Source organism: Eschrichtius robustus, chromosome 7, assembly GCF_028021215.1.
Source record: "Eschrichtius robustus isolate mEscRob2 chromosome 7, mEscRob2.pri, whole genome shotgun sequence".
Classification (NCBI taxonomy): domain Eukaryota; kingdom Metazoa; phylum Chordata; class Mammalia; order Artiodactyla; family Eschrichtiidae; genus Eschrichtius; species Eschrichtius robustus.
In genome coordinates this window covers 107,319,720-107,391,808 of record NC_090830.1, presented here as the reverse complement: position 1 = coordinate 107,391,808, position 72,089 = coordinate 107,319,720, and the positions used below count along the sequence as shown (strand labels likewise).

General features: G+C 39.3%; 1 protein-coding gene, 1 long non-coding RNA gene and 1 other non-coding gene across 5 annotated transcripts; all 3 read right to left on the bottom strand.

The window, feature by feature from the left end:
- Positions 1 to 16,910: 16,910 nt before the first annotated feature.
- LOC137767115 (uncharacterized) lies at positions 16,911 to 21,555 on the bottom strand. The gene is made up of 3 exons (XR_011074484.1): positions 21,477 to 21,555; positions 19,844 to 20,043; positions 16,911 to 17,050 (listed from the first exon to the last, which is right to left on the bottom strand). It is a non-coding gene; the product is annotated as an uncharacterized lncRNA (long non-coding RNA).
- Positions 18,449 to 18,520, bottom strand: TRNAD-GUC (transfer RNA aspartic acid (anticodon GUC)). Its single transcript has one exon. It is a non-coding gene; the product is annotated as a tRNA-Asp (tRNA).
- A 25,242-nt stretch (positions 21,556 to 46,797) lies between the features above and the next one.
- On the bottom strand, positions 46,798 to 65,316 carry CCNJ (cyclin J). Of its 3 annotated transcripts, none has more exons than XM_068548269.1 (6): positions 65,165 to 65,316; positions 64,405 to 64,514; positions 57,915 to 58,125; positions 50,248 to 50,547; positions 50,001 to 50,160; positions 46,798 to 49,380 (listed from the first exon to the last, which is right to left on the bottom strand). In XM_068548269.1, exons 2-6 carry the CDS (start codon positions 64,471 to 64,473, stop codon positions 48,969 to 48,971), a joined length of 1,152 nt encoding a protein of 383 aa, XP_068404370.1. In that variant the 5' UTR covers positions 64,474 to 64,514; positions 65,165 to 65,316; the 3' UTR covers positions 46,798 to 48,968. The 3 variants fall into 3 exon arrangements, with proteins under 3 accessions (XP_068404370.1, XP_068404371.1, XP_068404372.1); XM_068548270.1 differs by having other exon boundaries at positions 50,001 to 50,127; XM_068548271.1 differs by having other exon boundaries at positions 50,001 to 50,124.
- Positions 65,317 to 72,089: the final 6,773 nt, after the last annotated feature.

The window sequence follows — 72,089 nt, the reverse complement described above, 5'->3', positions numbered from 1 at the left end:
TTTTTTTTATAGCATGCCTCATAATTTTTACTGGATGCCAGACATCATGTATTAAAAATGTATGACACTATCTCTTTCCTGAGCCAATTAAGTTTTCTTCTGGCAAATAGGCATGGTACAATAGATCATCTTAATCCTATCTAGGCTTGGTTTTAGGCTTTGTTAAAGATGATTTACCTTTTGCCCTTACTCCTAAGATATGGCTTTTCTGTAGTCTCTTCTAAAAGTCCATGGAATTTACATAGTTTCTCTACCTTTGCCAATGTTTAAGTCTATTCTCTGTCTTCCTAGCACAATGAAGTTGCTGAATCTCTGTTAAGCTCTTTAGCCTCAAAGATACTTCTTTATACTGGATTTCTTGGAATATCATCCTGTGTATATAAAGCTTCACAATTGGCAATTGTCTTGAGGCAAGATGGCATGCAGGTTTTTGGACTCACTTTCCTTTGATTCTCTCTGCTGTGGAATTTTGTCCCTCAAGTTCCAGTTGTTTGTCTCCTCAGCCCAGTGGAACTGATTCTTTCTGTTATGAATATGTTCATCTATTCTAAAAATTGACAAATTACCTCAGGGAAAAAAGCCAAGAGCCTATCAAAACTGACCAGAGATATTTACAAAGTACCAGGTAGAATTTCCAGAAAATGAAAATATATCAACTGAAAATTAAAACTCAACAATTATATTAAATTATGTATTAGAAACTCATGAAGAAGTGAGTGGTAAAATGGAAGACAGATCTGAAGATATTTCCTGAATGCAGCACTGTCAGAGAGAAAAGAACAATGAAAAGAACTAAGATACAAAGAAGCGAGAATTTCAGCAAAGGTCTAATTAGAGTTCCAGAAGAAAAGGATACACAAAATGCAGGCTAGGCAATATTTGAATAAATAAACACTAAAAATGTCTGCAATTGATGAAAAGACACAAATCTTCCGATTCAGGAAGTCCAGCAAATACAAAGTAAGATAAATAGAAAAACAACTATACCTAGAGACAGTTTGGACAAACTGAAGAATACACACACACTCACACAAGAAGAAGAAGGGGGAGGAGGGCGGGAGGGGGGAAACATAAAGCCAGCTAGAAATAAAGAGCAACAATTAGGCTGAGATGAAATAGTTATCTAAGTAGAAAATCCCAAAGAATTGATCCAAAAAACTGGAACTAAGTGACTACAGCAAGGTTTCAGTATACGGCATTAATAATACAAAAGTAAATTGCTTTCCTTATTTCAATAATGAACAATTGAAATTGGAAATTAAAAACAAAATACTATTTACCTTAGCACCAAAAAATGAAGTACTTAGAAACAAATCTAACAAAATAAATATAAGATCTATATGAGGAAAACTAAAAAAACCTGATGAAATAAATGTAAGATCTAAATAAATGTAGAGATATCCCACTTCATGGATAAGAAGACTCTATATTGTTAGGATGTTTGGGCTTCCCAACCAAATATACTAACATCTTAACATCTTCTCAACCAAACATTTTCAATCTTATCTATAGATTCAATGCAATTGAAATAAAAACCCAGCAAGTTATTTTGTGAATATCAACAAACTAAAGTTTTACTGGAAAGTCAAAAGACCCAAAATAGTTAACAAAATACTGAAGAGGAAAAACAAAGTAGGAGAATTGACACAACATGACTTCAAGACTTAACTATAAAGGCATGGTAATAAAGTCAGTGTAATATTGGTAAAAGAATAGACAAATAGATCAACGTAACAGAACAGAGAGTCCAGAAATAGATACATACAGATATATTCAACTGATTATTGACAAAGGGGCAAGGCACTTCAATAAAGAAAGGTAGTCTTTCAACAAATGGTGCTGGGACAACTGGACACCCACATGGAAAGAAAGAAGGAAGGAAAGAAAGAGAGAGTGAGAGATGGAGAGAGAGAGGAAGGAAGGAAGGAAGGAAGGAAGGAAGGAAGGAAGGAAGGAAGGAAGGAAGGAAGGAAGGAAGGAGGGAGGGAAAGAGAGAGAGAGAGAAGAAGGGAAGAAGAGAGGAAGAAGAATCTAGACACAGACTTGCCCCTTTCACAACTTATAACTGAAATAGATCATAGATCTAAATGTAAAGCACAATACTATAATACTTCCAGAATATAATTCAGGGGAAAATGTAGGTGACACTGGGTTTGGCAATGACTTTTTAGATACAACACCAATAGCATGATCAATGATAGGAAAAAATTGGTAAGTTGGACTTCATTAAAATTTAAAACTTCTGCTTTGTGAAATACACTGTTAAGAGAATGAAATGACAAGCCATAGTCTGGGAGAAAGTTTTTGCAAAACAACTGTCTGATGAAGGACTTTTACTCAATAAAAACCCTTGGTTAATGGCCCAAGGTGACTCACTACTGTATCTAGATTTCCATTAGCAAGGAAGGGAGAAGGAGAGGGGAAGGGCACATCTTTTCCTTTTAAGGGCATAACCTTGAGATTTGCACACATCTCTTCAGCTCATGCTTTATTGGACAGAACTAAGCCATATGACCTAATTGCTAGGAAGCTGAATTTTTGTTTTTGGAAGGCCTGTGACCCACTAAATTTGAGAGTTCTATACTGCAGAAGAAGGCAAGAATGGATATTTGAGACCATTACTGTTTGTTTCTTAATTGAATCTAAGAATACAAAAAACTCTCCCAATTAAATTGTGACAATGCTTATCACTTAGAAGTTTTATTGTGTACTTATTGAAATAGAACTTTTTGCTTTACTCACACATGAACTTAATTACATATTACTTCTGTGCATATATAAAAAGGAATATGTAAGCAAAATAAATCATCCAAGGTATTTTAAAATTTTCTTCACATTCAGAGTCTGTTCTCAATCACTTTAACTTGGAGGCATAAATATCTGAGTTTTTCTATTGAGTGTCACCCTCTGTACCATAGCACAGGTTTGTGATCCAGCATTTCTTTAAAAAGTGATTAACTATTACCTCCAGGATATTATTACACACAGCTGACACCCATTCTGCAGGTTTTGATGCTGGTTATGACTAAAAGAAACTAATAAATTAGTATTGACCCTGGACAGCTATGGATCTAACTAAAAATTGGGGTTCTATGAGTGTAGAAGGGGAAATTGATATCAAGGGACAACTAGGAGTTTCAGCAACATGGTCATCATTTCCATATCATAACTACAAGGTAAATGAAACCCAGAGAATGGACTAATTTGCCCAATGACACACAATTACTAAGTCATGGGGCCAGAATCAAGCCAGGTGAGTCCAGATTTACAAAACTACTGTAAAACACAGATCTAGAATTTATAAGGCTTTGAGGAAATTGGCATACTTATAAACTGTTTGTAGGAGTATAAATCACTACAACACTTTAGGGAGGGGTGATTTAGCAGCACCTGTCAAAAATTTAGATGTGCTTCCCTTTATTTTTTTATTTTTATTTTTTAAAATATCTTTATTGGAGTATAATTGCTTTACAGTGGTGTGTTAGTTTCTGCTTTATAACTAAGTGAATCAACTATACATATACATATATCCCCATATTTCCTCCCTCTTGCGTCTCCCTCCCACCCTCCCTATCCCACCCCTCTAGGTGGTCACAAAGCACCGAGTTGATCTCCTTGTGCTATGCGGCTGCTTCCCACTAGCAATCTATTTTACATTTGGTAGTATATATATGTCCATGATGTGTTTCCCTTTAAACCCAACAGGTCTTCTAGGACTTAGTCTATAGGAATATCAGCACGAATGTGCAAAGATACATATTTAGGATCTATGTGAGTGAGTAACTTCTACAGGCTTTAAATTAGAAACTGGTGCTGCAAATAAGGGCGGTGGCTGGGGGTGGGGGGTGGGAATGGTGGCAGGTACATTGAAATTTCAGAGCCAGCAGTAGCAATATTGCCATTGGTGCAAGCCACAGAGTCTATAACCAGCAGTCACAGCAGTGACACCCCCGCTAGACCAGTTCTGTGGTAGGATTTGGGGGAGTTTGTCTTGGTGAGTCAATCTCTAAGATAGGTTCTCTGGTAATTCCAAAGATTCTGTGAGCTGCCAAGTATTTTTCAGTAAATTCCTTTTCCCCTTAAACTGTTACATTGGTTTCTACTGGTTGTCACTGAGAACTGTAACTGATACATTGGCCTCATTTCTTTTCCTCTAAACTGCAAAGATGTTACTGCCTTAGGATCTTTGCTCTTGGTGTTCCATCTGCTGTGGTCTCACAGGGTTGCTTCCTACGTATCACTCTGGATTTAGGTCAAATGTCAGCCGTGGAAACACTGCCCACATCCCCCAATCTCAAGAAGTTCTATACACACACTCTTCACTCGCTTTCAAATCTCCATGTTTTATTGTCTTCACAAAACTTATCACTAGGTGAAATTATTTAGCTCACATTTATTTGTTTTCTTGTTTATTTCTTCCCCTCCCACGAATAGAAACTCCAGAAATTACCATGCCTAGAAAAGTGCCTGGCAGTTAGTATGGGCACCAAAATTTTTGCTGAATTAATAAATGAATGAAAGAATTTTATATCTTTGTTTTGTAATAGCATGTAATTGTGAACAGCCTTTGAATATCCATTAATAGGAAATTAAATAAACTGGGGGCACAACCATATAATAGAATATTATATACCTATTAAACACATGAAGTATATTGTATATATCTTAATCTAGAAAGAATTCCACAACAGATTGCTGAGTGAAACAGTGAAATATAAATGAAAGTAGTCCTAAGGTGATGTGATTTCATATGTGTAACATGCCTAGAAATATGGGAAGATATTAAGCAAATACGTTAAGAGTAGTTAACTCAGTATAATGGGAATACTAAGACGGAAAAAGAAATCCCCCACTTTTTGCATAATAGTTGTTTTTTATTTTTTATTTTTTGGCAACAATCATGTATGCACTGAGTCTTTTAGTTTCAAACAAACGAACTAGCTTGAAAAAGATGAATTTATTGGAAAAATACTAAGGTGTGATATCCTTTGTAATGAAAGGAAGAGTTAAACATACAACTGCTGAAAGGGCAGGAATGTTACTGGGTCTCAGAAACTCCCAGAATCAGAGATATAAAAATTCTCAGATCTGAAATGCAAATCAAAACTACAATGAGGTACCACCTCACACCAGTCAGAACGGCCATCATTAAAAAGTCTACAAATAACAAATGCTGGAGAAGGTGTGGAGAAAAGGGAACCCTCCTACACTGTTGGGGGGAATGTAAACTGGAGCCACTATGGAGAACAGTATGGAGGTTCCAGAGTTGCCATATGATCCTGCAATCCCACTCCTGGGCATATATTCAGAGAAAACTCTAATTCAAAAAGGTACATGCACCTCGATGTTCATTGCAGCACTATTCACAATAGCCAAGACATGGAAACAACCTAAGCATCCATTGACAGAGGAATAGATAAAGTAGATGTGGTACATATATACAATGGAATACTACTCAGCCAGAAAAGAGAATGAAATAATGTCATTTGCAGCAACATGGATGGACCTAGAGATAATCATACTAAATGAAGTAAGTCAGAAAGAGGAAGACAAATACCATATGATATCACTTATATGTGGAATCTAAAATATGACATAAATGAACTTATCTATGAAATAGAAACAGACTCACAGACATAGAGAACAGACTTGTGGTTGGTTGCCAAGGGGGAGGGAGGATGAGGGAGGGATGGACTGGAAGTTTGGGATGAGCAGATGCAAACTATTATATGTAGAATGGATAAACAACAAGGTCCTACTGTGTAGTGCAGGGAACTATATTCAATATCCTGTGATAAACCATAATGGAAAAGAATATGAAAAAGGATGGATATATATATATGTATAACTGAGTCACTTGGCTATACAGTAGAAATTAACACAACATTGTAAATCAGGGCTTCCCTGGTGGTGCAGTGGTTAAGAATCTGCTTGCCAATGCAGGGGACACGGGTTCGAGCCCTGGTCCAGGAAGATCCCACATGCCGCGGAACAACTAAGCCCATGCACCACAACTACTGAGCCTGCGCTCTAGAGCCCACGAGCCACAACTACTGAAGCCTGCGTGACTAGAGCCCATGCTCTGCAACAAGAGAAGCCACCGCAATAAGAAGCCTGCGCACCACAACAGAGAGTAGCCCCCGCTCGCTGCAACTAGAGAAAGCCCACGCGTAGCAACGAAGACCCAACGCAGCCAAAAATAAATAAATAAAATAAATAAATAAATATTTTAAAAAACATTGTAAATCAACTATACTTCAATAAAATAAATTGAAAAAAATAAAAATTTTCAGATGTTTTTCCATCAATCTCTTATCTCGGTTACTGTTTGCATGTCAGCTTCATTCTATGTCACTGCTACACTTCTGCTACTCAAGTCTAGAGCTGGCGATTGTGGCTAAGCAATAGAGAAAGCTGCCCCCTTCAGCTTCATCAAAGACTTCATAGAACTATCATCAAAGACTTATCATCAAAGACTTCATAGAACTATCCATAGAGCCTGTATACTTATCTGTTTGTTCTAGGCAGGGGAGGAAGTAGTAAGGGAGATGGTTTGTAAAGAACCACATATGCAGCATTCAGATTGGTACTCTGAGTTCTCTTACCTCAAGAGAATACATTTAGAACAATGTAAATGATGCAAGATTCCAGTGATGGACATCCACGGTGAAAACTTTTACATTGTCATCAGGGTAATTGACTATTGTCTAGATCATCCATGTCTTTATGTCCACGCAGACTGTAGGTAACATCTCATCTTTAAGCATTGCTGAGAACCCTTTCACAAACTGGGAACTAGTATGTAACTCTGAGTAGGGACTGCCAACAGCTGTAGTACTATATTATTTCTCATAAACCTTGGTTACCTCTTAATCACGTTTACTTAGATGGTTGATATCTTTACACAATATTTTTGCCCAAACAAGTCAGTCCCATCAAAATCCATAAGGAAGTGTTTTAAAGCTGCTGATATGTTTGTTTGTTTTATTTCAGTGTCTTAACAGAATGAAGGATTATTGCTTCCTCATGTCCCAGTCCAATGTGGGTTAACAGACAGGGGGAGGGGGCTCTGTTCCATGCAGACACTCAGGGACCTAGGTTTCCTATATCTAGGGACTACACCTCCCCCAAGGGGCTCAGAGTCCTTCAAATTCTCCATATCTGGACTTCAGAAAAAGAAAAGGAGGGAAGATAAAGAAGCCAATACCTATTCTTAATCATCACAACCTAAAAATGACACACATTACTTCTTCCCACATTCCAATGGTGACTTATGAACCCATCTAGAAACAAGTCAAGTTGGGAAATATAGTCTGGCTGTGTGCCCAGGAGGAACAGGAGAAAATGGATATTGGTAGTCGCTATTTACTTTTATAACAATTGATATTAAACAGCTTATTGTATTTTTCAGATACTTATTTATAAAACCACTTCTTGTTAGCATGAATAGTACCATGACTGCACAACTGCTTTAGCAGGTTCACATTCTGTATTAATTGAAGCTCTTTTGGTTGCAAATATCAGAAATCCAAAGCAAACTAGTAAATGAAAAGAAGGATATATTTGCTCACATAAGCAAATCTCAGATGGTGGAGGTATAGAGCCAACCTTGGGGACAGTTGCAATAACAATAGGGTCTTCTCTCTTTGTTGCTGATCTTTGTTTTTCTCTTTGTTTATTGGCTTGCTTCTTTAAAACTGTATGTCTGTGTGTTAGGTGACATGTACTCAGATCCAAACATCTCTCTAATCAGTCCTAGTTCTAGAAATGGCAGGAATGGACTACAATAAGCCCAGGAGTCATTCCCAATATTCAATGTGATCCTCTTAACCTTGAGCTTGGGCTCAACAGGTGTTGTGCTCATGTGAGCAGAAATGATAATGTGCCACTTTGGTACTAATTAACTTATCAGTTCATTCATCTCTCTGCTATTATCATGGTAAAGAGAATAATTCTATCAATACTAAAGAAGGTTAAAAGTTCTGGCAGAAGAGTGAAGCTGTAGAAGATCTACAATGTTTGTAGTGTTTGGCACCCTTTCAACAGCTATGAAGCAAAATAGGGCTTTTTATTAGCAGATGAAAAGAGGTACTTGAAATATTTAGCACATTACTATACTAGGATGCTTTAGAAAAGGTTTCACACAGTCAAAATACATTCCTCACAACAGGGACTATGAGTAGTTCCCCAATATATCCATTCCCCTCTATTTCTAGAGCAGGAGTTGGCAAATTTTTCTTAAAGGACCAAATAGGGAATATTTTAGGATTGCTATGTGGTTATAGGACTCTATGGATCTCTGTCACAACTACTCTCAACTCTGGTATTGTAGCACAAAAGCAGCCACAGACAGCACCAAAAGCACAAGCAACAAAAGGAAAAGTAGATAAACTGATCATCATCAAAATTACAAACTTTTGTGATCCAAAGGGTACTGAAAAGAAAATAAAAAAAACAACCAGCAGAATGTAAGAAAATATTTGAAAATTATATTTCTGATAAGGGATTTATATCTATAATATATAAAGAACTATTACAATTCAATAACAAAAATACAAATAACCCAACTGAAAAATGGAAAAAGGATCTGTATAGACTTTTCTCCAAAGAAAATATACAAATGGCCAACAAGCTCCTGAAAAGATGCTAACATCTTTAGCTATTAGGGAAATGCAAAACAAAGCCACAGTGAGATATCATTTCACAACTACTAGGATGACTATAATAAAAAGAGATAATAAGCATGACAAGGCTGTGGAGAAATCAAAACCTTCATACACTGCTGATGGGAATGTAAAGTGGTATAGCCACTTTGGAAAGTAATCTAGCCGTTCCTCAAATGGTTAAACATAACGGTTACCATACTACTCTGCAATTTCACTCCTAGATATGTACCCAAGAGAAATGAAAACATACAACACAAAAACTTGTAGATGAATGTTTATAGATGATTTATTCACAATAGCCAAAAGGTGGAAACAATCCAAATTTCCATCAACTGATGAATGGATAAACAATATGTAGCATATCCATGCAATGGAATATTATTTGGCCACAAAAAGAAATGAAGTATTAATACATGCTACAACTTGGATGAACCTTGAAAACATTATGCGAAGTGAAAGAAGCCAGTCGTAAACGACCACATATTGTATGATTCCATTCATATGAAAAGTCTAGAATAGACAAATCTATAGAGACAGAAAGTAGATTATTGGTTGCCTAGGTCTTTGGGGGAAGGGGAGACAGAAGATTCAAGGACAACAGCTAAGAGGTATGGGGCTCCTTGTCAAGGTAATGTAAATATTCTAAATTATGGTCTAAATTGATTTAGATGCATGGTTCTGTGAATATAATAAAAGCCTTTGAATTGTACAATTTAAATGAGTGAATTGTGTGGCATGTGAATTATATGCTAATAAAGCTGTTTACAAATATGTAGCCATAGACAATAGGTAAAATGGGCAGGGCTGTATTCCAGTAAAATTGTATTTATAAAAAACAGGTGGCTGGGACCTCCCTGGCAGTCCAGTGTTTAAGACTCCGCGCTTCCACTGCAGGGGGCACGGGTTCGATCCCTGGTCAGGGAACTAAGATCCCACATGCTGCACGGTGCAGCCCCCCAAAAAATAAAGAAAAACAGGCGGCTGACCTGTGGGCCATAGTTTGCTGACCTCTGTTCTAGAGTGATAGAATCCCCAATTTTTTAGCTAGTCACTGGCTTATTAAAACAAAACAAAAAAACCCTACGTTTTCCCAGCCTCTTTTGCAGAAGCTTGTGTACAACTTTTGGGAATTGCCCTTAAGTGGAAGAGGTATGCTTTTTGAATGCCTTCATCCTTCCTGTTCACTGCAATGGCCAGAGCTCTAGTGGCCATCTTGGACACTGAAATGAATTTAGAAAATGAAAGCCACACATAGTAGGCAACAAGATAGCAGGAACCTCACCCCATAGATCACCATACTAACCCCAAACCGATTTCATCCAGATTTCTTTTTTTTTTTTTTAAACATCTTTATTGGAGTATAATTGCTTTACAATGGTGTGTTAGTTTCTGCTTTATAACAAAGTGAATCAGTTATACATATACATATGTCCCCACACCTCTTCCCTCTTGCATCTCCCTCCCTCCCACCCTCCTTATCCCACCCCACTAGGTGGTCACAAAGCACCGAGCTGATCTCCCTGTGCTATGTGGCTGCTTCCCACTAGCTCTCTATTTTACATTTGGTAGTGTATATATGTCTATGCCACTCTCTCACCCTATCATATCTTACCCCTCCCCCTCCCCATATCCTCAAGTCCATTTTCTAGTAGGTCTGTGTCTTTATTCCCGTCTTGCCACTAGGTTCTTCATGACCTTTATTTTCCCTTAGATTCCATATATATATGTTAGCATACTGTATTTGTTTTTCTCTTTCTGACTTACTTCACTCTGTATGACAGACTCTAACTCCATCCACCTCACTACAAATACCTCCATTTCATTTCTTTTTATGGCTGAGTAATATTCCATTGTATATATGTGCCACATCTTCTTTATCCATTCATCCGATGATGGACACTTAGGTTGCTTCCATGTTCTGGCTATTGTAAATAGAGCTGCAATGAACATTTTGGTACATGACTCTTTTTGAATTATGGTTTTCTCAGGGTATATGCCCAGTAGTGGGATTGCTGGGTTGTATGGTAGTTCTATTTTTAGTTTTTTAAGGAACCTCCATACTGTTCTACATAGTGGCTGTATCAATTTACATTCCCACCAACAGTGCAAGAGGGTTTCCTTTTCTCCACACCCTCTCCAGCATTTATTGTTTCTAGATTTTTTGATGATGGCCATTCTGACCGGTGTGAGATGATATCTCATTGTAGTTTTGATTTGCATTTCTCTAATGATTAATGATGTTGAGCATTCTTTCATGTGTCTGTTGGCAATCTGTATATCTTCTTTGGAGAAATGTCTATTTAGGTCCTCTGCCCATTTTTGTCTTGAGTTGTTTGTTTTTTGGTTATTGAGCTGCATGAGCTGCTTGTAAATCTTGGAGATTAATCCTTTGTCAGTTGCTTCATTTGCAAATATTTTCTCCCAATATGAGGGGTGTCTTTTGGTCTTGTTTATGGTTTCCTTTGCTGTGCAAAAGCTTTTAAGTTTCATTAGGTCCCATTTGTTTATTTGTGTTTTTATTTCCGTTTCTCTAGGAGCTGGGGCAAAAAGGATCTTGCTGTGATTTATGTCATAGAGTGTTCTGCCTATGTTTTCCTCTAAGAGTTTGATAGTGTCTGGCCTTACACTTAGGTCTTTAATCCATTTTGAGTTTATTTTTGTGTATGGTGTCAGGGAGTGTTCTAATTTCATACTTTTACATGTATCTGTCCAATTTTCCCAGCACCACTTATTGAAGAGGCTGTCTTTTCTCCACTGTATATGCTTGCCTCCTTTATCAAAGATAAGGTGACCATATGTGCGTGGGTTTATCTCTGGGCTTTCTATCCTGTTCCATTGATCTATATTTCCGTTTTTGTGCCAGTACCAAACTCTCTTGATTACTGTAGCTTTGTCATATAGTCTGAAGTCAGGGAGCCTGATTCCTCCAGCTCCATTTTTCGTTCTCAAGATTGCTTTGGCTATTCGGGGTCTTTTGTGTTTCCAAACAAATTGTGAAAATTTTTGTTCTAGTTCTGTGAAAAATGCCAGTGGTAGTTTGATAGGGACTGCATTGAATCTGTAGATTGCTTTGGGTAGTAGAGTCATTTTCACAATGTTGATTCTTCCAATCCAAGAACATGGTATATCTCTCCATCTATTTGTATCATCTTTAATTTCTTTCATCAGTGTCTTATAATTTTCTGCATACAGGTCTTTTGTCTCCTTAGGTAGGTTTATTCCTAGATATTTTATTCTTTTTGTTGCAATGGTAAATGGGAGTGTTTTCTTAATTTCACTTTCAGATTTTTCGTCATTAGTGTATAGAAATGCAAGAGATTTCTGTGCATTAATTTTGTATCCTGCTACTTTACCAAATTCATTGATTAGCTCTAGGAGTTTTCTGGTAGCATCTTTAGGATTCTCTATGTATAGTATCATGTCATCTGCAAACAGTGACAGCTTTACTTCTTCTTTTCCGACTTGGATTCCTTTTATTTCTTTGTCTTCTCTGATTGCCGTGGCTAAAGCTTCCAAAACTATGTTGAATAATAGTGGTGAGAGTGGGCAACCTTGTCTTGTTCCTGATCTTAGTGGAAATGGTTTTAGTTTTTCACCATTGAGGACGATGTTGGCTGTGGGTTTGTCATATATGGCCTTTATTATGTTGAGGAAAGTTCCCTCTATGCCTACTTTCTGCAGGGCTTTTATCATAAATGGGTGTTGAATTTTGTTGAAAGCTTTCTCTGCATCTATTGAGATGATCATATGGTTTTTCTCCTTCAATTTGTTAATATGATGTATCACGTTGATTGATTTGCGTATATTGAAGAATCCTTGCATGTCTGGGATAAACCCCACTTGATCATGGTGTATGATCCTTTTAATGTGTTGTTGGATTCTGTTTGCTAGTATTTTGTTGAGGATTTTTGCATCTATGTTCATCAGTGATATTGGCCTGTAGTTTTCTTTCTTTGTGACATCTTTGTCTGGTTTTGGTATCAGGGTGATGGTGGCCTCGTAGAATGAGTTTGGGAGTGTTCCTCCCTCTGCAATATTTTGGAAGAGTTTGAGAAGGATGGGTGTTAGCTCTTCTCTAAATGTTTGATAGAATTCGCCTGTGAAGCCATCTGGTCCCAGGCTTTGGTTTGTTGGAAGATTTTTAATCACAGTTTCAATTTCAGTGCTTGTGATTGGTCTGTTCATATTTTCTATTTCTTCCTGGTTCAGTCTCGGCAGGTTGTGCATTTCTAAGAATCTGTCCATTTCTTCCAGGTTGTCCATTTTATTGGCATAGAGTTGCTTGTAGTAATCTCTCATGATCGTTTGTATTTCTGCAGTGTCAGTGGTTACTTCTCCTTTTTCATTTCTAATGCTATTGATTTGAGTCTTCTCCCTTTTTCTCTTGATGAGTCTGGCTAATGGTTTATCAATTTTGTTTATCTTCTCGAAGAACCAGCTTTTAGTTTCATTGATTTTTGCTATTGTTTCCTTCATTTCTTTTTCATTTATTTCTGATCTGATCTTTATGATTTCTTTCCTTCTGCTAGCTTTGGGGTTTTTTTGCTCTTCTTTCTCTAATTGCTTTAGGTGCAAGGTTAGGTTGTTCATTCGAGATGTTTCCTGTTTCTTGATGTAGGCTTGTATTGCTATAAACTTCCCTCTTAGAACTGCTTTTGCTGCATCCCATAGGTTTTGGGTCGTCGTGTCTCCATTGTCATTTGTTTCTAGGTATTTTTTGATTTCCCCTTTGATTTCTTCAGTGATCACTTCGTTATTAAGTAGTGTATTGTGTAGCCTCCATGTGTTTGTATTTTTTACAGATCTTTTCCTGTAATTGATATCTAGTCTCATAGCGTTGTGGTCGGAAAAGATACTTGATACGATTTCAATTTTCTTAAATTTACCAAGGCTTGATTTGTGACCCAAGATATGATCTATCCTGGAGAATGTTCCATGAGCACTTGAGAAAAATGAGAAAAATGTGTATTCTGTTGTTTTTGGGTGGAATGTCCTATAAATATCAATTAAGTCCATCTTGTTTAATGTGTCATTTAAAGCTTGTGTTTCCTTATTTATTTTCATTTTGGATGATCTGTCCATTGGTGAAAGTGGGGTGTTAAAGTCCCCTACTATGATTGTGTTGCTGTCGATTTCCCCTTTTATGGCTGTTAGTATTTGCCTTATGTATTGAGGTGCTCCTATGTTGGGTGCATAAATATATACAATTGTTATACCTTCCTCTTGGATCGATCCCTTGATCATTATATAGTGTCCTTCTTTGTCTCTTGTAATAGTCTTTATTTTAAAGTCTATTTTGTCTGATATGAGAATTGCTACTCCAGCTTTCTTTTGATTTCCATTTGCATGGAATATCTTTTTCCATCCCCTCACTTTCAGTCTGTATGTGTCTCTAGGTCTGAAGTGGGTCTCTTGTAGACAGCATATATACGGGTCTTGTTTTTGTATCCATTCAGCCAGTCTGTGTCTTTTGGTGGGAGCATTTAATCCATTTACATTTAAGGCAGTTATCGATATGTATGTTCCTATTCCCATTTTCTTAAATGTTTTGGGTTTGTTATTGTAGGTGTTTTCCTTCTCTTCTTGCCTAGAGAAGTTCCTTTAGCATTTGTTGTAAAGCTGGTTTGGTGGTGCTGAACTCTCTCAGCTTTTGCTTGTCTGTAAAGGTTTTAATTTCTCCATCGAATCTGGATGAGATCCTTGCTGGGTAGAGTAATCTTGGTTGTAGGTTTTTCTCCTTCATCACTTTAAGTATATCCTGCCACTCCCTTCTGGTTTGCAGAGGTTCTGCTGAAAGATCAGCTGTTAACCTTATGGGGATTCCCTTGTGTGTTATTTGTTGTTTTTCCCTTGCTGCTTTTAATATGTTTTCTTTATATTTAATTTTTGATAGTTTGATTAATATGTGTCTTGGCGTGTTTCTCCTTAGATTTATCCTGTATGGGACTCTCTGTGCTTCCAGGACTTGATTAACTATTTCCTTTCCCATATTAGGGAAGTTTTCAACTATAATCTCTTCAAATATTTTCTCAGTTCCTTTCTTTTTCTCTTCTTCTTCTGGGACCCCTATAATTCGAATGTTGGTGCGTTTAATGTTGTCCCAGAGGTCTCTGAGACTGTCCTCAGTTCTTTTCATTCTTTTTTCTTTATTCTGCTCTGCAGTAGTTATTTCCACCATTTTATCTTCTAGGTCACTTATCCGTTCTTCTGCCTCAGTTATTCTGCTATTGATCCTGTCTAGAGTATTTTTAATTTCATTTATTGTATTTTTCATCGTTGCTTGGTTCCTCTTTAGTTCTTCTACGTCCTTGTTAAGTGTTTCTTGCATTTTGTCTATTCTATTTCCCAGATTTTGGATCATCCTTACTATCATTATTCTGAATTCTTTTTCATGTAGACTGTCTATTTCCTCTTCATTTGTTAGGTCTGGTGTGTTTTCACCCTGCTCCTTCATCTGCTGTGTGTTTTTCTGTCTTCTCATTTTGCTTATCTTACTGTGTTTGGGGTCTCCTTTTCACAGGCTGCAGGTTTGTAGTTCCCATTGTTTTTGGTATCTGTCCCCAGTGGCTGAGGTTGGTTCAGTGGGTTGTGTAGGCTTCCTGGTGGAGGGGACTAGTGCCTGTGTTCTGGTGGATGAGGCTGGATCTTGTCTTTCTGGTGGGCACGTCCACGTTTGGTGGTGTGTTTTGGGGTGTCTGTGGCCTTATTATGATTTTAGGCAGCCTCTCTGCTAATGGATGGGGCTGTGTTCCTGTCTTGCTAGTTGTTTGGCATAGGGTGTCCATCACTGTAGCTTGCTGGTCGTTGAGTGAAGCTGGGTCTTGATGTTGAGATGGAGATCTCAGAGATTTTCGCCATTTGGTATTACGTGGAGCTGGGAGGTCTCTTGTGGACCAGTGTCCTGAAGTTGGCTCTCCCACCTCAGAGGCACAGCCCTGATGCCTGGCTGGAGCACCAAGAGCCTTTCATCCACATGGCTCAGAGTAAAAGGGAGAAAAAATAGAAAGAAAGAAAGAAAGAGGATAAAATAAAATAAAATAAAATAAAATAAAATAAAGTTATTATAAAGCAAAGCTATACAGACAAAATCTCACCCAGAAGCATACACATATACACTCACAGAAAAAGGAAAAGGGGAAAAATTAATATATCCTGCTCCCAAAGTCCACCTCCTGAATTTGGGATGATTCATTGTCTATTCAGGTATTCAACAGATGCAGGCACATCAAGTTGTTTGTGGAGTTTTAATCCACTGCTTCTGAGGCTGCTGGGAGAGATTTCCCTTTCTCTTCTTTGTTCGCACCGCTCCCGGGGTTCAGCTTTGGATTTGGACCCGCCTCTGTGTGTAGGTCGCCTGAGGGTGTCTGTTCCCTGTCCAGACAGAACTGGGTTAAGGGAGCAGCTGCTTTCGGGGCTCTGGCTCACTCGGGCGGTGTGGGGGGGAGGGAAGGATACGGATGCAGGGCAAGCCTGCGGCGGCAGAGGCCAGCGTGACGTTGCACCAGCCCGAGGCGTGCCGTGCGTTCTCCCGGGGAAGTTGTCCCCGGATCACGGGACCCTGGCAGTGGCGGGCTGCACCGGCTCCCGGGAGGGGCGGTGTGGAGAGTGACCTGTGCTCGCACACAGGCTTTTTGGTGGCGGCAGCAGCAGCCTTAGCGTTTCATGCCCGTCTCTGGGGTCCGCGCTGATAGTCGCGGCTCACGCCCGTCTCTGGAGCTCGTTTAGGCGGCGCTCTGAATCCCCTCTCCTTGCGCACCGCAAAACAAAGAGGCAAGAAAAAGTCTCTTGCCTCTTAGGCAGCTGCAGACTTTTTCCCGGACTCCCTCCCGGCTAGCTGTGGCGCACTAACCCCTTCAGGCTGTGCTCATGCCGCCAACCCCAGTCCTCTCCCTGCCATCCGACCAAAGCCTGAGCCTCAGCTCCCAGCCCCCGCCCGCCCTGGCGGGTGAGCAGACAGGCCTCTCGGGCTGGTGAGTGCTGGGCGGCACCAAGCCTCTGTGCGGGAATCTCTCCGCTTTGCCCTCTGCACCCCTGTGGGTGCGCTCTCCTCCGTGGCTCCGAAGCTTCCCCCCTCTGCCACCCGCAGTCTCCGCTCGCGAAGGGGCTCCTAGTGTGTGGAAACCTTTCCTCCTTCACGGCTCCCTCCCACTGGTGCAGGTCCCGTCCCTATTCTTTTGTCTCTGTTATTTCTTTTTTCTTTTGCTCTACCCAAGTACGTGGGGAGTTTCTTGCCTTTTGGGAGGTCTGACGTCTTCTGCCAGCGTTCAGTGGGTGTTCTGTAGGAGCAGTTCCACGTGTAGATGTATTTCTAATGTATCTCTGGGTAGGAAGGTGATCTCCGCGTCTTACTCTTCCGCCATCTTGCCCCGAGTCCATCCAGATTTCTTGAAAGAAAAAAAATAAATGTATGTCATGTTTAAATAACTTTTATTTTAGAGCCTTCTGTTACTCTGTGCTCACAGCTGAACCTAGTTCCATCTACTAAAGCCCTTAAGGAATTAAACAAAAACAGCTAGGCTTCCTGGAGGGGTTCAAGTGGATGCTATCCAACATCCAATTCTATGAACACAGACATCCAATTCTCTCCTCTTCTCTTTCTCTCTGTCTCTGTCTCTCTCTCATGCAACATTTTTTTTAATGTCAAATTTCATACATACAAGCAGCACCATACAGAACAGTCCCAATGTTTGCTAAATCCCTGTTTAGTCCAAGTCCTGATCACTGTCTACACAGTCTGTTGTGGGTTTCTCTATGGGTCAGGTAGTGTTAGCTTTAGCTTGTGTCTTCCTCTGCTCTGTAGGACAGAAGAAAACAGTCCTCTGGGTGGGTCCATCTTTACCTTGATAAGATTAAAATAATGTCTGAAGAGCTCTAAAAGAGTCATAAATGATCTCCAAATATAATGTTTACTTTTGTTCACAAAAAGATACAGATACACTATAGCATATCTTCTCCATAAGGGTGTGAGGCATGGGACAGACCTAATATTCTTATGCTCCCCACTAAAAAAGGTATCTCTGTGTTCCAAGTTATAATCTGTTATGAAATAAATGTTTCTGTCCCCCTAAAGTTTATATGTTGAAGCCCCAACCCCCAGTGTAGTTGTATTTGGAGATGAGGCCTCTGAGGAAGTCATTAAGGTTAAATAAGGTCATAAGAGTAGGGCCCTGATCTGATAGGATTAGTGTCCTTATAAGAAGAGACACCAGAGACATACCTCTCTCTCTCTCCTCACACACACACACACAAACACAGAGTGAGGAAAGCCCCTGTGAGGATGCAGCAAGAAGGCGAACATCTGCAATCCAGGAAGAGAGTTCTCACCAGAAACGGATTAGCCAGAACCTTGATCTTGAACTTCTGGCCTCCAGAATTGTGAGAAAATACATTTTTGTGGTTTAAGCCACCCAATCTGTGGTATTTTGTTATGGCAGCCTGAGCAGACTAACACATACTCCAAAAGGATAGTGTGGAGAAGAAGATCCTGCTTCAGCATCATTTTCCAATTGTCCTCTGATAAAAACCACTTTAACACTGACCTGGTCATAAGCTGGCTTCACATACTCTGGACCTGCTTGATATTTCAACTTGACTCTTACTCTCACGAGCAATTTTTTGGGTTCTTGGAGGCTCCCTGCTAGGGTGCCTTCTGACTGCAACTCCTTCTGTGACATGTAGAATGACCAATCATCCTGAATTGCCTGGGACTGAGGGGTTCCTGGGACTCAAGATTTTTTTTTTTTTTTAATTTTGGCTGAGCCGCGCAGCTAGCAGGATCTCAGTTCCCTGACCAGGGATCGAACCTGGGCCACGGCAGTGACAGCGCTGAATCCTAACCACTAGGCCACCAGGGAACTCCCAAGATTTTTAATACTAAAGCAGGGAGAGTTCCAGGCAAACTTGGAAAAGCTGGTCACCCTAGATGGGCGATGCATTCTATTCCCCCAGTTACTGCTCCATTTACAGCTCCAAATTTTCTAATAATCCACACCACACAGATTCTCTCTTTTGGAGCCCCATCTCCCTTCCAGGCAGGCCTCTTGGGAAAGAGTCAAAAAGGCTCCAGGCAAGCTCTCTCTTTCTCTCATGTGCCCCACATCTGGTGCATGAGAAATACTCAAACATCATTTGCCCTGGTGGGAGTGACAGCTGATCCCAACATAGCAACTCTCCTTTGCTCCTGTGCCAAAACCTCTTACCGACCCATTTCTCCTACACTTAGGATTTCCCAGATGCGAGTCAGAAACTATCGTACTTCTCAAAACCCAGGGGACATATATCAAGCTCTCTGAGTAGTGCCGTTGAAGCCTCACTCACCAGACTTGAAGGGGCATGGGAAAGCATAACAATGGCTCTCTCCAAAACTCCTCCTCATGAAATCAACTCTTTCAAAAATCTTCTTTTAAGCCTGAAACTGGTGAAAAGTTCCAATAATTGAAAAACTAGTTCTTGGATTGTGGTGACCAAATAGAGGGAGCAAAATTGACCAAAAGTCCAAGATTCTGCCACATTTGCACCAAAAGCCAAGCTTCCAATGGGCTACTCCAGCCAATGACCGAGTGCAGCACAGATAATAAGGCAGGCTCTTCCCTAGGAGGACTCCTCTGACAGTGATTTTCGCTTATGGATCCCCAACAGCCTTGCTGAATCTACCTTAGACTGTGTAGAAGTCTAGGACACTTCCACCAACCTTCCCTCCTTCTCTCCTTCACTCAGTTTCAGACTTGCATCACAGTTGAATGGCTCTCCCAGCCTTCCCGGCTCCCTCCCCATTCTCTCTCACAAGTGTTTCCTCTAATAAAACTCTTGCACATTTAATTTCATCTTAACAACCACCTCTCAAAGGACCCAGACTAACACAAAGATATTTCCTTCAAAAACATGCATCTTGTCAGCACCTCACTTTGGTGTTTCATAGTTGTTGCACTGTAATGCTGCAGGCAAAACTTCCAATTCAATATCCATTTAGGCCATTAATCATGAGATGAATGAATGATATGGTAAGAGGGAGCACCATGGAAAATGATGGGATTTTACTTTATATTTCTTGTTGTTCAGTGACTCCCAGTTTTGTTAAAATATATGTTTAATTTGTAAAAGTATAAAGTGAATTTTGGCCAGAGTTATCATTGTGGGTGCTGAGTGTGTGAGTGGAGACACTGTATATGTGAATCTACCTTTGGATGGGCAACTGGGCTTGCGCCAGGACTCGGATGAGACAGTTGCTACATGCCACCTTGGAATTCCAAAGTAAACTCAACGCCAATATCAGATTCTTCCTTTATTCCTCCACCTTTTCTTCTTCCCCTGATTTCTTCTCATTTCTCTCTTCTATCTTTCCACCATATTTCTTGTTGTGCTACTGCTTGAGAGGTCACTAAAAAGCAATAGTAGGAAGTGGAATTTAGGGAGAGAATAGAGAATGAAGTCTTTATTTTGTATAGTCTGAAAAAAGATAAATTACTTAAATCTGTACCCCAAAGAAGGCAGAATAAAAATAGCTTTCTATACTTGTTCCCTAGAATTTCAAGAACCCCAATTACCTTCCCCTCTTTTTTCTTTAGAAGAAAAACTTTTGATTGTAGTATATTTTTTATATAACAGTTCGTGAAAAACATCAATTTTTACTCATTTGTTTCATTTTTCCTGTGAGGCTTGTTGACCCAAACTGTATTTTGATAATACCCTGACAAAACCTCAATGCTCTTCCAGGCAAACAGGATTCCCCTATGTGACTTGCACCAAGGACTGTCATCTGTCAAAATGTGACAACATATCTTTGTCTTCATTATGATGTCAGGCAATTAAAAAGGTTTTACTGTGGACAATTTGTCTATATGAAAAAGATATAGCAGATATGGAAAACAGAAAGTAGACGAATATAAAAGAAATGAAAGGATTCAATGGCCACTCTTCAAGTACTATCACTGTTAAGTTTGATGTATTTGTTAGTGCTTTTTTCTATGCATAATGTTTTTACAAAAATATGACCTTAGTGGCTATTCACACGTTGTTATTTGAGGGTTTATGTAGACATAAGATCAAAGGATTGATTCTCCGTCACATTCTAAAGAAACAGAAACCAGAAGAAACATAATTGACTCGGTGGAAAGTCCAAGATAACACTTGTCAAGCCCTTTGTTAAGGCCAGAGACTGCATTTGATGATGGTGACCTCCAGTTGTCTTAATAGTCCCGAATTTACACGTACCTGGCAGGAGTTAAAATGTTTCCCCGAGCCAAATAGCCAGTGCCAGTTTCCTCAGTTAACCTGCACTGTGAGGGCTGGTGCAGGGTCAAGGGGTAGGAGACCAAGCGAAATCCCAGGTCATCGGGATAGCAATGGTGACCCGGGCACACGCTCGGCCTTGTGCCCACCGTAAAATGCACAAGGGTTGTGACTCGGCCCCACTTCTAGGGCAACAGGATGCAGAGCTGAAGGTAAACAGCCCTTGGCAGAAGTGGCTCACCAGGATAACAAGCACCAGGGGTTTGAACTTTTCTAAATAGAAGCACAAAGCAGGAGGTTTCAAACACAGGTTCTGCAGCCAGAATGACGGGGTTACACCAGCTTCACCAAATACTAGCTCTATTATCTTAAATCACTTGCCCTCTCTTAGCCTTAGCTTTCCCGTACATAAGATGGAAATGATAATATTTCTTTCTCTTGGGACTGTTGTTGAAGAAGGGATTAAGTGGTATGGCAATGCTGGTGTTAAGCACAATGCCAGACACGTGATATCTATTCTAGGGAGTTGATTGTCACAAAGTCCCCGACCTTCACCCGCCACGAACAGCTTCCCTTCCGCACCGGCTTCCGGCTGTCCGTTCACCTCAGTCCCTCTCAGCCGAACGCGATCCTTCCGCGCTAGCGTCACTTCCGGGAGAGTCTACGCGGCTCCTCGACACACCCGGATGCAGTTATCGTGGCTGCTATCAGTGATGGACCGCAATGGAGGTCGAGTCAAGAGTTGCTCGGAAAGCGCTCAGAGTTTGGGGCTTCAAGGAGGCCTGTCAAAGGACAAAGGATGAGGTCGCTGGGCGGCAGGGTGTCCCAAAGGGTCCTAGAAACTGCGCCTCCGCGATTCCTATTAACTTGCCGCCAAGTTTTTCTAGAGGAGTCGCTCCTCTTGGCAGGGTGGAGCCTCGCTTCCTACCCAGCACTTCTTTGTGTGCCGGGTTTTTGTTCCGGTCTTTCCCAGCTACCTAGGAGCTGAGGGGGCAGTGCGGTGGCTGGCCGGGGAGGAAGGGGTGGGCCGGAGTCTAGAACAGAGAGAGGTGGGGCGCGCTGGCGACTCTGAGGCGGTCTAGGCTGGGGGCGCCCTAGAGTGCAGCCCCGAACTGCCGCCCCTCTGGAGTCTGGCCCCTAGAGGCTGAGATGCTTCTCACCAAGGGGCGCTCCGAGTAAGCCATAGAGCTCTTCCCTGCCGACCCAACTTTACTCAACTTTGATCTTCAAAAACATCTAGGATATGTATTGATGTAATGCAGTATGTGATTGGTTTGTGTTTGTGTCTGTGTGTGTGTGTGTGTGTGTGTGTGTGTGTCCCAAATACAAGCAAACTAATAATGTTAGTAAGTTTCAGAATAGGGAAAGTTCGCATGTTGAGTCATGTGGTGGTTTTCTTTTAAGGTTTAAATTTGGATAACATGCTAGTTAGTGCTTACGAGATTTTACCAAAAACATTCTTTTATTGAGCTTTGCTGCTGTGGAGTTGTCATGATGAAACACGAAGATGCCAGAATTGTACCTCACGATAAGGCTTTAATTGCCAGAAGGTTCTGAAAGTGCAACAGTAATTCTAGGTATAGATATATTAATTTGAGTTAGTTCTCTTGCAGGGTGCCCTATAGGTTTTGTCATCGGGTGAAACAGGAACAAATGTGAGTTGATTAATATTTCCTAGTAGTTAAAATTACTTCTTAAGTGCTTAATTACTTATTAAGTAATTTTAAGAAGTTAAAATTACTTCCTAAATGCTTAACTGTATATCTGTTGGATTCCAAATCTCAATTGAAACCATTTTTATTTGTCTGAAATAGGTAATGAGCTGATAATGTGTAAAGACATACAGAATATTACTATTTTTATAGAAACAAAAATATGGAAACTAATATTTAAAGCAGGTTGATTCAATGTAATATAATGTGTTGTAATTTGGATTTTCACTTAAACTCTCAAAATTAAAAGAGCTGACCTAGAAAGTCTTAAACATGAAGAAAATAAAAAAGAAATGTGAACATTTACCCCTTCTCTGAATATTCTGTTGTTTGAGCGGAAAATAAATGACATTAGAAAGCACCTGGGATTTGTTTTTACAATTACATACTATGTGCAAAGCACTGAGTTGAGAACGGATGAGAAAGTGCTTTGTAATATATAAAGTAATATATAAATCATAACAGTTATTATTCTGACTCTTCTGGCCAAATCATGTCTCCCTGTGGTGCATTTTAAGCTCCAAAATGTGTAGTTCTTGTACTAGTATTAATATATACAGTTGTCGTAGTATTTTAAAGAAACCAAAAATGAATGCTCTGTTATACATTTTAAATGTTTTTCCTTGTTTATGTGTTCTTTGAGGTTGCATTTACAAGTGCATTTGTACACATTAGAGTACTGGTAATTTGATGGTCAGGGGTGGAGGGGGAGATTCTTACTTTTTGTATGGTTTCTTGCAGGTAGGTCTGCTGGGGTCTTGGCACAGTACCACATGGACCTGGACAAAAGCATTGTTAAGGTGGACATTTTTATTACACTAATCAGTTCAAATGTTTGACCAGTTTATTTAGTTTTCTGATACTTTAACCAAATAACTAGATGTGAGCTTCATATAGTGATCTGTATTTGTGGGATAATTCATGATCAGTTTATTTCCTACCAAATGTAAAGTTTGATCTCAAATAGTTAACTTTTTTGGAGCACTTACCATTTGCTAATCTCTGTGTTAAGTCCTATACATGCATTATCTCACTTAATACTTAAAGTAACATATTAATTAGGTCTCTTAAACTTCCTATTTTACAAGTAGAGAAATGAGGCAAAGAGGGATTAAGATCCTTGCCCCTGGTCCCAAAGTTAGAGCCATGTACTTGAGGCTTTCCTTCCATTAACTGAAGACTTAGGTAGAAGAAGAATGAGATTGGAACTCAGACCTGGACTCTTGTCCTACCTACTCTGCTTTGTGAATTAGGGCAAGTCATTTAACCTCTCTGAATTTCATTTTCCTCTGCTGTAACAGATGAACACTTTGAACTGTTGTACTTTATTGAATCCTGAGTCATCAAAAATCCTTAAAAGGGTGCCTTCACCATTATCTCCTGGATTTTCTTCCAAGCCCCTGACACTCATTCCATAGGTTTTGATGCACACATGCTGGCAGTGACAGCTCTATTGCTGCCTGGTCTGACTGCACGGTAAGATGTGGCTGATTTCAGAGATGTCAGAATGTAAAATACTGTGCATCTTGGAATTGATGACAGACCGTAGGTGATCTCTGAGCTCCTTTTCAACCTCAGTTCTATGACATTTGTGACTTAATAACATTTTATTGCTGGTTTATGTATTTTTTAATGTAAATGATTCAAGATAAAACATAAGCTTCTTGGTAGTGGAAAAGTAAGAATCATGTCTGTCTTTTTCACCTCTGAATCCCCAATAGCTAGAACAATGCCTAGCATGTAGTAAATGCTCAATAAATATTTAGTGAATGAATTAAGCAAATCTTCATTTCATATTGCAAATACAACTTTTTAAAAAATTGTGTTCTACTTGAAGTTGACGTAAAATATAATAGTATCAACAGTGCAAAAATATTTTGCTAACATTTTTTTGAATGCAAAAGTGCACTGTTAAAAAACAGTGGTGTTTCTTTCCAAACATCTTTTCTGCTTACTGTTGTTGATTGTCATCAAATGTGGAGTACATTGTTAAAAAAAATTTTTTTAAACTTTATTGAAGTGTAGTTGATTCACAATGTTGTGTTAATTTGGAGTATGTTTTGGTCCTTGAAGAGGATGATAAAAATTGAAATGCCAACATAGAGACTTTTTAACAAGGAATCACAGAGATCTTCAATTTAACGAAAGTTGGAAAATGTTATTTCATATCTTTATTAACTTTTTATGAGTATTCTGGAGGTGATTAAGCATGCCATTCTTCCAAATGTACAAATGTGTCTGAGTTATGAATGATGAAAATAAACTATAATTGCACGATAGTTTGAAACTATGTGAATGGGCAGAAAAGTGTTTTAAGTTTTGGGGTGGGCAAGTGTAAAATAATGTAACTAAAGAAATTATCCCAACTATATTTATAGTATGTCTAATGATGCCTGCACTTTCAGTTAGAACCAGGAAGAAGGCTTAGGAATTATTATACAGTTGTATAGACTGTTCTCTGGAGATAATCAACTTTTAAAGACTAAATACTAATACTTCTAAATAGGAGTAAAGTCATTTACATAGCTACTAAAATTTCTATCACTAAAATAAACTCTGCACCACATTACAGCACATTATTACTGAATGAACATTAACCAGTAACTTCTCTGAATTTCTACTATCAGTTTGCTTTTCTCAGGACCCTTTTTCACAGAAAATGCAGTTTTTATTCCTTTATAAGTTATTGCCTGTGTAATAATGAGGAGGGAATAATGTTCACCCATCTTAGTACTTATTTCCTTTCACAGACTGTATCAATGTATACTTTCCCGAATCCCCAAACCCAAAGGAGAATAAGCCCAGGGGCCCACAGGAAGTTATTTTATGAGCCCAAATAAAACAATTCATTTTTTTGAGGTTTTAAAAATAATTTATGCTTATTGATTAAAGGCTTATTCCTCTAAAGGTTTGGCAAGTGCTCCAAGGAGGAGTGATATTTATCATTAAGTTTGGAGCAAATATGTTCCTTGAGTTCAATAACTGAAGAATTTCTTAAGTACCTAATGATTGCTTTGTACTACCTCAAAGTTTTTTTCTTTAAAATTTCTACTATTTCCACACCTTTTTTCTCCATCTTTCGGTTTTCCTGTAAATAAGTCACAGTAACGTTCTTTCCCTTACCCTGCAAACTGTGAATTCAATCTAGGCTGAAATCCTAGGATATATTCACTTTCTTTTGTATACTTTTTCTACATCTTTAAGAATTTATATCAGGGCTTCCCTGGTGGCACAGTGGTTAAGAATCCGCCTGCCAATGCAGGGGACACGGGTTCGAGCCCTGGTCCGGGAAGATCCGACATGCTGCGGAGCAGCTAAGCCCATGCGCCACAACTGCTGAGCCTGCGCCCTAGAGCCCGAGAGCCACAACTACTGAACCCACGAGCCTAGAGCCCGTGCTCCGCAACAAGAGAAGCCACTGCCATGAGAAACCCGCGCACCGCAACGAAGCGTAGGCCCCGCTCACCGCAACTAGAGAAAGCCCACGTGCAGCAACGAAGACCCAAAGCAGCCAAAAATAAATAAATAAAATAAATAAAATTTTTAAAAAGGAATTTATATCAAATGTAGATGATTTGGAAAATTTGTCATTTGGCGAGAATCTCACTGATGCAAAATTATAAAGTCAGAAAGGCATGGGACACTTGAAAGGAGGACTAGAAACAAAAATTTTAAACCCTCATATTATTTACCTTCAGCAAATGTGAATTTATAAACATTACATTTACTCTTTAGGGCAAGTAAATTCTTTAAATGCTTCTGGAAAACAAGGAATATAAATGCAATGTTGCTAATTTTTTAATATAAATTTATTTATTTATTTATTTTTGGCTGCATTGGGTTTTCTTTGCTGTGCATGGGCTTTCTCTAGCTGTGGCGAGTGGGGGCTACTCTTCGTTGTGGTGCGCGGGCTTCTCACTGCGGTGGTGTCTCGTTGCAGAGCATGGGCTCTAGGCACGTGGGCTTCAGTAGTTGTGGCACGTGGGCTTCAGTAGTTGTGGCTTGCTGGCTCTAGGGTGCAGTCTCAGTAGTTGTGGCACACGGGCTTAGTTGCTCTGTGGCATGTGGGATCTTCCCGGACCAGGGCTCAAACCAGTGTCCCCTGCATTGGCAGGCAGATTCTTAACCACTGTGCCACCAAGGAAGCCGCAATGTTGCTAATTTAAGATATCTGGTTTTAGTTTGGTATATTGAGGGTAATGGATTTTGCAAGTTCCCTAACAACCTTATTCCTCAGACCTTGATTATATTCCTTTGAGGTCTCATCCATGACTTCTTTCTTTCTTTTTTTTAACATCTTTTTTTTTTTAACATCTTTATTGGAGTATAATTGCTTTACAATGGAGTGTTAGTTTCTGCTTTATAACAAAGTGAATCAGCTATACATATACATATATCCCCATATCTCCTCCCTCTTGTGTCTCCCTCCCACCCTCCCTATTCCACCCCTCTAGGTGGTCACAAAGCACCGAGCTGATCTCCCTATGCTATGCCGCTGCTTCCCACTAGCTATCTATTTTACATTTGGTAGTGTATATATGTCCATGCCACTCTCTCACTTCGTCCCAGCTTACCCTTCCCCCTCCCCGTGTCCTAAGTCCATTCTCTACGTCTGCATCATTATTCCTGTCCTGCCCCTATGTTCTTCATAACCATTTTCTTTTTTTAGATTCCATATATATGTGTTAGCATATGGTATTTGTTTTTCTCTTTCTGACTTCACTCTGTATGACAGACTCTAGGTCCATCCACCTCACTACAAATAACTCAATTTCGTTTCTTTTTATGGCTGAGTAATATTCCATTGTATATATGTGCCACATCTTCTTTATCCATTCATCCGATGATGGACACTTAGGTTGCTTCCATGTGCTGGCTATTGTAAATAGAGCTGCAGTGAACATTGTGGTACATGACTCTTTTTGAATTATGGTTTTCTCAGGGTATATGCCCAGTAGTGGGATTGCTGGATTATATGGTAGTTCTATTTTTAGTTTTTTAAGGAAACTGCATACTGTTCTCCATAGTGGCTGTAGCAATTTATGTTCCTACCAACAGTGCAACAGGGTTCCCTTTTCTCCACACCCTCTCCAGCATTTATTGTTTGTAGATTTTTTGATGATGGCCATTCTGACCGGTGTGAGGTGATACCTCATTGGAGTTTTGATTTGCATTTCTGTAATGATTAGTGATGTTGAGCATTCTTTCATGTGTCTGTTGGCAATCTGTATATCTTCTTTGGAGAAATGTCTATTTAGGTCTTCTGCCCATTTTTGGATTGGGTTGTTTGTTTTTTTGTTATTGAGCTGCATGAGCTGCTTGTAAATCTTGGAGATTAATCCTTTGTCTGCTGCTTCATTTGCAAATATTTTCTCCCATTCTGAGGGTTGTCTTTTCGTCTTGTTTATGGTTTCCTTTGCTGTGCAAAAGCTTTTAAGTTTCATTAGGTCCCATTTGTTTATTTTTGTTTTTATTTCCGTTTCTCTCGGCGGTGGGTCAAAAAGGATCTTGCTGTGATTTATGTCATAGTGTTCTGCCTGTGGTTTCCTCTGAGAGTTTTATAGTGTCTGCCTTACATTTAGGTCTTTAATCCATTTTGAGTTTATTTTTGTGTATGGTGTTAGGGAGTGTTCTAATTTCATTCTTTTACATGTAGCTGTCCAGTTTTCCCAGCAGCACTTATTGAAGAGGCTGTCTTTTCTCCATGGTATATTCTTGACTCCTTTATCAAAAATAAGGCAACCATATGTGCGTGGGTTTAACCTCTGGGCTTTCTATCCTGTTCCATTGATCTGTATTTCTGTTTTTGTGCCAATACCATGCTGTCTTGATTACTGTAGCTTTGTAGTATAGTCTGAAGTCCAGGAGCCTGATTCCTCCAGCTCTGTTTTTCTTTCTCAAGATAGCTTTGGCTATTCAGGGTCTTTTGTGTTTCCATAGAAATTGTGAAATTTTTTGTTCTAGTTATATGAAAAATGCCATTGGTAGTTTGATAGGGATTGCATTGAATCTGTAGATTGCTTTGGGTAGTAGAGTCATTTTCACAATGTTGATTCGTCCAATCCAAGAACATGGTATACCTCTCCATCTATTTGTATCATCTTTAATTTCTTTCATCAGTGTCTTTTAGTTTTCTGCATACAGATGTTTTGTCTCCTTAGGTAGGTTTATTCCTAGGTATTTTATTCTTTTTGTTGCAATGGTAAATGGGAGTGTTTTCTTAATTTCTCTTTCAGATTTTTCATCATTAGTGTATAGGGATGCAAGAGATTTCTGTGCATTAATTTTTTATCCTGCTACTTAACCAAATTCATTGATTAGCTCTAGTAGTTTTCTAGTAGCATCTTTAGGATTCTCTATGTATAGTATCATGTCATCTGCAAACAGTGACAGCTTTACTTCTTCTTTTCCGACTTGGATTCCTTTTATTTCTTTTTCTTCTCTGATTGCTGTGGCTAAAACTTCCTTGTATTGTTCCTGATATTAGAGGAAATGGTTTCAGTTTTTCACCATTGAGAACGATGTTGGCTGTGGGTTTGTCATACATGGCCTTTATTATATTGAGGTAAGTTTGCTCTATGCCTGGATTCTGGAGGGTTTTTATCATAAATGGGTGTTGAATTTTGCCAAAAGCCTTTTCTGCATCTATTCAGATGATCATATGGTTTTTCTCCTTCAGTTTGTTATTATGGTGTATCACATTGATTGATTTGCCTATATTGAAGAATCCTTGCATTCCTGGGATAAACCCCACTTGATCATAGTGTATGATCCTTTTACCGTGCTGTTGGATTCTGTTTGCTAGTATTTTGTTGAGGACTTTTGCATCTATGTTCATCAGTGATATTGGCCTGTAGTTTTCTTTCTTTGTGACATCTTTGTCTGGTTTTGGTATCAGGGTGATGGTGGCCTCGTAGAATGAGTTTGGGAGTGTTCCTCTGCTATGTTTTGGAAGAGTTTAAGAAGGATAGGTGTTAGCTCTTCCCTCAATGTTTGATAGAATTCACCTGTGAAGCCATCTGGTCCTGGACTTTGGTTTGTTAGAAGATTTTTAATCACAGTCTCAATTTCAGTGCTTGTGATTGGACTGTTTATATTTTCTATTTCTTCTTGGTTCAGTCTCAGAAGGTTGTGCTTTTCTAAGAATTTGTCTGTTTCCTCCAGGTTGTCCAATTTATTGGCATATAGTTGATTGTAGTAATCTCTCATGATCCTTTGTGTTTCTGCAGTGTCAGTTGTTACTTCTTTTTCATTTCTAATTCTATTGATTTGAGTCTTCTCCCTTTTTCTCTTGATGAGTCTGGCTAATGGTTTATCAATTTTGTGTATCTTCTCAAAGAACCAGCTTTTAGTTTCATTGATCTTTGCTATTGTTTCCTTCATTTCTTTTTCATTTATTTCTGATCTGACCTTTATGATTTTTTTCCTTCTGCTAACTTAGGAGATTTTTGTTCTTCTTTCTCTAATTGCTTTATGTGTAAGGTTAGCTTGTTTATTTGAGATGTTTCTTGTTTCTTGAGGTAGGATTGTATAGCTATAAACTTCCCTCTTAGAACTGCTTTTGCTGCATCCCGTAGGCTTTGGGTCATCGTGTTTTCATTGTCACTTGTTTCTAGGTATGTTTTGATTTCCTCAGTGACCTCTTGGTTATTTTGTAGTGTATTGTTTAGCCTTCATGTGTTTGTATTTTTTAAAGATTTTTTCCTGTAATTGATATCTAGTCTCATAGCATTGTGGTCGGAAAAGATACTTGATATGATTTCATTTTTCTTAAATTTACCAAGGCTTGATTTGTGACCCAGGATATTATCTATCCTGGAGAATGTTCCATGAGCACTTGAGAAGAAAGTGTATTCTGTTGTTTTTGGATGGAATGCCCTATAAATATCAATTAAGTCCATCTTGTTTAACGTGTCATTTAAAGCTTGTGTTTCCTTATTTATTTTCATTTTGGATGATCTGTCCATTGGTGAAAGTGGGGTGTTAAAGTCCCCTACTATGATTGTGTTACTGTCGATTTCCCCTTTTATGGCTGTTAGCATTTGCCTTATGTATTGAGGTGCTCCTATATTGGGTGCATAAATATTTACAATTGTTATACCTTCCTCTTGGATCGATCCCTTGATCATTATATAGTGTCCTTCTTTGTCTCTTGTAATAGTCTTTATTTTAAAGTCTATTTTGTCTGATATGAGAATTGCTACTCCAGCTTTCTTTTGATTTCCATTTGCATGGAATATCTTTGTCCATCCCCTCACTTTCAATCTGTATGTGTCTCTAGGTCTGAAGTGGGTCTCTTATAGACAGCATATATACGGGTCTTGTTTTTGTATCCATTCAGCCAGTCTGTGTCTTTTGGTTGGAGCATTTAATCCATTTACATTTAAGGTAGTTATCGATATGTATGTTCCTATTACCAAATTCTTAATTGCTTTGGGTTTGTTATTGTAGGTGTTTTCCTTCTCTTGTGTTTCCTGCCTAGAGAAGTTACTCTAGCATTTGTTGTAGAGCTGGTTTGGTGGTGCTGAATTCTCTTAGCTTTTGCTTGTCTGTAAAGGTTTTAAATTCTCCATCGAATCTGAATGAGATCCTTGCTTGGTAGAGTAATCTTGGTTGTAGGTTTTTCCCTTTCATCACTTTAAATATGTCCTGCCCCTCCCTTCTGGCTTGCAGAGCTTCTGCTGAAAGATCAGCTGTTAACCTTATGGGGATTCCCTTGTGTGTTATTTGTTGTTTTTCCCTTGCTGCTTTTAATATTTTTTCTTTGTATTTAATTTTTGATAGTTTGATTAATATGTGTCTTGGCCTGTTTCTCCTTGGATATATCCTGTTTGAGACTCTCTGTGCTTCCTGGACTTGACTGACTATTTCCTTCCCCATATTAGGGAAGTTTTCAACTATAATCTCTTCAAATATTTTCTCAGTCCCTTTCTTTTTCTCTTCTTCTGGGACCCCTATAATTCGAATGTTGGTACGTTTAACATTGTCCCAGAGGTCTCTGAGACTGTCCTCAATTCTTTTCATTCTTTTTTCTTTATTCTGCTCTGTGGTAGTTATTTCCACTATTTTATCTTCCAGGTCACTTATCTGTTCTTCTGCCTCAGTTATTCTGCTATTGATTCCTTCTAGAGAATTTTAAATTTCATTTATTGTGTTGTTCATCATTGTTTGTTTGCTCTTTAGTTCTTCTAGGTCCTTGTTAAACATTTCTTGTATTTTCTCCATTCTATTTCCAAGATTTTGGATCATTTTTACTACCATTACTGTGAATTCTTTTTCAGGTAGACTGCATATTTCCTCGTCATTTGTTTGGTCTGATGGGTTTTTGCCTTGCTCCTTCATCTGCTATGTGTTTCTCTGTCTTCTCATTTTGCTCAACTTACTGTTTTTGGGGTCTGCCCCAGTGGCTAAGGTTGGTTCAGTGGGTTGTGTAGGCTTCCGGGTGAAGGGGTATGGTGCCTGTGTTCTGGTGGATGAGGTTGGATCTTGTCTTTCTGATGTGGAGGACCACATCTGGTGGTGTGTTTTTGTGTGTGTGTGAGCTTATTATGATTTTAGGCAGCCTCTCTGCTAATGGGTGGGGTTGTGTTCCTGTCTTGCTAGTTGTTTGGTATAGGGTGTCCAGCACTGTAGCCTGCTGGTCATTGAGTGGAGCTGGGTCTTAGCGTTAAGATAGAGATCTCTAGGAGAGCTTTTGCTGGTTGATATTATGTGGAGCTGGGAGGTCTCTGGTGGACCAGTATGCTGAACTCAGCTCTCCCACTGCTGAGGCTCAGGCCTGCCACCCAGCCAGAGCACTAAGACCCTGTCAGCCACACAGCTCAGAAGAAAAGGGAGAAAAAAAAGAAAGAAAGAAAGAAAGAAAAAAGAAAGTAAAGTTATTAAAATAAAAATATTTTTAAATTATTGAAAATAAACAAAAATTTTAAGTAATAAAAAGGAAGAAAGAAGAGAGCAACCAAACCAAAAAACAAATCCACCAATGTTAACAAGTGCTAAAAACTATACTAAAAAAACAAAACAAAAAAAGAACAACAAAAGAGAAACCAGACAGAGAGAACCCTGAGACAAATGGTAAAAGCAAAGCTATACAGACAAAATCACGCAAAGAAGCATACACATACACACTCACAGAAAGAGAAAAAGGAAGAAAAAATATATATCTATGTATATAAAAAAAAGGAAGAGAGCAACCAAATCAATAAACAAATCTACCAATGATAATAAACTCTAAATACTAAACTAAGATAAACATAAAACCAGAAACAAATTAGATGCAGAAAGGAAACCCCAAGTCTATAGTTGCTCCCAAAGTCCACCGCCTCAATTTTGGGATGATTCATTGTCTATTCAGGTATTCCAGAGATGCAGGGTACATCAAGTTGATTGTGGAGATTTAATCCGCTGCTCCTGAGGCTGCTAGGAGAGATTTCCCTTTCTCTTCTTTGTGCACAGAGCTCCTGGGGTTCAGCTTTGGATATGGCCTCGCCTCTGCGTGTAGGTCCCCCTCTGGCGTCTTTTGGGAAGTCTGAGGTCTTCTGCCAGTGTTCAGTCGGTGTTCTGTAAGCGTTGTTCCACATGTAGATGTATTTCTGATATATTTGTGGGGAGGAAGGTGATCTGCACGTCTTACTCCTCTGCCATCTTGAAGGTCTCCCCCCATGACTTCTTTTAATATGGAGTATTCATAAATGTTATCCTACAAGTTGGTGAAGAAATATTAAACTTCCTTTCTAATCTTTATTAGAAAATCAGACTTTATAGTTAATTGCTTAAATTCTTGATGGCCCGTTTTAATTGGCAGAATATTATGTTTATGCTCTGCCTCCTACTTTGGTGACTGTGAGAAGTCTTTTGTTTAAGAAATAACATTTATGAAGTGCTTACACAGGGTTAAGAGATAGACATGAAAAGATGACTACACCTTGCCACAGCCTGGGAGTACCTATATGAGAGTGATGTTTAAACATATAACTGTGATGAAGGACGATCCATACTGTGATGAAAGTATGCATGGAGTAGAGAGAGACAGCAGTGATTCTTCCCAGAATCTGGAGAGCATATTAAATAAAGGGGAGGGGAGGGGCTTCATAGAGCTTTGATACCTTGAAGAGACAGGCTCCTTTGAGGAAGCCCTCTAAACAACTTGGTGGCTGTGTTTCTCAACAGGGACAGCGTTAACATAGGACAGGACAGTTCGTCACCACCAGACTCTCCCAAGCATTTCAGGATATTTAGCAGCCTTGTATCTGTGGTCTTTTCCCACCAACTAGCTTCAGCTGGGGTCAGGAGGTGCCACTGGCTTCCTCACTCCCCAGTTTTGATCTTTATACACGCTCACACTATCACTTTCTGACCCTTCATGTTCATGTCTTTCTCACTCATTTCCTTTCATTCACCAAAGACTTTTGGTACCTGGCTTTCAGTTTCCCTTACTTCCCCAAGTCCCACCTTTAAGCCAGGTGACTAAAAATTCTGTATGGGTAACCCAGGCAATATCCTGGCCTCTCAGTTGCTTGACCTCCTTGAATTCAATGACCTTTACCTTTTTGCAACGCCACTCACTCCCTGGACTTTGTCATCATTTATGTCAGCTTCACCCTTAAAAGCTTAAAATAAGCTCTTCTGCTTTCTACCCATTTTCCCAACTTTCTAACTGAATGACTTCTAGTGCATCTGTACTTCAGCTTCAAGGACTCCAAGTCCTTGACTGCACTACTCTTTCTCTATCAGTTTCTTCTGCTTCCCACTTCCCATCACTTCAACCACTACATTCTTGCACTCTTGTCCTTCTGTTGCACCTACCCGGTAAAACCCAACCCAAGGTCAGAAATGATAATAATCGCTAACATGGACTGTGTGCTTACTGTATTCCAGATGCTCTTCTAAGTTTACCTGGATTGTCTCCTTTAATCTTCATAACAGCCCTGTGAGATAGGCATTATTATTATTTCCATTTTGCAGATAAGGAAACGAAAGTGCAGTTTCTATCTATTAAGTAGTGTCTCTAGAATATGAACCCAAGCAGCTTGCCACTAGAACCCATGCTCTTAACTACTACTTTAGACTGTCTTCCAAACCAGTTGTCTTCTCCTTCTGCTTGCATACTTGGACTGATGAGCCATTTTAGGGACAGAACAGTTTGGCTAGATGGAGAGTGTAGAAAGTACTCATCTTAGCCCTTGGTTCAGTAAGTGACCCTCTTCGTACTTTTCCAGCCAAGCCAGTAAACACAGAGGTTTCAGTCATTTAAAAAAGTAAAAGTATTCTTAGCTTTCAGGCCTAAGCTTGCCCAACTCTGCTCTAGATGGCTCACAAGATTTTGCTACGCCCTTAGGGTGCAGAGGAGTCACACAGTTAGGCATTTGAATCCCAGCTTCACTACTTACTGGTTGTGTGGCCTTCGGCATATATCTCCCCCTCCCTTTTATTTTGTTATTATTTTTAAATTTATTATTATTATTATTATTATTTTGGCCACACTTAGCCACTTGCAGGATCTTAATTCCCTGACCAGGGATCAAACCCATGCCCCCTGCATTGGAATCTCTGGACCTCCAGGGAATTCCCTCCCCCTCCCTTTTAAAGGAGACTTTCTGGAGGCCTCAAAGAGTGCTTCCACTTATATTTCATTGGCTGAAACTTAGTCACAGGGCTCTACCTAACTGAAAGGAAGGCTGGGAAATTAGGCTAGGTGACCATATGTGCCCAGTTGAAAACTGGGGTTTTGTTACTAAGGCTGACTGAGAGCATGTGTTGGGGTACGCAACACAGTCTGTGTCATATACTTCCTGTCTACAGCCCTGTCCAGATACTCTCTGAGCCCTTGAATAGGCTCTTGAATTAAACCAGACACTGAGCTTAGTCACAGCTACCTGCTTGGGAAGGTGCCTCACAATGATCATCGTTAAGTTATGATGAGAGAAACCAGATTTTAAAGTCCAAGGACTCTCAGTACAGTCTGTGAAAACTCCTATTAGTATTGACAAAAAGCGTCATTCCAAAAATCTTCAGAATGTTACCATTTCAGATTTCTTTTGTGATGTTCTGTTTTCCATACTCTTCCAAAGTTCTGGATCAGATTCTGAGGTTAATTCTATTTCTGGTGATGACAATGCTTAGATGAACAAAATGTCAGCATGGACTTTTTCTACCATGCTAGTCAGTAAAAATTCAAAATAAATAGGTATAATGATTTTAAATATTTTGCTTTAGGTTTTTTTCCTCCAGTAAATGCTTGTCTCCACAGCACCTGGGCTTTTAAAAAATTGATAGTGGTGACATTTGAGTAAATGGCACCTTGGTTGACCATCTCCAGAGGATTTCACGATAGGCTCAATCTTATTCAAGATCTTTGACTTAGTGTCTGTTATCAGAGTACTTATCCAGATACAAGGGAAACTCTTCCAGAATCATAAAAACAGTCACGCAGAAATGGTTTCCACAGAGCACACTGCTCTTCAGCTGCCCACAGAAGAGGGCATTCCAAAAGCTTATACATAGCACATCCAAAGTATTAGGGTGGGGACTGGTGCCTCAGGTTATTTGGATTTAGAGGAATAAACCTTTCTGTTTGGATGCAAATAACATGATTTTATACTGTTATTGAACAAATAAAACGTTTTGTTTACACAATTCATATACTATAATTTTATCATGTTTCTGACAGTTGGCAAAAACTATTTTGCTTTTGTGGAAATAGTGGGAGCACATGTCTGTCTGTCGGGTTCCCCTCTTTCAAAGCTGTTTTATGCTGAAATGTGTCCTCTCCAAAATGGAAAAACATCACCGTCTTCTTGAGGGCTTTATTTGATGGTGTTATTGTTACGGTAGCCAGAGACCTCTGGGTTTTGTTTTTTTTAATTTTATTTATTTTTTTGGCTGCGTTGGGTCTTCGTTGCTGCGCGCGGGCTTTCTCCAGCTGTGGTGAGCAGGAGCTACTCTTCGTTGCGGTGCGCGGGCTTCTCATTGCGGTGGCTTCTCTTGTTGTGGAGCACGGGCTCTAGGCACATGGGCTTCAGTAGTTGTGGCACGCGGGCTCTAGAGCGTAGGCTCAGTAGTTGTGGCGCACGGGCTTAGTTGCTCCGCGGCACGTGAGATCTTCCTGGACCAGGGCTTGAACCCATGTCCCCTGCTCTGGCAGGCGGATTCTTAACCACTGCGCCACCAGCGAAGCCCCTGACATCTGGGTTTTAATTTAAGTGTTTTGGGTCACCTAGAGCAGCAGTCCCCAACCTTTTTGACACCAGGGACCGGTTGCATGGAAGACAATTTTTCCACGGACTGGGAGGGTTGGGGGGAATGGTTTCAGGATTATTCAAGTGCATTACATTTATTGTGCACTTTATTTCTATTATTATTACATTGTAATAGATAACAAAATAATTATACAGCTCACCATAATGCTGACAGGAGGTGGAACTCAGGTGGTAATGCGAGCGATGGGAAGCAGCTGTAAATACAGATGAAGCGTCTCTCGCTCGCCTGCCACTCACCTCCTGCTGTGCGGCCTGGTTCCTAACAGGCCACGGACCGCTACCAGTCCTCAGCCTGGGGGGTTGGGGACCCCTGACCTAGAGTGTCTGTAGTTATAGAGTGAATTGATTTATCGTGAAGTTGATATATAAAAGACTTTTCTTGAAAGCCTGCTGGTTCTTTATTTGTTCGCTGCTAAGTAAAACATCTTTGGGCATTGAGAGTGGGATCCTATTAAAAAGAAACCTGCAGAAATACTTTCTAAGGCTTTCATCTAGAACCTCTTTGAGGCATAATGAAGAACTCAGTCTACTTGATCTGAGAGGCTTTTTATTCTCCCTAAAAAGATAGATAAACAAAATGTATTTTCCCCAGTTGTAAAAGTAATCCATATTTACTGTAGCAAAAGAACACAGACAAAGTTACAGAGGAAAAAATAAAAGTCATCCACAGGCCCACTACTCAGCAATAACTATGTTAAAGCCTTTGACAAACATCCTTTGAGATGATCAAATTAAATTAGTTGTCTTTAAGTTAGTTAAACATACCCAGTGGAATACCCTAAAGTGATTTGTGAATAAGGGAAGGCTTGGAGCCTCTCAATAATCCAACAACTGCTCTCATTTCACACTTCGCTGGGAGGAAGCTCTGTAAAACATAAGTCTTCCTAAATGTATTAATTGCTAATCTGCAGCACATACCCAAACAATCCTTTCAGTATGTGTTTCTCAATACTTCTTGGAGATCATGGTTTCTAGGATGACATTTTGTGATGCGTTGATAATAGGACCAGTAGAGGCTTTATTCTCTTAAAGATATGAACACTGATTCCCTCTGGTGTGTGAAAGAAGAGAGAGAGGTGTGAAATTGAAGGATATGGTCCTATCATCTCAGATTATAGCGAGCCAGTTCACTACTATCTGAAATCCATGAGGCACCTGTGCCAGAAGCAAAGACACAAAACATTTGCTGAGACACTTTATTGCCTTTGGTGTGTTGGGATGGAGATTAGTGGTGGCATTTACTTATGAAGACTTCTGGAGCAGTCATCTTTGAATTCCCTCTAATGCCACACACGATGCCTGAAGCCTAGTAGCTTGGTAGTGTTTAATAAGAGTACTAGCAATTGTGTTAAGAATAACCTTCAAAGAGCACTTGAGGACATATGTTGACACTAGCTCAGTTCTGATGCCACTTAACTATATAAGAGATCCAGACTTTAGCCATGGTTGTCACCCTTCCTGGATGCGATGCTAGTGCAGTAACCTAATATCTAGGAATGGAGGTAGGTACAGGAATAATCTGCAGACAATACAAGGACACGGCTGCAATCTGCAGCACATGCCACTTAGCCCTGCCCTTCTACCATGAGGTGGCCTTCTATGGTGAAAAGATGTCACCTGGTGTCTTGGGAGCCTTTAGGAAAAGAAATGCATGTACAACAAAAGTATCTTGTTTCTGCATTATATGAGGCATAGTTTTTCAAAGTACAGTCTCAAGGCTATCTGTACCAGAATACCCTGTATTGCCTTTTAAAAATGCAAGTTTTTGATTCCCATTCACAATTGTGATAATTTTTTTAAAAAGGTGAGATACACAGAGGTAAATGTAACAAGAAATCTGTAGGATCTATCTGAAGAAAACTTTAAAATTGAACTGAGAGTCATCAAAGAAGATTTTAATAAATAGAAGGGTATATCTTACTCTTGGATAGGAAGATGTACCCCCAACGCTATAAGCAAGTTAACTTGAAAAGAAAATTTCAACTGGTAAAAATATTTGTAACAGGTAAAACAGCTAACAGGCTAATTCCTGACTATATGAAATGCTTTTTAAAACAAAATTAGAACAACTGAAGAGAAATCGGCAAAGGAATCGACATTCCATAGAAGAATGGCATAGGTATTTCATAGAAGAATTATAAGTGGCCAGTAAACTTACTCAAAGCTATTCAACTGCATTCAGAATTTAATAAAAACAAAAATGAGATATCTTCATCTGTTATATTTACAAGGATGAAAAAATTTGATAATAATATCCATTGTAGGGAAAGTGGTAAAATACATGTTCATTAGAGCGTTTTGAATTGTTTCAAAACATTGGGAAATGATTAAAATATATTGTATTCACATAATTTAGCACCAACAATTCTAAAATATTTGGATATACTTTAATTTGAGTATATTTTAATTTCTTAAAAAATCATTGCAGATGTATTATGAAATACAAAAACAATAAAATATTAAATATTCAGTATGCAAACCATGTAAGTATATATGTGTGTACAGGAAGGATACCAGAAGGAGGTTATTAGTTATGCCATTTTGCTTTATATTTTTTATTTTCCAAATTTTCTGTGTTGACCAATCAGAAAAAAAAGCAGTGAACATTAACAAACAGAAACCTCATGTGATCCTGTGAGCATTGGTGTAATGGTAGCATACTCTACACTCTTTGATATATCTTGGAGATTGTCCACATCAGTTTATATAGAGAAATACTTTGTTCTTTTTTTTTTTTTTAGTTATTTCTGATATACATTTTAAAGTAATAACTAGAATTATGACTTATAACATTATACCAGAACATATAAGATTTTTAGAAATTTCATGTAATGTCTGAAACATTTATATTAACATATTTCCATACAAATAACCGAAAGAAAGTTTAGTATTAGTTGTTTTTGTTTGTTTGTTTTTTCATACTGCAGGTTCTTATTAGTCATCAGTCTTATACACATCAGTGTATACATGTCAATCCCAATCGCCCAATTCAGCACACCACCATCCCCACCCCACCGCGGTTTTCCCCACTTGGTGTCCATACATCTGTTCTCCACATCTGTGTCTCAACTTCTGCCCTGCAAACCAGTTCATCTGTACCATTTTTCTAGGTTCCACATACATGCGTTAATATACGATATTTGTTTTTCTCTTTCTGACTTACTTCACTCTGTATGACAGTCTTTAGATCCATCCACGTCTCAACAAATGACTCAATTTCATTCCTTTTCATGGCTGAGTAATATTCCATTGTATATATGTACCACATCTTCTTTATCCATTCGTCTGTCGATAGGCATTTAGGTTGCTTCCATGACCTAGCTATTGTACATAGTGCTGCAGTGAACATTGGGTGTCTTTTTGAATTATGGTTTTCTCTGGATATCTGCCCAGTAGTGGGATTGCTGGATCATATGGTAATTCTATTTTTAGTTTTTTAAGGAACCTCCATACTGTTCTCCATAGTGGCTGTATCAATTTACATTCCCACCAACAGTGCAAGAGGGTTCCCTTTTCTCTACACCCTTTCCAGCATTTGTTGTTTGTAGATTTTCTGATGATGCCCATTCTAACTGGTGTGAGGTGATACCTCATTGTAGTTTTGATTTGCATTTCTGTAATAATTAGTGATGTTGAGAAGCTTTTCATGTGCTTCTTGGCCATCTGGATGTCTTCTTTGGAGAAATGTCTATTTAGGTCTTCTGCCCATTTTGGGATTGGGTTGTTTGTTTCTTTGATATTGAGCTGCATGAGCTGTTTATATATTTTGGAGATTAATCCTTTGTCCGCTGATTCGTTTGCAAATATTTTGTCCCATTCTGAGGGTTTTTTCGTCTTGTTTATGGTTTCCTTTGCTGTGCAAAAGCTTTGACGTTTCATCAGGTCCCATTTGTTTATTTTTGTTTTTATTTCCATTACTCTAGGAGGTGGATCAAAAAAGATCTTGCTGTGATTTATGTCAAAGAGTGTTCTTCCAATGTTTTCCTCTAAGAGTTTCAGAGTGTCCGGTCTTACATTTAGGTCTCGAATCCATTTTGAGTTTATTTTTGTGTATGGTGTTAGGGAGTGTTCTAATTTCATTCTTTTACATGTAGCTGTCCAGTTTTCCCAGCACCACTTATTGAAGAGACTGTCTTTTCTCCATTGTATATCTTTGCCTCCTTTGTCATAGATTAGTTGACCATAGGTGCATGGGTTTATCTCTGGGCTTTCTATCTTGTTCCATTGACCTATGTTTCTGTTTTTGTGCCAGTACCATATTGTCTTGATTACTGTAGCTTTGTAGTATAGTCTGAAGTCAGGGAGTCTGATTCCTCCAGCTCCGTTTTTTTCCTTCAAGACTGCTTTGGCTATTCGGGGTCTTTTGTGTCTCCCTACAAATTTTAAGATGATTTGTTCTAGTCCCGTAAAAAATGCCATTGGTAATTTGATAGGGATTGCATTGAATCTGTAGATTGCTTTGGGTAGTATAGTCATTTTCACAGTATTGGTTCTTCCAATCCAAGAACATGGTATATCTCTCTGTCTGTTGGTATCATCTTTAATTTCTTTCAACTTTGTTCTTTTAAATGCAGTTGTGATAGTAAAACAAAGTCCTTTATTGATGAATATTTAAGTTGATTATAAATCTTTTGCTCTTATCAACAATAGTAAAATAATTTGTGCCTAGCTCATTTCACATGTATGTAACTCTACCTGTAGGATAAGTTCCTAGAAGTGGAATTTCTGAGTTAAAATATTTTTGCATTTGTAATTTTGATACAAATTGCCAATTTGCCCTTCATAGAATTTTATTTAATCAGACACTACCATAAATCATGTAAGATAAAGCCTACCCCTTACCAACATTGTCATCAAACTTAAAAATGAGGTTAAACATCTTTCCTTTAGAGACATTTGTATTTCTTTTTCTGGGAACTGCCTGTTTATATCTTTCCCTCTTTGTATGTTAAGAAAATTAGCCCTTGCCTAGAGATCAGTTGCAAATACTTGACCCATGTGATTATTTGCCTTTTAACTTTGATTATGGTGATTTTTGCCATGCAGAAAAAAATTTTAATTTATATAGTTAAATTTTATAGCTTCTAGATTTCTTACATGTTTTGAGATGGGGATCAGTTTTTTTTTTCCCCAGGTGGCTACCCATTGACCCAACTCAATTTATTGAATAATCCATATTTTCCTCCACTGACTTGAGGTGCTACCTTTATCACATATTAAATTCCATATATATTTAGGTTTATTTTTGGAATTTCTATTCTGTTTCATTGAATTATCTGTCAACTCATTTGCCAGTACCATAGTGTCTTATTTATTGCATGTTTATAATGTATTTTAATATGTTAGAGGGCTTATCTCCTTTCATTATCCCTTTCTCAGAAATTTCCTGGTTATTCTTACTTGTTCAGTTCATTTAAAAAAATAAGCCTGTGAGATTGTTAAATTTATAGATTAACTTAAGGAGAATTGACATCTTTATGATGTCGATTCTCCTTACCCCAGTGTATGGTGTGTCTTGTTCAAGTATTCTTATGTGTCACTCACAAGTATTTTAAAGTTTTCTTCACATAGATCTTGCACATTTCTTATATTTATTGCTAGGCATTTTACCTTCTTCTGGTGGCCATTGTAATTGAGTATATCTTTCAGTAAATCTCATTGGTGGTTGTTTGTATACATAAAAGCTATTTTAATTATGTACCCAGACAATGTACTGAATTTGCTTATTCTCTGTATTAGTTTTTCAGTTGATTATCTTGGAGTTTCCAGGTGTTCAATCATGTCTGCAAATATTGCTAATTTTACCTCCTCCTTTCCAATTTTTAAACTGTATTTTCTTTTGTCTGGCTGCATTGCATGCATGTATGTATTAGTTTCTTTGTTTTTGTCTTTCATAATTCATTAATTTCTGCATTTCTTTCCTTCTGTTTTTGTTTGATTTACTTGTTATTTCTCATACTTTTTCAGTTGGATGTTAATTTTCTTCTGAGCACTGTTTTAGCTTTATTCTGGAGTCCCTGGTGTGTAGAATTTTCATGATAGTGATTTTGTACATACTCTTGAAATTTTGGTTTGGACTTCTTATTTAATCCAAGAATTCTTTGAGATTTTTTTGGGAGGTCCTATTATATAGTTTTTGTTCATTGCACTTTCATGAGAGTATGTTTTCTACCTTAACTTTACTTTTTGAAATTGATTGTTTTCTTTATGGATTAATACATAGTCAAGTTTTGTGAAAGTTCACATTAGAGCTTAATATTATCAGAGAAAACTTAAGTATAGTTAATTATTAGTACACTATTTACTTGTACACAAGGGAAACCAGTAATGGATTAATTTCATCTAGCAAAGGCAAAAACGGGAATTTGTGTAGTTTGGAAACCATGGATTTTGTTTTTTGGGGGTGAGCTGCAGATTAGCTGGCAGCCAGCAGAGACCAGTCAAGGTCTCTGCTGGCTGAGACCTAAATTCTGATTTTAGGCACCTCGATGAGTCAAAAGAGAAAGCAGTCCCAGTTGTCTAAGCCTCTTTGGAAGACTGAGAGTTTTGCTGTTGGCATAGGTGACAGGCTTTGTCAGTGTCCTTTGTTATCCTATCCATCTTAGTTATGCCAGGTCTATACCATTTCCCTTCTCAGGATTTCTCAATATATGTCAGTTAAGTCTACCACAATATGTTAAGATTTTCTATATCTTATTTTTTAAATTACTGATCTCTCATGGACCAAGAGAGATGAATTACAGTTTCCCACTACCTATGTTTTTCTTTTTCCTTATATCCTCTGTAGATTTTATGTAATATTGTTGCAAGGTTATTTGATCCACAGATATTCATAACTGTTCGTTTTTATTGTGAATTGTAACCTTTAGCATTACAGAGTAACCCCCCCCCCCCCTTTTCCTGGTCTGGTTTAATGTGGGCCTGAATCCAGCCACATCTATTATTAAGATGTTGCTACTTGTTTGTTTCTAGTATCTCTTTACTCATCCTTCTATCTTCAACCCTTCTGAATCATTTTATTTTTGTTGTAGGTCTTTTATGTAGCACAGATTTGAGTTTTGCTTTGTGATTCAGTCTGAAATTCTTTTTCTCTAAATAGTTGAATTTAGCTCATTTACATTTATTAATTTGATATATATGGCCTTAGTTGTGTCATATTGTTATACTTTCTGTATTTATACCTTTTAAAGTATTTTACTATATAAACTCCTTGCTTTGTTTTCTGTGTGTAGGTTTCTGTGAGGTTTATATTTTAGTTTCCATAGTTATTTACGTTTGTAATACCCCCATTATACAATACCCTCAATGATCTATTTATTTAGCCAGACTTTCAGTATCTGTAATTCTCTTTTCTAAGTGATGATAGATTGATAAGCTAGACTTCATTAAAATTAAAAACTTTTGCTCTGCAAAAGACAGTGTCATGAGATTAAGAAGACAAGCCACAGACTGGGAGAAAATATTTGCAAAATACATCTAATAAAGGACTATTCTCCAAAATATACAACAACCTGATTAAAAAATGGGCTAAAGACCTTAACAGATACTTCACCAAAGAAGATTATACAGATGTCAAATAAGCATATGAGAAGATGTTCCACATCATTTGTCATCAGGGAAATGCAAATTAAAACCCACCTGTTAGAATGACCAAAATTCGGAACATTGACAACACCAAATGCTGGCAAGGATGTGGAGCAAGAGAACTCATTCATTGCTGGTGGGAATGCAAAATGCTACAGCCACTTTGGAATACAGTTTGGTAGTTTCTTACAAAGTAAACATACTCTTACCCTACGAACCAGCAGTCTCACTCCTTGGAGCTGAAAACTTATGTCTACAGTAAAACCTGCACATGGATGTTTATAGCAGCTTTATTCATAATTTCTGAAACTTGGAAGCAACCAGGATGTCCTTTGGTAGCTGAGTGGATAAATAACTTTGATCCACCCAGACAGTGGAATATTATTCAGCACTAAAACAAGCTACCAAGCCATGGAAAGACATGAAGGAAACTTAAATACATATTACTAAGTGAAAGAAGCCAATCTGAAAAGGCTACATACTGTAATGATCCCAACTATGTGACATTCTGGAAAATGCAAAAGTCCCGAGACAATAAAAAGATCAGTGGTTGCCAGTGGGTAGGGGGTGGGGAATGGCATGAGGAACAACGAATAGGTGGAGCACAGACTTTTAGTAGTGAAAATACACGATGGATAGATGCCGTTATACATTTATAATTGTATGCCATTGCACCTTTATACATTTATAATGGTGGTAATAGAATGTGCACCAAGAGTGAACCATAATGTAGACTATGGACTTTGGGTGACTGTGTCTCAGTGTAGGCTCATCAGCTTTAACAAGTGTCCCACTCTGGTGGGGGATGTTGGTAAAGGGGGAGGCTGTGCATGTGGGGGGCAGGGAGAAATCTCTGCATCTTCCTCAGTTTTGCTGTGAACCCAAAACTGCTCTTAAAAAAAAACTGTCATAGAAAATTTTAATTTAAAAAAAAGTGGCAGTGGGTCAGGGATGAGAGGTATCTTCATAGGGAGCAGGAGCCTGGTCTTGATGCTTTCAACTGACTGTACTTATTAATTAAAAAAATTTTTTTTAATCTAAGAGATTTTAAAATGAAAGTTGAGTGATCCCTTAACCAAGATAATTTTAAACTGAGCTCCGGACTATAACCATTCTACTACTTTAAGTGAGCTAGTCATATCAAGCTAAATGTAAGCTGCTTGAGGCTAGAGAGGTGGTAAGTCTATCACTATGTGCTTGACAAGGCCAGTTATTGATGAATATAAACTTATCACACGGGGCTCAGAATCACTTCAGTGTACAGCTACCTGCCCTGGTTTGGAATGCTTGTTGCTCTTTTTCTTAAATTCAGCCTTAAAGAACAGAGTATTAACTGACTCTCTTGAGGTGCCAGAATAAGCGACAGTACACAGAACTAATTAAAAAAATACTTCTGAGGGATATAAATTCCTAACCCACATGTACAAACCTGTTAAAAAATTTTACTCTTCAAAACAAATTTTATCTGCTAAATTTTAAGTTGAATTAAGTAGCAAATGATGCTTAAATGAACAGACCATTACTGTTGACCCTATTCCCTCTCACACCTTTGACCATTTTCTGCATCCCTACTTTTGAAATCAGATTTCAAATTTTCTGCAGCTTGCATTATTGTTTCATAAATTATACGCTGCAATTCTAACATTACTAACAACTGATTTTATGCTCAAACGTCCAAAAAGGCGGTGTCAAATATACTTTTGTTGGCTTTGGTGCTCAGTATGGAATACATAATGAATGGACAAATGTTTCCCACTACTATGGTTATATTCTCCATCTGGATAGCCTTTTCTTAGTAAGTATAATTCCAAGTCTGACTTACATAATATGGTTTAATGAAGCTGCAGAGATACATCAAATTTATATTTAAAACAAAACACCAAAACCATTTTACCAAAAACTAGTTTTATTTTAAAATTAAGTGCATAGCACTCATCTAATTCCATTGGTGTGGACTTCAGCACCATACTCGCTATTTGCAATTAATGTCATAACAGATACATTTTGGTTTGCAGTCTGTACTTTAGTGTTTATTTAGTGGACTTTGGTAAAGCCCTTTATGCATATCATTAATTTCTTCACAGTACATATTTAATGATGGTCCGGTAATCGCAAAAAACAAAAAAACCTACTTTAAAGACTAATCAATAAATTAAACAAAACAAAACCCACACCACTCCCCCACCCACACCCCCCAAAGCTAGCAGTTGTGAGTTGTATTTATATTGAAACCTAATGTTTTAAAAATAGTTCTGGTTCTCCAACCACCCCATCCCACCCCACCCTGGGTATGCAGCAACAGTAACCAATTACTTATTTTACTCTACACCCCCCCCCCCAAATTAATCCAGTGTTCTTTAGCTTTTTAAAATGTAAACTGGGAAAGTGTTATTATAGCATTTTTAAAAAGGCATATTCTATAACAAGAATGACATTTAAACCAGTCAGTAAAAGCATTTGACAAGACATTAAATTACCATAGGCACCAGTTGTTGTTTCAAGTTGGGATCTCTATCCCAGTATCTTACATTCATAGTATTATTGAGGTAGTTAAAATACTGAAAATTGGTCCAGGTTGCTAGGTTCTGAATGTGAATGATATATTCTCTTTTGAACCCACCTTCCCCCAAATAATTCAAGTTCTCTTGAGGTAAGAACTACCAAAATCCAATTAGCAGCCTTCTGTAAAGAGAAAGTGGTGATACTTTCAGAAAACAATTTTCATGCTTGAAAACTGCCATGAGTGAGTGTTCTTACCTGAGTGGTTTTTCATTTTATCTACCAGACTTATAAATCCACATCATGCCCTATGTACTTATGTATTCTAAAAGTTACCTTTCTTTAAAGGAAAGGATATTCTGTAAGAATTCACGCTGACAGAAGCCACCCACCCACATTCATTTACTGGAGCCATCTGGATAGATCCGCTGCTGTGTTGAGTCCCTTCCCTTCCTAACAAAAGCCATTGGCTTGATTACTGAGACTCCTGCTGCATACCCACAACATCTTTATAATAAGTTTGTCTTCAATGCATATTGTGGCAGTTACATACCTGCCATGCAGTTTCCCTTCTATTCAAGTGCTACCTTTAAAAAAACACAAACAAAAAGATACAACTTACTAATTTTTAAATCAGAAAGCTTCCCTCCACCAAGTATCTCTTCTCCCACAGTTAAGAGCACAATGTATACAGTTTCAGTTATTACAATGGTTTTTTCTTTTTACTTTTTCAGTTTATTCCCTCCAAACTCTTTACCCCCAAATTGCCCTTGCTGTAATGACTTATTGCTGTTTTCACTCATCACCAGTATAGTGAAATGTCCCAGGGCAGTCCTGGGGCCAATCTAATGAAAGTCACCTTTGCCTGCTTACTCTTGACTAGCTGGAGTCAAAGGTTGCTTATAAAACCTGTCTTCCATGTAACAAAGTGCTGCTCTAGCACAACCTGAGAACTACCCTGGCCATGTTCCACTTCAAAATAAACCTATGGGACTTTATTCTAGTACTGACATTTTACAGTTTTGCCTTCCCTTGAAAAAACTTTAGAATAATATCAAATCTGAGTATAAATCATTGATTGCACTGAGAAATGCAAAACTTATATATGTATTATGAATGATAGGAACCACCACTTCATTCATTCTAGGATACAATTATGTTCTCGTTTGAAAACACATTCTAGCAGGAGTATACTAACCTATGTTATTAAGGTAGTTCATACTATAACATTCCCAAAGCATGTTGCATTACAGTTAAGTTTCCAAGTAGTTCAAATTCCCTGAGTTAAATGTGTTTAATTCTAAAGATTTGAGGCTGATCTTTAGGGGAAAAAACAACAAAAATTTATGACCATGACTTTAAGAGAGCTACTCCACCCTTAATTTTAGTACATAAATCCAGGTACCTGTACTATCTGTGATAGGAAGTTATATAGAATATCTAAAAAAAATTTTTTTAACTGCACAGACTGGTATAGCATAGCAATTCATGAGTTTAAACTTAGTCAGAGATTCATTTGTAGATCAAAAATATAACTCAAAACTGCAGAATAAGAAAAAGGACCTCTTCAAAAATTAATACTGTAACTTTCCTTCATAAAAAGACTGTTTGGCAAGTCCACAGATAAACATTAGTTTCTGACATATAAGCCAACATAAGGCCCAGAGGCCACCACAGGTCAAATCACAAAACGGCGAATTGAAGTCTGTCCAAGTTTTCTGTTGTGTTGAATGTTTTTGAAATATTTGGACCATCAGTTGGGGCTTTAAAATTTGTGTCATATAAGGATGTGTTTTAACAGGATTTGACATACACACTGTTAAAGTGTTTGCAGTGTTAGCTTAGTCCTCCCAGATATTCATGGTGCGTTGGAAGGGATATTCAGTCTTCCTGGTGCTGGTGCTGGAAGAGTTCTGATGCCATTTGGATCCCTTTCCTTTTGAAGAGAAGTTTACAAAAAGTTTGCCCCAGAGCTTTGAGTCACAAACAGTCTGGGTTACCAGTCTTACCTTCGCATAAAATCACCTTTCAAAGCATGGAGTAATGCAAGGGTAATGTTCATTTATCTGATAACTACGGTTATAAGAAACATTCAGACAGGGCTTAACTTCTACTGGTATTGCCAGTGACATCCCAACACCAGTCTGCACGTGCCCAAGGCCCTGAACACTAGTTTGGAAGCCAGCAGGACATGTCGGTAGTGTGTAAGATGAGGTGTGTGTGGTAGATACAATCTGCTGACAGCTTGGTTGTTCCGATACAGGATGGCGATACTGCAGCGAGGTCTGATGTGTCTGATGGAGATACTGAGGCTGCTGAAAGTGAACTGCCCGAGAGGGCTGGGAGGCTGTCTGGAACACACTTAGTTGTGCTGGCTGAGGTCCTGCCTGTCCTCTCTGTTTGTTTGCTTCTTTCACATCATTATCATGAGCACTGCAACATGGAGAGAAAGGAAACTGTTAATAATGTTAACTTGAGAAAAATTTGCAAGAAAGCCATGCACCACCCCCAACTCCTTCACAGCTGACTCACTAGACTGCCCCACTGCCCAGGTAGCAGTCACTGCAACCATAACTTCAACAACAGAAAAATCTCACTCTTAGCCTTCTAAAAGCTCCTTTCCTTGGTAGAGCCCTTGGGAACTCGCTGCTGGTAGCTTTAAGGACTATTTTCAGCTTGGAGCTATGTCCACAATAAGTACTTAAATATGACTGCCACTTTGGTGACATCCTGATGGTCCCACAATTCAAAGATGTGGGAATGAGGCAAGATTTGCCTGGATGATCTCAGAGTTATGGGCTCACACAAGAGCACCTCCTTTCCTTACTATGTACCCAGAATCATACTAGCAATGAAAACCTCTACCTGCGTAACAGCCAAAAGGAATTCCCCTTCCACCAAGTACTGCTCATACAGCGGCTTGCTCATGGCAGCAGGCAGCTGTCAGAGCCAGTATCCTAAAAGCTCTGGGCCTTTGAGAACTTGTTCCCAGGGCCCCTTATACATGAAGAATGTTAATAAGAAATTACAAACACAAGAACAAAGAGGCTTACATCAATAGCCGTTCAATGCACTGCACTAAGAAATCCCAGGAGTAAGCAGTAAGACGATGCAGTCTTGTAGGCCACGTTGGAGAAAGACGAAGTATAATCCTTGAAGAAGCCACACATGCTGCAGCTACTAAAGAAGGTGCATAATTTAGAAAGGCATAATCTGTGGAGACATCAAAAATGAACCTAAGCAACAGAATGCACAAGTCACAAGCTCACAAGTCACTTACTGGCATCCACAATGACTCACCTTGCAAAGATACTTCCAGGAAGTAATCTGCATACTTGGCCATGTAGAGTTTAGTTTTTTCCAAGCAAATCATTGGCCAGCCGTCATGAAGATCGGTTTCATGCACGGCTTCGGAGAGATAATACTCAATGAAATGGGCAGCTGTTGGAAGGCAGAGGTTCCACTGAAAGGTTTCTAATAATAGTAGTTCCATATGTAGCAAATTTTGTTTTGTTAATACTAGATTCATATTAGTCATACAACCCAGGCTGTTGAGCTGCTCCAGCTTAGGCACACTATCTTCTTTTTCTTCAAATTTACCTTATAAGCAAAGGAAAATAAGAGCGAGAGAGAGAAAATGTTAGGCGAGTGATCAATGTAAGTCTAGTCACTTAAATGGGATCTGCTGTCCTAGTGCAAAGATTTAGATCCAGACATTTTTTTCCCCTACTTTGGGCAGATACAATTGTGCCAGAACTCTGTGGTTCTCATATCTACATGTTTTCTCTCCCAGTGCCTCTGTTCCCCACCCTTCACCCTCCCCTAAAAAAAAACCAAAAAAACAAAAAAAACGGAACGTGTAAACATTTTGATCTATGTCCTACCGTGTAATGAAAACAGTCCTATGTGCCAATGAAAAAATAACTCCCTCATCTCACCAGCTGAATCTTTTCAGGAACTTTCTTTTGGGGGTCAGGCGGTAGTTGGTAAAAGGAAATTATTTTAGAACAGAAGAAAGTTTAAAGAATTTAATGTCATAGTTATCTAAAATCAAAAATAGCTAAGCTTCAAGTGTTTCATCTCAGCATATTTTCAGCATAATCTCAATTCCAGAGAGATACAAATAGATTAGAGGAAAAAAACTGGGTGAATATCTAACACAAGCATTCTCATTGTACAAAAAACCCTATTCCTCCTCTTCTAAATTCAAAACAAAAACCTAGCCAAGTCTGTTATTAAGAAAAGGGAGGGGGCTTCCCTGGTGGCACAGTGGTTGGGAATCTGCCTGCCAATGCAGGGGACACGGGTTCGAGCCCTGGTCTGGGAAGATCCCACATGCCGCGGAGCGACTGAGCCCATGAGCCACAATTGCTGAGCCTGCGCGTCTGGAGCCCGTGCTCCGCAACAAGAGAGGCCGCGATAGTGAGAGGCCCGCGCACCGCGATGAAGAGTGGCCCCCGCTTGCCGCAACTAGAGAAAGCCCTCGCATAGAAACGAAGACCCAACACAGCCAAAAATAAAATAAAAATAAAATGAAAAAATGAAAAAAAAAAAAAAAAAAGAAAAGAAAAGGGAGGATATTTTATACCACTTTTATATCCCCTTACTCAAAGCAGGATAGGAGTAAAGATGCTCTGATGGCTGAACGTCATTATTTGAAGGCATTAACTTCTTTTCAGGAAATACTCATCCATATGCACAGCTGAGGAATAAAATGCCCTCTCCAGCCCCTGAATAATTTTTCTATGGATTATGTACCATCTCACACTTTAATTTCCAAGCAAGCATTTACTATATATAAATCATTCACTTTAGATGTTTCGAAAAATTATGGCTGGAGAAAGCTCAAGCTATCAAGTACTATTATGATTTTCCAAATGCAGCAACAGAACCAAAAGAGTTATCGTCAAGTCTCTTTGGGTCTTTGTTCCATGATTATCCATAGAAGAAGGGAAATTAAAACTGAAGCTTTCTACCTCCTAGCATTATGTTCTATTTTACATTAAGGTATAAAATAGTCATATTATATTGCAATTATTATAGATTTCTCACAATAGCTTTTGCACTTGTTCATAATTATAGTTAGAATATGTTATATATTACTATATAAATTTTTTGTTTTACTATTTTGATAACTATTTAAATATATTTGATTTCTTCAGAAATCTTACAATTTTATTTTATCCATTTAAAAGCATTTTTTAGGGAAGACCACAAAGACTACCAAACCAGAAGAAACCAAATGAGTTTCCCTGTGAAGTTTCTCTTCCAGAGGGAATGGGTTTACACCACACATTGAAGTTCCGACAACAAATGGTAGTGGCCAGAATCACTCAGCCCAGATGTTCCACGTAATGGAGTCAGTGAGGTTTGTTCAAGTCAGCCTGCCTTCGGGGCTGGGGAAAAAGCGCTGTTAACTACCCTGGTCTTTGCTTAGGGAGGGTGAACGAGAGTAGAAGGTTTTGTCTCCTATGCCAAGAGACTCTAAGCTCATAACTTTAAGAAGAGTCTAGTCCCAAAGAAGTTTAAAATTTCGCTCCCACTCCAGAAATTTTGAACTTTGTTAGATTTAAACTACTCTTAACATTGCTGCAGGTAAGAGATGATCCAAAAAACTTACATAATTCGGACTTTTCAAGAATCTAGATAGTCCTTCCCAATTCAAATCACATAAAGATAAATTTCACAAGTTTTGCCAGAGGCATTTATTAGTACAGCTGAAAGCACTAAAGTAGTCTTAATGACAGTCATCCAGCATGATCACTGCATAAATATAGGAGATGAACCCACTGTTCTCAGTATAACCGAATGGAATTCTTCAGGAGAATGACCTAGGAATTTAGTTCAAGCCCTCTGGATGAATCATTAAGACTTTCAAAGTACTCTATTTGTGTAGAAGCAGCAATACTGGCAGTATACTTCAAAGGAGTATTGTAAAAAATTAATGAGTTTTTTTATATCATGCTTGACGTTCCTTTGAAGAAATATACCACAATCCACTGTTTAATTCAAGGATCAAGAATGTTTCATATTATCTCCTTGAAACTTTCAATAGAAAACAGTTGTGGGCTTCCCTGGTGGCGCAGTGGTTGAGAATCTGCCTGCCAATGCGGGCGACAAGGGTTCGAGCCCTGGTCTGGGAAGATCCCACATGCCGCGGAGCAACTGGGCCCGTGAGCCACAACTACTGAGCCTGCGCGTCTGGAGCCTGTGCTCCGCAACAAGAGAGGCCGTGACAGTGAGAGGCCTGCGCACCGCGATGAAGAGTGGCCCCCGCTCGCGGCAACTAGAGAAAGCCCTCGCACAGAAACGAAGACCCAACACAGCCAAAAATAAAATAAATAAATAAATTAAAAAAAAAAAAAAAAAAAGAAAACAGTTGTATATGACCAATTTCACAGCTCAAGAAACCAAGGTAGCAAGGTTGGCCAATTCATTTAAAGTCAATTAAGTTGAGTCAAACCCAAAATAGAAGACTTATGTTTGAATTCCCAAATCTGTGCTTCTAGACCAAAGTACTACACCAGGTTAAATGGGGACAACAACTACCAGAATAGACAAACTTTTATATTATTAAGCATCCATGGGGTTTTTATATTTATAAAGTACTTGGCTATTACAAGCATGAAAGCCTTTGCATCTTGATTTGCAAAGATAAAAAATAACCTGCATGCTGCATAAATAACCATACTTGGGATTTTAATTAAGGTTTAAGTTTTTTTGGAAGCTTTTCATTATATATAGTAATACACTCAGATACATGGATATTAAAGGATTTCAAAATGTGTGACAGCGTCAATGAGCACCTGCATTCATATCCAGTTTTTATTGTGCTGAATGCTATGTGTGTGACTATTTTAAACCTACTTATCCGTTAATACCAGATACAGATCACAAAGATCAGTTTCTTCAATTGAAAGGAAATACCGGAAGCCATGTGATTATATTGATAAAGGCCCCCAAACAGGAAATAGAGGCACAGGAAATTCTCATCTGCTTCCCAGAAAACAAAGAATTAGGGGCCACAGAAACAAAACATCAGGTTGTCTTTATAGGAAATGTTCAGATCAGCCATGGAAACCAGCACATTTTCAAAGCCAGGAGTGAATGGCAGCTATGTGGTAGTAGGGCATGGATCAGATGTCACTGTAATCTCTGCCAACTCACATTCTAGTCTTTTATTACCAAGTAGGAAAAAAGTCATCCTTAATATTTACCAAGAACTCTCACAAATGTGTAAGACTATCAATCTAATTAAAAAATGGGTTAGGAACCAGAAGAGATAATTCATAGGAAAAAAAAAAAAAAGGTTCTAATCTCACTAAAAATTGATATAAACAAAATCATCTGTGAAATACAGTTTTTCACCCATCAAATAGTAAAAAGCTTTGTCAACCCAGTATTGGTGAGCAAGGAGAAACAAGTTCTTGTCACAAATTTTTACTATTAAAAGCTTATAATCTCACTTTGGCTTCATCTTGACTCCAAAATCTTAGTTACACAATACCTTGAGCAAATTATCAAAAGCCTCATGTTTAAGACTGTTTCCATGCTCTCTACAAGTTCAATGCTGATCACAGAAGGCAAGGGAAGCCAGGGTATACATGTCAAAGAGTTAGAGTTTGAGAATTTCCCAGGATAAATCAGAGTCTTTTCTGGAATGAGCCAAAACCTTTGGGGCTAGGGAGCCAGTGAAGATTATAGAACACTTATGGAGGAATTAATCATTACAATGCTAACTTATATGTGTCAATTTCATACATGCTTTTAAATATATTACCCCACTTGATCCTCACAACAACTTTGTAAGGTGTCTATTTTCATTTTATAGAGAAGTAACTTGAGACTCAAGTTCCAGTTGTTGAAATTCATATTGCTGATGAGATTCAAACCTATATCCATATAGATTTCCTATAATCCCCGCTGTAAAACACTACACGCCTCTCCCCAGTCTGTAGGCCCTTTCTTCCTACCTCTAATAGTATGTACACCCAGGCAGCAGGATATGCGTTAGTACCTGAACTTATAAGCTGTGCTCCATTTTTAGCCAAACTACCAAAAGCCTTCCGACCCATTTAATAACTGAAATACAGCTGTCACCCAGTCCTGTCAGCTGTAAGTTGTTTTTCACTTTTACACAACAGGCTGCCCATCCCAAAGCAGGGAGCAGCTGGGGGAGGGGGACATCCATTCTGTGAGGAGAGAAGCATTATTTGAATAAAGTTTATGATAACTAATTGGAGAGCTGACATCGGAATCCAAATGTAAGAAGACAGAGTGTAAGAATGTAAGAAACACTAGAATGAACTCCACAAATTTAAAACAGACATCAGATACTGAAAACAGGCTACCAGTTTATAAGCATCCTAAGCACTTCTGTTGTAGTAAAGTTAGACTGGAGGGAGGAGAGATTGCAGTGGGCTACTAAGGGCCAGTCTCTAATTTGATTCCTGACCCTAGTGAAGAGCTGATAGCTTGAACTCCTTTGACCAGTGCCTACTTGGGAGGAGCTGAGACCCTGGGGGACACCTATCTCACACTTTCCCACTCTCCAGTGGAAGAGGAACATGTAAAAGCAATTCTCTCAGGGAAAAAGGGGTGGGGTCAGTAGAACAAAGGGAAGAGGTATCTGACTTTTAGTAACAGGTGGTAAACAGTTCACATTTGAACCCAGCAAATACAAATCCTAAAGCCTAGTTCCTGGAAAATGAGCCAAAAGAACTATATACTACTACACAGATTAAATCAAATAGCCTTCAATAAAATAAATTGATCACGACGTTAAACTAACAGGAATAGATAATTTAAAAACAAGAACAACTGAAAACTCCATTCCAACCAATCTAAGATGGTGCACAAATAAAGTATCCTTTCCCCAAATTGTGGAAATTGCAGAAACCTGACACCAATGCCAAGCACTGCATGGTAGCCAGAGTTGTCATTCAACTAGAGACCTCGGTGAACTTTGGTAGTGACATGTAGTTTATGAATATCTAGTTTATAATCCCCAAGTCACTTAGTACGTTACTAGTAATTTTAGTCACAAATGTAAGTCAGTCTACGAACTGACTATGCATCACTCATAATTTCACAGTCCACAGGCATAGACCAGGTAGGGCTTGGTAGTGGTAAAAGGACAGTGATAACCACAGCAGGCAAAACATTTTTCATTAATGATCCCAAGTTTTTAAAATAACCGAACTTGCATGTTTGACTTCCAGTGTCTCTCTACTATAAACTGATCCTATAATAAACTAACATTCTCAGGATAACAAGAAGCCATTCCATGTGGATACTCACACATTTGACATGTCAAGTATGGGTTTTTCCAATCCTATGCAAACTATTAAACCACAAAGGGCTTCATAGCTAGTGATGAAACATATACAGAATTGTACACATGACTGCTTACGAGGATGAAACCTTAATTAAAGGTTAAATTAAAGGTTACTTATTAATGTACAAGCATTACCTCTGGCTTTCTGGATGGTGGGGAGAGGAGCAGGTGATGTGTCTGGATCTCAGAGGATAACAGATTAAGAGAGAAATATAGATATTCAGGAAATATACTATTCTGGTAAGAATTTGACTCAAGTTACATGGGGACAGGGTTGGAAGACAAGTCTAGAAAGGTGGCTAGGTCCAGATGAAAGGTTCTAAATGTTACAATAAGGAGTTTCCACCTCAACCCACAGGCAGTGGAAAGTCATCAGTGGGCTATGTTTATTTATATTCAGCCTGGTCCACAAAGGAGTTGAAATAACTTACAAAAAGACCTGCTCAAGGAGATAAAATAAGAGGTTGAGGTCATCAGATGAAAGGAAAAATAAGGGCAGGAAAAGAAAATCTGAGAAGAGATTGGTTTCATAAATGATACCACACAGGCCTGAATTTGGTTTAGGTTTATTTGCAGTCAAAGTGCAAAGGTGTTTTAGAAAGAATTCTGGTGGCAGGGTAGAGGAGGAATGTTCCTTAGACAGCAACCACATTGGATCCTAAACCCTCAAGTGGAGGTTAGGTGAAGGCAGTCAGTATTTCTACATGCTACTTTAAGTGGGACTTAAATTTCTATTGTAATGACATGAATAATATAAAAACTACAAAATGGATTCAACTTCAATATCAAATACCATCTTTTCCCATTACTAAAAGAAGAAAACTTTCAGTTTCAATGCCTTTACTCACCCTCTTTCTCTCAAGGTACTAACAAACAATGAAATGTGTTACAGGAAGATGTTAAGAGAAAGGCACCAAAAGACTCATTATCAGATTCTACCTTACAGCTTACTATGTAGTTTTGCCTACTGCAAAAGCAGATGTTTTCACATTTATAGCAGTTGCACATGAATCTTCAGTTCATTAAGCCAACTCATTACATACTCAGTAGAAAGTATTCTAACAGCACGAGTATGGTACCTTTTAGAGTTTCTCAACCTAAGCTCCACTGACATTTTGGGCTAGATAATTCTTTGTTGTGCGGGGCTGTCCTGTGCATTGCAGATGTTTACCTTCCTCCCAGGTTGTGACGACAACCAAAACTGTCTCCACACATTGCCAAATACCTGCCATGAGGCACAACTGCTCTTGGCTGAGAATCACTGCTTTAAGACAATGGTTCTCAATTGGAAAAGTACATCAGAATCACCTTTGGAACTTTTAAAAAGTTAAAAAATATCCAGGCCCCATGATGTAGATTCTGAGTCAGTAGATCTGGAGTGGCTTAGATATCTGTATCAGAATCTTCAGGATGTAGGGCCCAGGCACACATGTTTTAAAAAGACTCCAGAGCCACTTTTTAATATGTCTGGTTAAGAATTACTATGCCAAAAAGCACTTTCAACATAAACTTTCCGATACTAGTAAACTGGAATGAAAGGAATTTGGTGATATTTCACTGAGTTCTATGTAAATTTATTTTATTATAAACAATGGAATTTTCCAGTCATGTATATCAGATTCGTACTTACTTGCTAGAAGCAGACAGGAAAGTGCAACTAAATGCAGCTGCTGGATAGAGATGTCATACCGATCCATAAACAGGTCCAGCAAATAGACAGCAAGATGTCGGGCAGAAGGGCAGAGGGTGAAACGATTGCTCACAATGGCAATCAAGTCAGCAAAATACCTTCTAAGACTTAGTTGAGGGGACTGGCCTTTGTAGGAAGGTAACTTCAGCTCCTAAATCAAGAGGAACAACATTTAGTCTAACATAGCATATAGAAGAATTATTCCCACAGTGCAAAGGTGACACTTTTTCCCCAATATATTACTGATACAAGTGCCTAAAACACACTTTTCTTGAGTAAAACACAAAAATGAAAAAGTTGAGTGGCAGGATAATGAATGGCATTTAAAATTTAAAACCAAACTTTTCTCCTTATTCTTAACCACATCTGACATAACCAGTTATAGGTGTTTCTTGCATTATGGAATAAATGTATTCTAGCAAGACTTTTAATAAGGGAATCCTGTTTTCCCTACCAGGTGTTTTCAGGAAAACAGCATTACCAAAATACCAACCAAACCATATATACACACCCCCTACAAGAAGCTCAAAGCTTTTGGTTAGAAGGTAACAGATATGTTCCTCGTATGATGCATACTGTATTATACATGCAGGGATGTGGAAGGTAGAGACTAGTATACATCCACTAGTATCTTCTAATCAGGCTTCTCATTTTTTAAAAATTAGAAAATTTCTATACTATTAAAGTATTTCTAGAACACAGAGAAAGATGGAAGGGTTCTAAATTCATTTTATGAGCTCAGCATAATGCCACACTAAACCCAAAAGGTATCACAATGGAAGGAAGTAACACAGATATGACCCTAAAAGCACAGGGAAAAAAAAAAAGCAAAAATTAAGACAAATTAGACTTCATCAAAATAAAAACTTTTGTGCATCAAAGGACACTATCAACAGAGTGAAAAGGCAACACACAGAATGGGAGAAAATATTTGCAAATCATGTATCTGGTAAGGTGTTAATATCCAGATTAAATAAAGAACTCTTTTATATATACAACTCAACAAAAAAAAAACTCAATTAAAAAATGGGCAAAGGACTTGACTAAACATTTCTCCAAAGAAGATGTACAGATGGCCAATAAGCACATAAAAAGATGCTCAAAATCACTAATCATTAGGGAAATGCAAATAAAAACCATTAAGAGATACCATTTCATACCAATTAGGATTGCTATTGTCAAAAAAACCCAAAAAACAAAATCTAGAAAACAGAAACTAACAAGTGTCAACAAGGATATAAAATAATGGGAACCCTTGTGTATTGGCAGGAATATAAAACTGTGCAGCCACTGTGAACAACAGTATTGCAATTCGTCAAAAAAAATTAAATGTAGAATTACCATATGATCCAGCAATTCCACTTTTAGGTATATACCCAAAAGAAGTTAAAGTAGGGACTCAAACAGATATTTGTACATCCATGTTCATAGCAGCATTGTCCACAACAGCCAAAAAGTGGAAATAAACAACCCAAGTGTTCATCAACAAATGAATGGATAAACAAAATGCAATATATACATACAATGGAATATTATTCAGCCTTAAAAAGGAATGAAATTCTGATATATGCTACAACATGGATGATTAAGTCATCTAGAGATGATTTAAAGTATATGGGAGGATGTGTGTAGGATATACACAAATATTACTCCATTTTATATAAGGGACTTGAGCATCCTCAGATTTCGGTATCCGCAGGGATCCGGGAACAAATTCCCCATGGATAATGAGGGAAAACTATATAGTTTTTCACTTACCAGATTATATTTTATTAATCTTTTGCTTATGCTATCAAGAGTGGATATAGGAACTCCCATATATTATTGGTGACACTGACAATTGATATAACCTCCTGAAGGAGAGCTAGGTAATATGAATTTTTGAAAATGCAGACTGCAGATACCCCTTAACCTAGCAACACCAGGCCTAGGAATTTATCCTACATATAAGGAGGTCCTTTGCAGCACTCTTTTTAATAGCAAAATGGTGGAATAAAGAGGTTAATGTCAAAAACCTGCATGGATCTCCAGAGAATTATTTTCAGTGGATAAACCCAATCCCCAAAGATCACATAGTGCATAATTCCACTTATATAACATTCTTGAAATGACAAAATTATAAAAATAAAGAACAGATCAGTGGTTGCCAGAGGTTAAGGGAGGATGAGGATGGGAGGAAAGAGGGTGTGCCTATAAAAGGGTAACATGGGAGATCCTTGTGGTGATAAATGTACAGAAAATGTTCTGTACCTTGACTGTATCAATATCAATACTATCCTGGCTGTGATAATTGTACCATAGTTTTGCAAGATTGTTACCATGGGGGTAGGGGGGGAGATGGGGAGGGAGGACTGGGTAAAGGGTATAGGGGGTCTCAAAATAAGCGTAATTTTTTTAAAAAGCTTGATGTCTATCAATAAGGAACTAATTAAATAAACTTAAGGGACATCGATTCAATGTGGACATTAAAATAAAGGGCAGTAGACCTATATGTGTTGATATAGAAAATTCTGACAAACTGAGTGAGGGTGGGGTGGGAGGAAGGTACAGAACAGTGAATATATATTATCACCTCTTGTATCAACAACAAAAAAATTGTATTTGCAGATATACTAATTTATTGGGTATCTTTTCAGGAAAAAAACCCAATAATGCTGGTAACCTTAGGGAATCAGGGAATAGTGAGGGTTGGGGAAAGCTCATTTTAAACCTGATACGGGGTCTTCCCTGGTGGTCCAGTGGTTAAGACTCTGTGCTCCCAATGCAGGGGGCCCGGGTTCGATCCCTGGTAGGGGAACTAAGATCCCACATACTGCAACTAAGCCTGCGCGCTGCAACTAGAGAAGCCCACGCGCCGCAATGAAGACCCAGTGCAGCCAAAGTAAATAAATAAATAAATAAAACACCAGATACTATCCCCAAATTTTTAAACCCATATGCATGTATCACTTAAAAATATATTAGTAGGAGTTACTTGGGAGATAGGCTAATGGGCTATTTTATGTTTTTAATTTTTGTATAAGTGAAAAAAGAATCAACAAATGCTATTGAAGAAAAAGAAAACACATTGGCTTAGGCTTGCTCAACTCTCTGAAGAGAAAAAATACTAATTTCTCTAAATAAAGGGAACATGCGAATTTCTCATGTAGTCGCTAGGATTTTTCTCTTTTTTACCATTTCTGTAGATTTTTACAATGGTGTAAATGAGTTACCATTTCAAATTCCAACTTTCTTAGCTGTCATCATGTGACATTTATTGAGCATCTCCCATGTAGCAGATACTGTGCTAACCTCAGGGATAAAAGCTGGAATACAGTTTCAAGCCTCTCTCTAGCAGGTGAACCAAAATACAGAGATTATTAGAATATAATATAGTAACCACAGGGTATTATAGAACACTGAGGAGGGAGATCTAACCCAGCTCACGGGGTGGGATGTTAGGAAAAAACAAAACCAGGGCAGGCTTTCTGTAAAAGAGGCCTGAACAAGGTCTCAAAGATGCACTGGGAAACTTAGCTGGAAGACACTTGTGGACTTTATTTTTAACTATGTTAACTTTGCCAAATGAAGACAAAACAAAGGCAAGAATCCAAGGGCCATCACTAGGGGACTTTTAACAATGTGTCCAATATATTCTCTTTATATTATTTTAAATGGTAAAGTACAAGGGCTTATCATATGGCTGTCAGATTTAGTTCTTTGTCCATGTAATGCAGTTATACGCATGAGAAAATGACCTACGCTTCTCTCAGCTTATGAGTTTTTTCTAATGTCTATTCCTGATCCCCCAGAATTGAACACTCTTGTTCCTGTCTGCTTCTCAGGATCCCACAGGACCAAAGCACAGAGAGACCTAAACATGTCATCTCCAACTCCAATCTCAGGTCCCCATTAGCTCACCACCCTAAATGCCATCCCCTTCCCAGAATGGGTTAACTGTCCAGTCAGGCTGGAAATAAAGGCATAGAAGGAATACTCACAACTCTGTGGGATATTTTCTTGATGCTTCTCACAAAGTTAGCATTGTTCCCATCTGTCATAAAGGCTCCTGAAAATACTTCCCCAAGCAGCCTAAGACACTAGTATACATAGCAAAACAATGAGAAGAAAGAGAAGACACAGGGTATAAGAGGACAGCTGCTTTGTTGGGGGTCGGGGGTGGGGGGGGAAGAAGTGATTGTATTTTACAAAAACAGTACAGCTGGCATTTGGGGTTAAAGAGGATTTTCATTTGTTGTAATTTTTACTCTTCCCTAGTAGATGCAAGGCTGGTCACACCAATTATTCCTCCACAAACCTTGGGTCTAAACATAAATACCTTCCATCGTGCCTGAATGGCAACTGCCCAAAGGAAGACCCAAATTCAGATGCTCTAAATTTTATGAGATTAGACTCCATAAAGGTAGGGATCATGTCTGTCTCATTCACTATTACCATTCCAACCCCTGGCATAGCACCTTGCACACTGTAGGCATGCAAATATGTTGAATAAGCATATGACTACCCAACTAAATCACCTAATTAATAGCCTGGAATTAACATGTATTCTCTGTGAGAAAAGTTCATTTTAACTTTCCTTGACTTCAGTGTACTACAAACAGTGGTCTCTCCAGTTCCACAGGTTCAAGTTTTACTGATTAACAAATTATAAAGTGTGGCCATTGTGTCAAATAACAAGAATGTGGCTTACACAATGCTTAAAGATAAAATAAAGACAACCCACAGTAGCATGCCGCAGGTGGCCCAAGACAACTTTCAGTAGCATTCTTTCAGGCCCTGTGCTATCTCATCCTCTGATAGTTTGTAAGTAAGTTTAGTACAGATTGTGTCTTATTCCTTGGATCCTCCCCAGAGCTCAATACACAAAAACATTCAACAAATCTGCTGGAAAAAAAATCCATTTCCAACCTCAACTAACAAAATTAATTCAGGTAATCACTCAGGATTAAAATTACACATAAAATGTAAGAATCAAAAACCATGGAAATCACCAAGAAAAATCTTTTAAGTTTCATGTCATTACAAAACATATGTATCATTAACATCAAATATTATTTTCACCACATACCAGAGGAATAAAGAGCTGACACTTAGAAAATAAGAGCATTTAAAACTGAAAGACAACATCTGAAAAAAACAAACAAACAAACAAACAGGTATTTGGACAATTTTCAAAGTGGAAAACCCGCAACTCTCTTCTTAACATTCCAGAGAACCATGCCATAGTTGAGACTTTTCTGTAGTACAAACAGCCTCTTAGTGGGCTGAGGTGTATTTAGTGTGTCTATGAGACTGAATGTCAGAATTAATAAGCAGCATTTAGAACTCAGACTTTACAAAAGGGTACAACTGTAACAATTTAAGTCAGAATTAGGTTTTCTAATCTACTTAAGCTGGTTAAAAAAAAATCAAGATACAAGTTCATTATCATCCCAGGATCTCTCAACTCCAACAGTGAGCAGCCTTTTTATTAAAGAGTCAGCTGTTTTGCTTCTTTCCAATTTTCTATACATAATGAGTGGCTCTCTCTATCCATAGTGAAATTAAGTTAAGTTAGAGTTAATTTTGGATCTGGTCTCTCTTCTGGTTATCAAAGACACAGAGTTGACACATTTCGCTAAGATATGACATACAGAATAAAATTGTTACTTAGGAGCAACAATAAACAAAATTTGCATTGTGCCAGAAAGGTGTACTTTTTCCCCAACATCTTTTAAAATATAGTAGGTCTACTCCCGGCCTTTGATATTAGCTGAAGGAGCAGCTAACTCCTACCTTAGGGCTTTTTGAACACCCCCCAAGTCTTGGGGTTTCGGGGGTAGAGAATAACAAATAGTTATCACTTCCTTAGTGCTTACTATATGCCAAGCACTGTTCTGAGCACATCTACAGTATTACCTCATTTTAATCTTCACAGTCGTCCCATAAAGCACGTTCTATTATTATTATTCATTTGACAGATGAGGAAATTGAGAAGCAGAAAATTAAGTAACTTGTTCAAAGTCTCACAGCAAGTTAGTGGAAAGGCTGGGGAATTTACTGTTGTACAAATGTGACATAACAGACAGCTGCATGCAACAGCAACTATAGAAGGAAGGCTGCTCTGCCCAATAAAAAGCCAGCACACTTATCTTTTTAAATACAGTATCAAATCCATGTTCCACGTGGAAACAAGGACATCAGAATGTCCCTTCACACCTTCCCTCTCCCAACTACCACGCCCCACCCCCTCCTCATTCAAGTTTCAGGTTCTTCTGCTACAACCCAGGGAAGAAGCCAAGAAGTTAATTAACCTTGAGCAAATAGGCAAACTCGCCTTTTCTGGTCTGGAAACTAGTGGTTAAAGACCCGGACCGGGCTTTCCAGGGAGCCGAGATTCATACTAACTGGCATAAGACACCGAATGGAAAGGTCTGGGCATCGCGGTTACCTTGTATCGAAGAGCTTGATGGATATCGGCAGCCAGCTGTCCCCGCCACCACTGACCCTCCAGCTCCATGGGACCGGGCGGCGCGCCTGGCCAGACGCGGCAACTTCAGTCTGTAAGACACACCCCAGACGCGGTCACTGCCAGCTCCCTCCACGCGCCCCTCCGCGCCCCCTCCCCGAGGGGTGTGACCTCAGGCCACCCTGGGCGACTGTTCATCTTCACCTGACTCGTCCTAAAATCAGCACCGATCCAAACCAATTCCCTGACGCCGCACGTAAGACCCGAGCCACCGGTCAGGAGGAGCCGGCTTGTGTGGAGAACGGCCGGACCGGGCGCCGGGCAAACTGGGACCAACTTGGGCCCTAGTTCCCAAGGCGCGGACCCGGGCGCGTGCTCGGGAAAGCCGGACGGGAGGCCCGGCTTCGGGCTCCCGCGCCCCGGCTTTAATTCTCCAGCCGGCCCTGAGGAGACTTGACACCAGTCACAGCCCCCCTGAGGTGAAAACCTCCCGCCGAGAAACCCGGAGACGAACGCCCGCGCGTCTCCGGGTGCCCGCTGCAGACAGTCGGGGGCGCGCTCCTCCCCGGGAGCCTCCTCGCGGCCCGGCCGGCCCCAGCGCGCACGCAGGCCGCCGCCTCCTCATCCGGAGGAGCGCACGGGATCGCGCGGCCCCAGAAAGGCGAACAAAAGGCCGGGCCGGGCGGGTCCGGTGCCCCGCCGCCAGCCCAGGCCTGACGGTTCCCACGGCGGCCTCCCTTACCCGGAACCGCGGCCCTCACAGGCCCAGCCCCGCCAGCGTGCGGGGGACGCCGGCCCCGCTCATGCTGCGGACAGTCGGCCGCGAAGCACCGGCCTCAGCTCGGGCCCAGCGCCGGGGCGCTCGCGCCGCCCATTGTTAAAGGACCGGCAGGCGGCTCCGCGTACAAAGCCAGCGCGGGGGCACATGCGGCCCCGCCGCTGCCAATCTCGTCTCGCGATACAGCCGGGTCATCCGGAGCTGTCCAATGGGCGGCCGGGCCGGGCCCAGGTGCAACGCCCGGCAGCGGCTTGGCGGCCCCCGCCGGACGCGGCAGCATCGCCGGTCGGCTTTGCGCGGCCCTGAGCTTCGCTTTGCCCGAGAGCCCTTACACCACCTACCGCAAAGCCGGCCTGAGGTGCGGGCAGAGGTCTGAAGGGAGCGCCGGAGAAATTAAAATGCTGATCATCCTTCCGTTGGCCAATCCGGTCATGCCTCTCACCTGCTGAGAACCTTCGATGGCTCCCCGATGCGGAGGAGCAAAGTTCCGATGCCTCAAGTTGGCGTTTTAAACCCTTCTCGGCGTGGATTGAGTCGGCCTCATCTCGCGTTACGACAGCCCCGTACATTCGAGGGATGGGATTATCAGTCCCTCCATTTGTGCTTTACCCGTTTCCGAAGCCCCTAAAGTTGCTTTCTTTGTGAAATTCTGTCTCTTAAGTTCCACCTCAAAACCTATTCCTTCTAGAAACCTAATTAATCTCTTCCTCTTACTTATTTCCTTTGCTTTAGAGATTCCCAAAGCTTTGAATGAAGGCGGTGAAGATTACCTTTAGTAACCTAGCTTGTCAAATCTGTAGCGGATGTAATTAACCATCTGCGGTCGTAAATCAGGAAAAAAAAAAAAAAACAAAAACCCTGTGGAAACACTCCAATTAAGGTGATGCAAGACCTGAAGTGTGAAATCTAATCAATTGTACTTTAACTTGTTTAGTGGAATATCACAACAGAAGTAGATGGTCAGCCCAGGACAGTGATCCTCACTTCTGAGAATGTACATCAACCTCTTTAAATATTAAAAAATAAATCATGAAACCCTAACCCTTTTACTTGGAATCCTTTGTCCCAAAAGATGCATGATAAAGATCTACAATTAAGTGATGAATGTATGTTGCATGAATCTGAGTTTTAGTTATGACCTCTTCATATACTTGAAGAACAGCTACAAATATGTATGTGAGCCACGTGACACAATGCTTATGCTCAGGAGAGTAGGGCTTCAGGAACCAATGGCAAGACAAGGAAAACTCAGAAGCAGAAGTTGGCAGAGCCTAGTCTAGCCCAGCATCATTCGGGGAGAGGCTGTCTTGGCCTATCTTAGTTTCCTAGAGAGGAGATGGCCACATCAGGCTAAAAGCTCCATGCCATTTATAATGGCGTTTAAATAGTACCTACCTCCTCAGGTTCCAATTCATGTGCCCTAAGCAACTTTATGACAATAATTTGGCTTCCCAGTAACTTAAGTGTCCAGAGCCTATTTAAGAACACTTTCAGAAGAATGGGTCACAGACTATAATAATCAGTTTAATAAGTAGTCTGTCTCTCATGGCTTCTACTTTCAAGCTGTTTTTCACTGGGAGATATGTGTTCAGAAATCATTCTCACAATTTCTGGATTTCTGGATATGATGAAAGGACTGGAATGTGTATGTGTATTCATTTTAGCGTGTGTGTGCGTGTGTCTGTGTGTGAGCGAGTATAGATAGATAGATAGATAGATAATTTTCCCAATGTGTCCCTAAAATGCAAAATTCAGGTTTATTACATTTCTTCATTAATTCCTTTAGGGCAAGCTGGATACAATTTAGGTATTTACTTAATTCCTAAATAAAATAGAGTCTGCTCCCTATATAGAATATAGAGTTTATATTCTAATGAGAATAAGTGAACAGCAACAACAAAGTCACATAGTGACAAGTGCTATGAAGAAAAATAAACATAAAAAGAGAAACGAAAGTAACAGTGGGTGGACATTGTTTTATGATAAGTAGGGTATGCCAAGTCCCGAGGGAGGTTAGGGAGCATGCAGATATCTGGAGGCTGAGTGTTCCAGGCAGAGAGAACAGTAAATGCAAAGGCCCTAAGGAAAAGGCATGTTTGGAATGAACATGAAGGACAGGGTATGCCTGGAGTGTAGAGGAGATAGGAAGTCTTAAAAGCAGTGATCAGTAAAGGTATGAGAGGGTAGAAGTTAAAAAGGCAGAACTTCTACTTAATGAGCAGAGTAAGGAAACTGCAAGGAGCCCATGTGCCTGCAGCATAAGGCACAAGATGGGCTTGGCAAGAGATGAGAGGGTACCAGGGTCTGCAGGGTTTTTGTAACTTACTGAACTTTAGACAATGAAAAGCTACTGATTTTAAATTGTTTATTTAAACAGTTCACTCATTATTCAAATGAATGCATGCAAAAGGTAAACCATTCAAACAGTAGAAGACTGTATCTGGTGACTAGCCTTTCTCCCTCCCTCCCTTGATCCCAGTTCTTCCTAGAGGCAACATTATTACTATTTGCTTTTCTTTCCTTCCAGGGATATCCAGATATTTATAACCATGCATGTACATTATCTCCTTGCCCCATTTTGTCACAAATGGTAACACATTACACCGTGTTGTGTCCCTAGCTTTTGTCATACGATATATTCTGGTGAACATTCCATAACGGAACATCCAGAATTCCTTTCAATGTCTACATCATATTCGACTGGATGCAAATGACTTGAAGTCAGAAGCCCTGGGCTCTGGTTCTTGGTTCTTGATTTGTTGCTTCTTAGTGGAGTGGCCTTAAGGCAGGTCACTGCCCTCCTCATCTATAAAGTGAACTGAGTGATGACTGAGATTGCTTCTGACTTTAACATTTTAGGTTCTTTGCTCTTGCAAAGACATGAGAGGACATTTTGCAAAGTCCTCTACAGTGAAAGAGGCCTAACACTCCCCATAAAGCTCTGATCATTATCCAGTGGTAAAGGTTTTAAATTTAAAGCATATCAGCATGGCCCGAGATTAAGATGGTGGAATAGAAGGACAATGAGCTCCCCCCCTCCACGTACACATCGAAAATACATCTACACGTGGAGCAATTCTCATTGAAAACAAACTGAAGACTGGCAGAAAGACTCTTATACATCCAAGGCTGTAAAGAAAGATCCACACAGAGTCAGGTACGAAGAGAAGAGAATTGGGACCTGTGCCCCTAGAAGGGGACACAGAAGAGGAGGGAGATTACAAGGGCTCAGAGATCCTCCCTGGGGAGTGAACAGTTTGAACCACATATTGGGCACCCCAGCCCTGAGGTCCGACACCAGGAAGAGTTCCCTTAGCTGGTTTGAAAACCAGTGGGACTAACAGGAGGGCTATACGAAACCTAGACTCTGCTCAAGAAAAGTGCACCCATGCTTGTTTACTACTGGAAAAGGTGGAGGAAACAGACTGAAACTGCCCAGGACTCTGGTCAGTTTCCCATGACCACCCCAGCATGGGCCCCAGCCGAAACCAAGCACCCGCTCTGGCACCTCTACCCCCAGTGCAGCTCCCCACTAGGGTGAAGGCTGCTGTGCCCAGGAGAGTGGCCAGCTTGGACCCAGCACTGCATCTGAATGGGGCAAGGGTGGGCATTATTGGTGCCCACAGAAGTGGCGGATGGGGAGCTGTCCTGAGCTATGACTGGTGTGCTGGAACCACCCCAGCACAAGCCCCAACCTGCACCGGGTGCCCACTCTAGCCCTCCTTGCTCTAGTGCTGCTCCCCTCTAAGGTAAAGATGTTCCTGAGAGCAGGGAGAGTGCACACCTAGAGGGAACAGAACCAGCTCCTACCCAACCCTCAGGGCTTCTGCTCCAGTACCTTGGGACCTGCCATTGCCCCCACAGGGCTGTGACAGCCACTGAGGATAGGAGAAGCCCTGGCTCACACCTGGCTCAGGCTCTAGCCCCTCCCTCTCCAGCCCCATCTCCCACCAAGTGATAGCTGCCAGCACACTCTTGGGGGAAGACATGACCTGTGCTTACTTCAGATCCAGCTCTCCCACCGAATCCCACGTGTAGACTGCAGAGGAATGCTCCCATGCAAGGACAACACTTTAAGACTGGAATAGGTAACTGTTTTACCTAATTTTTTTAAAATTAAATTTATCTAACTATTTATTTATTTATGGCTGCGTTGGGTCTTCGTTGCTGCACGCAGGCTTTCTCTAGTTGTGACGAGCGGGGGCTACTGTTCATTGCGGTACGCGAGCTTTTCATTGCAGTGGCTTCTCTTGTTGTGGAGCACGGGCTCTAGGCATGCGGCCTTCAGTAGTTGTGGCGCACGGGCTTTGTTGCTCCGTGGCATGTGGGATCTTCCTGAACCAGGGCTCGAACCTGTGTCCCCGGCATTGGCAGGTGGATTCTTAACCACTGCGCCACCAGGGAAGTCCCTCACGTAATTTCATAGAGACAGAGGAAGGTAGGCAAAATGAGAAGCCAGAGGAATTTGTTCCAAACAAAATAACAGGAAAAAATTTAAAACCTGAAAAGAACAATTAATGAAAAAGAGATAATTTACCAGATAAAGAGTTCAAAGTATTAGTAATAAGAATGCTAACTGAACTAGGGAAAAGAATAAAGAAACATACTGAGAATTTTGGCAAGGAACTAGAAATATAAAAAGAACCAATCAGAACTGAGGAATACAATAAGTGAAATAAAAAAACACACTAGGAATTAAGAGCAGACTAGGTGATACAGAAGAACACATAAGTGATCTGGAAAATAGAATAATGGAAATCACCAAATCAGAACAACAAAAAGAAAAACAAATTTTAAAAAAATGAGAGCAGTTTAATGGACCTCTAAGACAGCATCAAGTGTATCAACATTTGCATCATAGGGTTCCCAGAAGGAGAAGAGAGAGAGTAAAGGGCCAAAAAGTATTTGATAAAATAATGGCTGAAAAAAATCCCAAACCTAAAGAAGGAAATAGATACCTAGGTCCAGGAAGCAGAGAGAGTCCCAAACAAGATGAACCCAAATAAACCCACACCAAGACATATAATAATTAAAATGGCAAAAGATAAAGAGACAATTCTAAAGGCAGCAAGAGAAAAACAAAGAGTCATATAAAAGGGAACCTCATAAGGCTATATCAGCTGGTTTTTCCGAAGAAACATTGCAAGCCAGAAGGAAGTGGCATGATATATTTAAAGTGTTGAGAGGGAAAAACCTACAACTTAGGATACTCTACCCAGCAAGGTTATCGTTCAGAATTGAAGGAGAGAGAAAGAACTTCTCAGACAAGCAAAAACTAAAAGAGTTCATCAATCCTAAACCGACCCTAGAAGAAATATTAAAGGATCTTCTCTAAGTGGAAAAGAAAAGGCTACAACAAGAAGTAAGAAGTTATAGAAAAGGGAAAATCCCACTAGTAAAGGCAAATATACAGTAAAGGCTGTGGATCAACCACTTAAATAAGCTAGTACAAAGATTAAAAAACACAAATTGTAAAATCAACTATAACCACAATAAACAGTTTAGGGATAAACATGAAGATGTAAAATATGACATCAAAAACACAAAACAGGGGAGAGAGGAGTAAAAAATGTAGATCTTTTAGAATATGTTTGAACTTAAATGAATACCAGTTTAAAACAAGTAGATACAGTTATAGGTCAACATATATAAATCCCATGATAACTACAAATCAAAACCTACAATAGATACCCAAAAACTAGAGAGAAAGGAACACAAGCATACCACTAGAGAAACCACAAGGGAAGAAACTAAAAGAAAAGAATAGAGAAGAACTACAAAAACCACCAGAAACCAAGTAACAAAATGGTGACAAGTACATGTCTATCCATCTGTCTATCTATCTGTCTATCTATCTTCTTAATGATTTCAGTTTGCTAATATTTTGTTGAGGACCTTTGCATCTATCTTCATCAGAGATATTGGCCTGGAATTTTCTTTTTCTTTTTTTTAGTGTCTTTGTCTGATTTTGGTATCAGGGTAATGGTGGCCTCATAGAATGACTTTGGGAGTTTCCCTCCTCTTCAATTTTTTGGGGATAGTTTGAGAAGGTTAAGTATTAGTTCTTCTTTATATGTGTTTAAAGGGTTGGAACTCTCAGCCCTATTCCCTGACTTCCAGGGAGAGGAGACAGGTTGGATATTGAGTTAATTACCAATGGCCAGTGATTTAATTAATCATGCATTGGTTCCAGCCCCCATCCTGAAGCTATCTAGGGGCCCACCAAGAGGTACCTTGTTAGCATGAACTCAGGCATATGCTTGAAAGGGGCTTATGAATATCAAAAGATACTTCTCTCACCCCCATCACTCAGTAGATTCCAAGGGTTTTAGAAGCTCTTGTGTCAGAATTGAGACAAAGATCAAATATATATTTATTATATCATAATATCACACCTTCCTAATGTGGGTGGCCCTCATTCAATCAGCTGAAGGCCTGAATACAACAAAAAGGCGGACCTTTCTGTGAATGAGAAGGAACTCCTCCTGCCTGACTGCTTACGAGGTGGGACACAGATCTTTATCAGCCTTCAGACTCAAACAGAAACACTGACACTTTGAGGGTCTTGAGACCCCTGGCTTTTAGACTGGAACTTATGCCATTGGCTCCCCTGGGTCTCTAGCTTGCCGACTGCAGATCTTGGGATTTCTCAGCCTTCATTATTGCATGAGACAATTCTTTATATTAAAAAAAATATATATATATATATATATATATATGGCATAAAGGCAGAAATGTAAAGAAATATATAAGGTGGATGGAAGCAACCTAAATGTCCATTGGCAGACAAATGGATAAAGAAGACGTGGTACATATATACAATGGAATACTACTCAGCCATAAAAAAGAATGAAATTGGGTCATTTGTAGAGATGTGGATGGACCTAGA

Bases quoted from the DNA above. Each gene is read 5' to 3' on its own strand.
- CCNJ (XM_068548269.1), bottom strand. From the start codon at position 64,473: ATGGAGCTGGAGGGTCAGTGGTGGCGGGGACAGCTGGCTGCCGATATC. The intron at 58,126-64,404 runs GTAACCGCGATG...CTCTTGATTTAG, and splicing joins ATCAAGCTCTTCGATACAAG to GAGCTGAAGTTACCTTCCTA. The intron at 50,161-50,247 runs GTGAGTCATTGT...ATGTCTCCACAG, and splicing joins CCTGGAAGTATCTTTGCAAG to ATTATGCCTTTCTAAATTAT.